Source organism: Nicotiana tomentosiformis, chromosome 12 (genome assembly GCF_000390325.3).
Source record: "Nicotiana tomentosiformis chromosome 12, ASM39032v3, whole genome shotgun sequence".
Lineage (NCBI taxonomy): Eukaryota > Viridiplantae > Streptophyta > Magnoliopsida > Solanales > Solanaceae > Nicotiana > Nicotiana tomentosiformis.
In genome coordinates this window covers 42,587,975-42,660,063 of record NC_090823.1, presented here as the reverse complement: position 1 = coordinate 42,660,063, position 72,089 = coordinate 42,587,975, and the positions used below count along the sequence as shown (strand labels likewise).

At 40.2% G+C, this 72,089-nt stretch overlaps 2 protein-coding genes and 1 long non-coding RNA gene across 3 annotated transcripts; all 3 read left to right on the top strand.

The window, feature by feature from the left end:
* Positions 1-14,435: 14,435 nt before the first annotated feature.
* LOC138902542 (uncharacterized) lies at positions 14,436-23,727 on the top strand. The gene is made up of 2 exons (XM_070190423.1): positions 14,436-15,072; positions 23,489-23,727. Exons 1-2 carry the CDS (start codon positions 14,436-14,438, stop codon positions 23,725-23,727), a joined length of 876 nt encoding a protein of 291 aa, XP_070046524.1.
* Positions 23,728-25,117: 1,390 nt separating this feature from the next.
* LOC104096539 (uncharacterized) lies at positions 25,118-53,598 on the top strand. Its single transcript, XR_001969326.3, has 4 exons — positions 25,118-25,284; positions 25,431-25,487; positions 52,168-52,238; positions 53,277-53,598. It is a non-coding gene; the product is annotated as an uncharacterized lncRNA (long non-coding RNA).
* A 680-nt stretch (positions 53,599-54,278) lies between these two features.
* On the top strand, positions 54,279-54,929 carry LOC138902541 (uncharacterized). The gene has a single exon (XM_070190422.1). The coding sequence runs from the start codon at positions 54,279-54,281 to the stop codon at positions 54,927-54,929; it is 651 nt and encodes a 216-aa protein (XP_070046523.1).
* The last annotated feature ends 17,160 nt before the right edge of the window (positions 54,930-72,089 follow it).

Genomic DNA, 72,089 nt, shown 5'->3' with positions numbered 1-72,089 from the left:
GACCGGGGGGTTGACTTTTTGATATCAGGGTCGGAATCCGATTCTGAAAATTGGAATACCTCTGTTATGTCAATTGTGACTTGTGTGCAAAATTTGAAGTCAATCGGACTTGATTTCATAGGTTCCGGATCATTTGTAGAAACTTGAAATTTCAAAGTTCATTAGGCTTGAATTGGGGCATGATTCATGGTTTTAGCATTATTTGAGGTAATTTGAAGGTTCGACTAAGTTCGTATGATGTTTTTGGACTGGTTGGTATATTTGGTTGAGGTCCCGAGGGCCGAGGGTGAGTTTCGGACGGTTAGCGGATCGATTTTTGAATTTGGAAGACTGTTGAAGCTGAAGCCTTCTGGTGTAATCGCATCTGCGGAATAGCGGTCGCAGGTGCGATCTCGCAAGTGCGAGCTGGGGAGCGCTGAAGCGAGGTGCGCAGGTGCGGAAGGAACTTTGTAGGTACGGAATCGCACATACACGAGAAGGAACGCAGAAGCGGCACCTGGGATGGGGATTTTTGAGCGCATATGCGAAAGGCATCTCGCAGGTGCGAGCGTAGGTGATCGCAGGAGTGAAAATTTCGCAGAAGCGGATGCGCAGAAGCGGTTCAAATTCCGCATGTGCGAGACTCCTGGGACAAATGTTAAAAACAGAGGAGTCCGATATTTTGTCATTTTTGACATTTCCAAAAGCGGGTGAGGCGATATTTGAGCGAGAAATCACCGGAAATTTTGAGGTAAGTCCCTTGTGAGCCTTGGTACTCCATAATATTGAATTATCATCGAATAATCTGACTAGATTACATGTTTTTGAGGTGTAAATCGGGGGTTTGAACTTAGGGATCTGAAAATAAGATTTGAAGATTTGGAGGTCGAGTTAAGGTCAGATTTTGGTAAAATTGGTATGGTTAGACTCGTGGTTGAATGGGCTTCCGAATGTTGTAACTTTTGTCGGGTTCCGAGACGTGGGCCCCATGGGCAATTTTTAAGTTAAATTTCGGATTCTTATGGAAAATTAGTATTTTCTTATGAAATTAATTTCAATAAATGTTATTGACTGAATCGAATTATTTGTGGCTAGATTCGAGACGTTTGGAGGCCAATTCACGAGGCAAAGGCATAGCGAAATATAGAATTATGCATTTTGAGGTAAGTAACAGTTTTAAATCTGGTCCTGAGGGTATGAAACCCCGGATTTTTGTGTCATACGATTATTTTGGAGGTGACGCACATGGTAGGTGACGGGCGTGTGGGCATGCATCGAGGGGATTGTGACTTGGTCCGTCCCGTGAAACTGTAAAGTTGAATAACTTGTTGTTAGCCATATGCTCTCTATGTGTTGTAAAAATTTGACTGTAAATCATATTAAAAATCATGTTTAGATTATGTGTTGGCACTGTAGGGACCCACAGAGGTCGTGTACATGTTGAATTATCTGCTAAATTGTTGTTTTGTACTCAGTCACAGTTTACTTATTATTTTATCAGTCTCTATTGTTCATTATTGATGCATCATATCATTACTGTTGTCACGACCCAAACCGATGAGCCGCGACGGGCACCCGGTACCTTACTCAACCGAGTACCAACATAACTTATTTTTTTGTATCATACTATCATAGATAATTAAGCCGGAGGGGCTGCCGTGAGATAAGTAGAATACCACATGAAATATCAACTTATGCATAAGACATACGGGTCTATAAGACCAAAATAACCACTCGTACACTGAACATAAGCCGACAAGTCCATATAATCTTTTACGTACATTACATCTATCTACAAGCTTCTAAGAATACATAATTGTCATAAAGGTCAGGACAGAGCCCCGCCATGCGAAACAATACACGTCTAAATCATACTGACCAAACAAGCAACTCCGAAGCAAATGGAGCGCACCAACATCTTCCCCTGAGCTGATAGCCTACTTGGAGGACTCTCGACCTATTTATCGGGACCTGTGGGCATGAAACGCAGTGTTCCCGGGCAAAGGGATGTCAGTATAAATAATGTACCGAGTATGTAAGGAATAAAAATTAGTAAACAATAGACATGAGAAAACATGGAGTAAAAGACTCGACATGTATGTCGGAATAGCTCTGTGAAACATTTAATACTTGTAATGTCATGCATATGCGTATAAATATCATACCATGTATGGGTATATGCGTTCATAACATCATCAAGCCTCTGAGGGCATCCCATCATATCATCTCGGCCACTATGGGCAAATATCAACGTATACCAGCTGATTAGGTGGTGGTGCGTATATAACGTCGTAACCTTTTCCCATATTCCATATATATATATATATATATATATATACACACATATATAACGACATCTGGTCATAGGTCAATATTCATGTATAAATGAATGCAATTAATATGAAATACGTCAATAAAATCTCTCGGAACGTCATAGGACCATTATGCCTTTGATCTCCCACTAACCAATAATTACCCAATTATCCACATAATCAAAAATTATCTCAAGTTACTCAAAATACTACTCACTTATAACACACTTTATACATCTTGCTATCATGGTCATGTGGTACCTTGTATGGCATTAGTCCATAAATACGGGGTATTATAGCTCGGACCGTATTTTATCCCAAAATGTCAAACTTCGACGAAACTCATTTTCTTTGATTTTCTTACCCTCTCACCTTCACGAAATTACTTATCACTTGTTTGAAATAGCATAATATTTATAATTCCAAAATAATCTCATTCTCGAACTTATGTCGATTAACTTACGATGAAACTTTAACGTACAAAAATACAGGATGTAACATCTCATTTCCGAGCATTCACCAATTTATTTATGTCGTACTTTTACGTACAGAAAAAATATAGGGTGTAACATTATTCCCCCTTTTGGAACATTCGTCCTCAAATGTTGACTGATGCACTTATCATTCTCATAACCCATAGCTCTTGCGAATACTGTAACATCTTGCCATCTAGGCAACTGTTCTGTGAATGAATCCCAAAGGCCAGGGCATTCCTCCCTTTAGGCCTCTTTCTCACACCACGACTCGTGGTTGGAATCCTTCCAATCTTGTAACTGTTGCTACCTTTTATCATCCAGCTTGTACGACTATGACATTGTAAGTGCGCATATGCGACTCCTCTCTCCTTCTTCCTCCAGCTTTTAGCCAATCTCTAGACCTTACTTTGTAAACATATACAGAGCTCAATAAGATGTTCTTCTGGGAATCTATAAGTATACTGAAGTTCTTCGCTCGGTACTTTGTTGAACTTACGAATATTGCTATATCTTATTTCATAGATCAGTTTATCCATCCGAATGACTTTACTGCTCTAGGTAGGTCATATTATACCATGACTCTTACTTCGATTAATCGTTACTGAGGTCTGCTACCAAACTCCAGGTTACTATCGTTTCTTATCCTATATGCATAAAGTTACGTTTTTAACGCTTTTTCATTACTATTCATCTTAAGACTGATGGCCTAATCTCGTCTCGTACTTTGTATCTTTTGTCCATCCATTGTCGATTCACCTCAATATTGATCTTACAATTTTCCATTGATAACTTGAAACTTCTTACGTAATACATTGTCGCTAGGGCTTATGTTGCATCGAGGAAGATTTGAAGTGATTCTCTTGATCCACTTAGGGGCAATACTGTACTTAATTAATCGTATTTTATAGTATCCCAATGTGATTCACCTTACATGGGTATTTTAATCCCGTACAATTCATGAAATACTCTTCAAGTCATTACCCAATCGAAGGCCCAAACGTTATACTTTATCTATCACAATCACACCCTTATTCTACTACCAGGGCAGCATTCCATCTCTTCTAAATGCTACTAGTCTTAGACTCCATTGAGTTCATTTAGGCTATACTGAGCTTTCTATATCTTAGAGAAACCATCATCTCTCTTTTTTTCACTGGCTTAATCTTGAGGACTTATCCATACTTGCCCTTTCTTATCCTTACTCCTGTCTTCCTAAAACCTTGTCGCTTTACCATACTTTAGCTTGCGACCTACACATATCTATTTATATTGTTCGTAACCTTCCTTCAACTTTCTTGCACCATAGATTTTTTTGTGTTATTCTGGAACATCAAGCGAGACATCACATCATTTCCAACTCTTCTTTACTCTCGTAACTAGACCTCTCGATACCTAGAAATCATCGACTGGAAGATATGTCACTGACGTCGCCGCTATCATTCCTGGATACTGAATCCCTGCGCTTCTAGCCTTCTATCTGCGGTACGAGTACGAACTATTCCCAACCTTCTGCATTTAAGTATCTCGTACGCTGTTCACTTTTACCTTACTTACCTTAAAATCTCGCATCATATATTCTATCTCTTTCATGACCTCCCTTTCACATAGGTATAATTCATATCCACAACTTAAAGCTCTATTATAATACTTGCACCTCTGGTGTATGCACAATCCGGTGGGAGCTTCATACTGACTTCTTATAAGGCTGGTACTTTTCTGACTGACTTTATCGTAGAGCCGTTATAGAATATGGCTAATGTACTATCTCTCTTGTATTTAAGAGTGATCCTGCAATGTTCTCAATAACGAGGTCTACAATTTTCTTGGTCCAATAATCAGACTCCTGATTTACTGAGTTGATGTAATTCTTTAGTTTCCTCTTCCTTCTGATCAGCCTTCATGTAAGTTTAAACTATCTTCCCATATGCGGCTCCTGGGATTAGTTATTTATTTAGCCTTTCATGGGCGCTATGGACTATCCATGACACAATCTTCTAACAATTCAATCCTTTGTCTATGCCCTGGGCTCAATTCTTTCTTTTACTTATACCGGAGTCTTCTACGGCTGTATGATTGTCACATATATGCTGCATGGATAATACTCCAAAATCTTACGTGCATTCATAACGTAACTCACTCTGGATCACTGATCGAATAATTCCTTTCGTTCCTTCTCCACTTTCTTTAAATGTAAGCAATTACTTTTCCTTGTTGTTTTGCCACTTATTGCATGTATACTTGGCTTATCTTAGTTCCCACGCATGCCAAAATTTTCATGCAACTCATATGATCTCGAATATTACTTTTTATTTTTTTCCCTTTCCTTAGCCACGGCAGGTGCCACTTCCTTATGGAGTGCATACAATGTTGTTGTGAAACTATTGTTACAAGACCATTTCCTCCTTAGGTTACTGAGCTTAGGTTGAAGCCTTCTTCCTTACTTCCTCAACTAGTCTTTCATTGTAGTATTTAGGGAGGATCCTCTGATTCTTGTAAAGCTGTGAGCTTATCACATCTTATACCCGATGGAATATTTGATGTCCTTCCTTTCCTATAATTAACCGTAGTTACTTACCTCCATGCCTTTGTGCTTGTAGGGTTGCTTGTGAACTGATATTTTGACTGTCTTCCCAGTGTGACTCTTTTTTATTTCCGTAACACTCATACGATACCTTTACTACCCCAACTCCTATCTGAATATTTCTCAAGGATCACGATGTCGTATCTGCGAGACTGAATTCCCCATGTTGGGGTTCACTATGTCCATCTTGCACAATCTGTTGATTTGTCTGTGTCCTCTTGTTTAGCCATAACTAGGCTCTTCCTGGATCAACTACTAACTACTCGTTGGACCATTCTCATATCAATATTCCGCGTAATCTTTCTTGGGTTATTTCCTTTGCATTAATTTACGTCTCGCACTGGCTCCTTATTTATCAATAATATCTCAGGCAGAAACCCTTACTTTCTCTCCTTGACGTCGTGCTTGCATACTGTTCTAGAATGGTAGAATATTTGTAGGATTTGGGTAAGTGCAAACTCACTCCCTTTTCATTTTCATCGCATTCTTCCTTTACCATTCCATAATTACTAGAACCACTTAATTATGACTTAATGCCACATCACTCCATATTCCCCCCTTTAGGGGAGCACTAACATTTAGTGTTAAGATGATCTACGTATAGATGTTTTACCTTCTCATCTTTGGCATATTTTCACATCATCGATGATCCTTGCTCGCCTCGCGGTAATCCTTTTGTACCAAGGATAAAAAAATTCCTCGCTCGTTTTGTAAAGCCTCCACATCATTATTACCTAAAGGAACCGAGCATGCCATTACCATACTGGTCTAGCCTACTACCCAGTTGTCCTATTTACTTCAAGTTTCTTCTGAATTATCCTCCATTTGATACTTCTACTTGTCAGAACTCCATGATCCTTACCCAAAGCTCACTACAAGACACTCTAAAATAAAACCATACCGCCATAAGGCCTATAAGCCATTGCATTCCTCTTAAGTACCTCCATAAATACCACAACTGTAACGCTCACTCTGAAAATACCTTATGTGAATTTAAAATTATTCTTCTTATCTTTCTTATACTAAAATATAGAATCCATAATTATACAGAATTATCACAAATCCCGGCACCATTAAATTTAATCTCAGATTCTATCCATGCACAAATCCAAAAAAATTCTCAATTGCCACATATATATTTTGAATCAATTAGAACCCTTTCGAAAGTCACCCACTATGCCCAAATCTAAATCGCACCGCCCAAACGGGCCGAAAGACACAAGCCCCATTAGCACAACAGCCCCCAAAGAAGTAACCCTGCCTTAACACCACCAATCAAATTCATACTTCGTGCGCACTACATCCTTCAAAATAACAATTTAATCATTTCATGATTTTTCATATTTTCACACAGTGCAATATAACCCGCATTCAAGAAACTTTCTTACTCGAGCCATCCCCGATCTTAAGTCATAACTAATCAACAAATATGCCTCAGACCAAAACCAATACCGCGCATGATCGTGCAATCACATTGTAGATAGTAGACTCCCTCACTTGGCTTAAAGCCATAGAACAAAACACTCGATAAATCACAATACCCATACTTTATTACTGCCATAATACTGTAGTCAGTTCAACGAAAATTCTTCTCAAGCTTATGCAACACCCACCATAAAATACCTTAATCATCCGCTAAGTTCGCATTTTTTCTCGTGACAGTCAAGTCAACTTTCTCGACCAGATTCAAATTCAAATGTCAACACATACACCCCGCTGGCAGAAAAGAAACTCCCCACTCAACATTATAAGGAACACACCTACGTAGATTACTCCGCAGGGGATAACCCACCTGCTTAACCTCAAATTGGCATCTTGTTATACCCTTTCCCAATCACAATTACTATGCAATCACTTAATCTTTCTGAGTCAAAACACATTAACAAGACATGAGAATTTGATTTGTCCCACTTTAATAACGTGAAAGATCCTTCGAAATATTCATACTCGAGACTGTACGTCACATCAAAACGAAAATCAAGCACCTAATCGCCCTTTTTTACATTTCAAGGAAACACTTCTCGTCACATTCAAATCGTCTTAACATATACCTCAGTCACATCATACTCATCACAAATCCATTCCATCGCTCATCGAGCCACAAATTTCACTAGTAGGAACATTACCGGACATATGAGTCCAAATGTACACGTTACAACTGAAGCTACCGAGCTTAAGCTGCGGTCTAACCCTGGCCTCAAGTCCTCCAGACTGTCCCATCACCAAAACACAGAATACATATCTCGAACCTCGTTCATATAATCATAAGCCAGCAATGCACAGCTGATACTGAGCGCTCACATGCGCACACGAATGCGTGGAAGGAAATTCAAAGAGTTATGTTTCAAGCTGAATCAATTCTGCATGATAGTATACAAGAAAATGATATTTTCCTAAGGGTTCGACAGCCTCTCGAAGATAAGTACAGACGTCTCCGTACTGATCCGCAAGACTCTACTAAACCTGCTCATGACTCGTGAGACCTCTGTAACCTAGGCTCTGATACCAACTTGTCACGACCCAAAATCTCACATGTCGTGATGGCACCTATCTCAATACTATGCAAGCCGACAATCTCAATAAACCATCATATTTTTTATGTTTGAAAACATGATAATTAAATTCAGCGGAAGAAATCTCATAAATACAAATATAACACTCCCAAAACCTGGTGTCACTGAGTACATGAGAATCTAATATGAATACAATGTCTGACTGATAAAAACCAAACGCATTGCCTGTCCCAATAGGAGTGCCCACATCACTCGGTGCGTGTTCTTTAGTAACAACAAGTTCATGATCTGCATCCGCAAACACATTGCCTTTTGCAATATGACTACCCAAAGCACAAGTCAGTACATGTTCTTCAGTACCGACAACTTCATCATCTACACCTTTCTTGCTTCCTACATTCTCGGTTGATAACTGTTCATCATATCCAGCAACTTTGCTCAGTCTATCAACACTAGAACATTCCATTTCAACTTGTTGTTCAACACATTGAACTTGCTCGAATACTTGAACGTGGCCTTCAAGAGCTGCTTCCTCACCTCTTACATTTTCATTTGCGACTTTATGCAGTCCATCATGACCAGCATTAATTTCAAATTGAGGTTCGAAGGAGCCGTTCATCCTATCATATTGTTGATAGTTCATGAATTCCAAATCTGCATCGCTATCATCTCTTCCTTTTGACTTGTCGACAATCTTAGACAACTTTTCAAACTTCTCATCAAAATATTCCTGTAAAGAATTACTAACAATGATTATTCTGAATAAAAGAATAAAATTAGAAGGAAAAAAAGACTTCTTTGTAAATAAACTTACCTTGACTTTTTTCACAACCTCATCCACAATAGCAGATCGCTCATCCCGTCGAAACCCTTGAACAACTTCTTTCGCGATCATGAACCTTTCTTCTGTTGCATAGTTTTTAACCTCCCTCCTTACCCTCTAGTATAGAAATAGAAACATCACAACAATTTTAAAAAATAGAAACACAGACTAAAACTTCAGCTCTAAGAATGCTGAAGCTCACCAAATACAGAACAAAAACTTCAGCTCTAAGAATACTGAAATTCAGCAAATACAATACAAAAACTTCAGCCAACACATGTTGTGGTTTTACAAATACAGAACACAACCTCAACTCCAAGAATGCTGAAGTTCATCAAAAACAAAACAAAAACTGCAGACAAAACATACTTTACTTTTACAAAACACAAAACAAAACTTCAGCTCCCAGAATGCTAAAGTTTATCACAAACAGAACAAAAACTGGAGACAAAACATGCTTTAGTTTTACAAAACACAGAACAAAAACTTCAACTCAAAAAAACATCACATAAAATATCCTATAATTAAGCAAAAAATAGTATGAAAAACTTCAGATGAAACACAAAAAAATAAAATAAAACTGACATGACATATTGTGTTGACTAATTCATCGTCAAATGTCATTGTAGAACATTTAGAATGACTCTAGGTACGAGGTAATTCTCCAATTACAGGAGTTTGATTGGTTTATTTTGATTGACTCCGACTACGTGGTGATTCACCAGTTGAAGGAACCAGATTCAGTACCTTCGAACGAATGCGGCTGCATTGTAATTGTCCAATTAAAGGCATTGAATTCAATTCTTCTTCGGTAGGAATTATATCCAATACCCTAAATGTCTGATATTTCTGTTTAATAGAAAAAAGTATATTATCAAAAATAAAATAAAACTGATATGTCAACATATTAACAAAACTAAAGAAAAAAGGAAAAATAAAGAACATTACCTTACACCATGATTACTTAAGTAATCCTCATGAAGTTCTTTAAATTTAGGCTCTCCCAAAGATGTATAATGTAACATCCCGGGAACCTGAGGGGCATCAAGGAAGTCGTCATCTTTTAAATACTTGTCCCGAATATCTAGGAAGTGCTCATAGAACCAAACACATAATGGATATATAAATCCGCCTACAATATACTCAGTTGAATTATTTTTGCGCAGGTTGTCCAAAGCATGTTTCATTGAGGTAATAAGCTTCTCATAAGACGCATTACCCCAAAGATAATTAAGACAAGCCTCATCATCTTCAGCAATAGTTGCGTACTCCTCCAACACAGTTGATTCATTCTTTCTTCCGAACAAAATAGACTCCACAACAAGAATTTCCATAAGCTTCACAACATCTTCATCACTCTCGCATACGTGCTTTGAAATTCACATCATCCTTTTTAGTTTGATTCAGTATCATATACTCTCGAATGTCCTTCAAGATCACACCCTTATACATCCCAAAATAGCGCTTCAGAATCTTACTCTCTCGTTTAATTGGTTTTTTAACATTATGTGCTGTGATCCTCAAACCGCACATAATGTGAAAGTTTTCAAGGCTGAACGACACATCACAGCCAAAAATCATGAAACTTATGGAATCTTGATCATTGGTGAATACGCGAGAAAGAATCAAATAATGAACCAACTTTATGCTGCAATGGAAATTCCCCATAGCCATAATATACCTAAATGTACCATTATTTAGCTTCTCTTGTTGTGCAGGAGTCAAGAAACTTGCAATTAAACCCTTTAAATCGTGGTCCCCCCTTCCAGTAAGAACGACAGTTAAACCAATCTCGAAACTCATAATATCTCTCCCCTGGTTTTGTAGGTACAACAACAGGAACTGAATGAGCTTTACGTATTCTAGGTGCTTTAGGATCTTTAGGTGCTTTGGATTTCGTAGATGGCATCTGTTCAAAAACATTAAAGGTAGGAAAAATAGCTTCAGAACATTATCAAAAAAATCAGTTAAAACTTCAGCACTATTTGGCTTAAGTTATATTTTAAAACCATCTAACTTCAGAGAAATACAGAACAAAACTTCAGCTCTAAGAATGCTGAAGTTCAGCAAATATAGAACAAAACTTCAGCTCTAATAATAATGAAGTTCAGCAATTACATAACCAAATTATCATCCAAAACATGTTGTAGTTTTTACAAATACAAAACACAAATTGAACTCCAATAATGCTGAAGTTCATCAAAAACAAAACAAAAACTGCAGGCAAAACATACTTTACTTGTACGAAACACAAAACAAAACTTCAGTTCCTAGAATTAAGTTATCCTTGAAGTATTATAAACTTCACACTTTAATAGCATCATCTATTTAAGTCTCAAAATTTTGAAAAATTTCAACATCTCCAAAAATCACTAAAGAATATATAGAATTTTCATCAAAAACACAAACACAGTTTCAAAAAACCTAAAAACACAATCGTAAAAGTAAAACCTAAAAAACTAATGCACTAATCAAAGTAAACACTAGGAAACTATTTTAGGACAAATAAGAAAAGGAAAACAATTCAACTAAGATTACTATCAACAAAAAACCCAGAAATTAAATCATAAAACTAATCCTAAATTAAAACCCCATAAAAGTTAATGCAATGTAGAAAACCAATCATTAAAATTGTACCTGTGATTATACTTAATGTTGTTGGGGAAGAAACAGTTGCAAAATCAAGAAGAATGCAATGCCAAAAACCGTTTGATTTCAGAGAAGAACAAATCAAAACTGGGAAGAAGGAGAGAGAGACAGAGACAAGAGACAATATGCCTTATACTTGGAGAGAAAGTAGTCTTTTACTAAATAAGGGCAAAATTATCTTTTTAAAATGTTTTTAAACAAAAAAAAGGATACAGATACAAATAAAAAAATAAAGCGGGTACAAGTTAAAATGGGGCGACCAAATAGGACACCCCAAGCAATTTTTACGAATCCCTGTTAATCGTGATAGGACATAATTCATTAACAACTTATTTAACCTCTTAAATAAGATGGACAAATAATTCAATATGGTATTAGATTAGGCAAATATTTTTGAGTTCGAATCACACTGCAGCTCATTATTACCACAATCCATCATCAAAAACTAAATCACATATAAGGAGGCATGTTGAGATATAACTAACTAAATAAAAGTGTACTCTTTTTAATAATTTATTTTTTTAAGCAGAGACTTTTTAACAATTTATACTTTTAAATAGGGTATTTTTCTTTCCTATACACTATATGAAACCTATTTACCTAAATTGTCCCAATTTTGGAAATTACCCGCCATAAACATGTTTTCCCTACAAAAAAATACAATCGTTTAAAATAGACTCCTTATTTCTATAGGCTTCTATTTTTAGACGCGCGATTGAAGGGAGAGAATATATTTCAGTTACAAAATTTAAACAATAAAATCTACAATGAACATAATACGCAATCATCGCCCCAATTTCTGCAGAATCCTTCTCTAATAAAGATTTCCTCTGGTTTTCCATAAACAAGGCAAAACATTAAAAAAATACTTTCTGAAGAAAATAATTGCAGATTAATGTGAAGTATTCACAATCGGCTCTGAACATATAGCTAGATTTCTAAAGTTTTTATAGGATTGCGAAATCGTTTTCTCTACATGTGAATTGAATTTGGGGATATAATATCAAAATTGGCGATAATGCTTCAACTCAATAGTCGGTGGGATAGCTTCGGGAGATATATAGATTTTGATGTTGACGGAATTGTAGCGCAATTGTTACATAATTATTTATGATGAAAAATTGCAAATTATGATCACAAAACAAATTATCTACAACAATACTACAAATTCAAATTTTGTCAAATAGTAAACACCCGAATATACAGAGATCTGAATTACTATACTTTTAAATGAGTCCAGGTACTTTTGATTATCGTAATACTTATGTAGTACAATTATCGAGTAATTGTAACACATTTGGAGAAGTATCAGGAATAGTCAAGTTGATTGATATACCAACATCCCCGGTAATTATGGAGTATGAAAGTATAATTATAACAGAACATAGGCCAAAATTAATTCAAGTACGCCAAGTTTACCAAGACAAGCAAACAATTGTCAGTGCAATGAAGCACTATGTTGTTGTAACGACCTGACCTGCTTTCTCAATCCCCATTTCCCTAAATAATATCCCCCCCCCTCCCGTATGTGCTTTTACTGTTTTATGACTTGCAGGGATGGGTAGTTGGGATTTGAAAGTGTTCGGGTTGAAATCGGAATACTTGGTTCCTTAGTTTGGCTTTAAAAGGCTAAGTTTGACTTTGGTCAACATTCTGAGTAAACGACATCAGAACTGGGATTTGGTGGTTCCAATAGGTTCGTACATCGATTTTGGACTTGGTTGTATATTTGGATCCGGTTTTGGATGACCCGAGAGCATTTCGGCGCTTAGTGTTGAAAGTTGGCTTATTGAAGGTTTAAAAGTTCTTTGAATTTGGTTTAGGGTAGGTTTTAGTGTTATCGAGGTTTGTTTGTGATTTCAAGCCTGTGAATAGTTTCGTACGGTGATTTAAGTCTTGCACGCAAAATTTGGTGTCATTCCGAGTAGTTTAAGTATGAATTGGCGCGTTCGAAGTAAGTTGGAAGAATTTGAAGTTCATAAGTTGATCCTATTGGTTTTGGGTTAGGATTCTGAGTTTTAATGTTGTTTTCTACATTTCGAGTGTGCGAGCGAGTCCGTCTCATGTTTGGATGAGGCCTCGGGGGCCTCGGGTACCATCCGGACGAGGTTCAGATCGATTTAGAGCCCAAAGGGGCTGCTGGTGCACCAATTCTGGTGTGCCCGCATCTATGAGCTTCTGGCCGCAGATGCGAGCTCGCAGAAGCGAGCCCAGGGATGCAGAAGCGTAAAGGAGGGGTTTTCTTTTGGCCACAGATTATGGGTAGATTTTAGTACGTAAATGTTTTAAACTTATGCGTTTAGATGAATAACCCTAGGTTTTGATTAAAAAAAATGGGACTTACCCACGAAAATGGTTATGGGATTGAGTGAAAATTATATATTTGAGTTGAACAAGGTTACAGTGAAGAACAAATATTTATTGCCATGCATTGATGACTTATTTGATCAGCTACAGGGTGCCAGAGTGTTCTCAAAGATTGATTTGAGGTCAGGTTACCACCAGCTAAAGATTTGGAATCCGGATATTCCAAAGACTGCCTTTAGGAATCGGTATGGTCACTACGAGTTCCTTATGATGTCATTTGAGCTGACCAATGCCCCAGCATCATTCATGCACTTGATGAATAGTGTATTCCAGCCCTATCTTGATTTATTCGTCATTGTGTTTATTGACGACATCTTGGTGTACTCCTGGAGCTGGGAGGATCACGAGCAACACCTGAAGATCATGCTCCAGACCTTGAGAGAAATGAAGTTGTATGCAAAATTTTCAAAATGTGAATTTTTGCTTGATTCGGTGGCGTTTTTGGGTCATGTGGAGTCTATTGAGGGGATCAAGGTGGATCCTAAGAAGAGCGAAGCAGTGTAGAGTTGGCCTGGACTGTCTTCAGCTACTGGCGGAGTTTTCTTAGTTTTGCCGGGTATTACTGTTGTTTCGTAGAGGGTTTCTCGTCTATTGCTGCACCTATGACTAGATTGACCTAGAAGGATGCTCCTTTCAGATGGATCAAGGAGTGTGAGGAGAGCTTTCAAAACCTCAAGACTTCTTTCACTACATCCCAAGTATTGGTGTTGCCTACGGGTTTGGGGCTCTTATACTATGCACTGTAATGCATCGCGTATTGTCCTTGGCGCAGTGTTGGTGCAAGATGGTAGGGTGATTGCCTATGCGTCTAGGCAGTTGAAATTGCATGAGAAGAATTATCCTATCCACGACCTGGAATTAGCAACTATTGGTCATGCCTTGAAGATTTGGCGACACTATTTGAAAGGTCTCCTTTGTGCGGTCTATACCGACCACCGGAGTCTACAACATCTGTTCAAACAGAAGGACCTTAACTTGTGGCAGTGGAGATGGTTAGAATTTCTTAAGAACTATGATATCAACATTCTATATCATCTCAGGAAGGCCAATATGGTAGCTGATGCCTTGAGTCGAAAGGCGGAGAGTTTGGGTAGTTTAGCATATCTACCGGCAGCAGAGAGGCCATTAGCATTCGATGTTCAGGCCTTGGACAACCAGCTTGTTAGATTGGATGTTTCAAAGCCGGGTCAATTTCTAGCCTGCGTGGTTTCTCGGTTTTCTTTCTATGATCGCATCAGAGAGCTCCAGTATGATGACCCCCATTTGCTTGTCCTTAAGGACACGGTACATCACGGCGATGCCAAGGAGGTTTATATCGGATATGATGGCATGTTGCGGATGCAGGGCCGATTATCTGTGCCTAATGTGGATGGTTTGCGTGAGTTGATTCTTCAGGAGGCCCACAGTTTGTGGTACTCCATTCATTCGGGTGTCGCTAAGATGTACCAGGATTTGAGGTAGCACTATTTGTGGAGGAGAATGAAGAAAGACATAGTGAAGTATGTATCTTGGTGCCTAAATTGTCAACAGGTGAAGTATGAGCACCAGAAGCCAGGTGGGTTGCTTCAGAGACTTGAGATTCCTGAGTGGAAATGGGAGCGAGTTACCATGGACTTCGATGTTGGGCTCCCAAGGATTCAGAGGAAATTTGATGCAGTATGGGTGATTGTGGATATGTTGAACAAATCAGCTCATTTCATTCCAATGGTGACTACCAATTCTTTAGAGCAGTTGGCTCACGTCTATATTCGCGAGATTGTCAGACTTCATGGCGTGCCGGTATCCATCATCTCTGACCGAGGTACGCAGTTTACATCGCACTTATGGAGATCCGTTTATCGTGAGTTAGGCACACGGGTTGAGTTAAGTACAACATTTCACCCTCAGACGGACGGACAGCCCAAGCGCACCATTCAAATATTGGAGGATATGCTTTGTGCCTGTGTTATGGATTTCGGGGGTTCTTGGGATCAGTTCTTACCGCTTGCGGAGTTTGCCTATAACAACAGCTACAAATCCACTATCTAAATGTCTCCTAATGAGGTCCTATATGGGAGATGGTGTTGTTCCCCAGTTGGTTGTCTTGAGCCCGGAGAGGCTAAGAAGTTATTAGGAACGAATCTAGTTCAAGATACCTTGGAGAAGGTCAAGTTGATCCAGGATCGACTTCATACAGCCCATTCTAGACAGAAGAGTTATGCTGATCGGAAGGTTCATGATGTTGCATTCATGGTGGGAGAGCGGGTCTTGCTCTGGGTTTCACCCATGAAGGGTGTTATGAGGTTCGAGAAGAAGAGAAATTTGAGCCCTAGGTATATCGGACCTTTGAGATTCTTGAGAGGATTGGTGAGGTGTCCTACAATCTTACCTTTGCACCTAGTCTAGCTGCAGTTCATCCAGTATTTCATGTTTCTATGCTCCAAAAGTATCATGGTGATCTATCCCATGTGTTACATTTCAGCCCAGTCCAATTGTACAGGCAAGTCTGGAAGTTGAGGTTAAAGAGAATTGCTTAAGTGAAGGTTTAGTGGAGGGGTCAACCAGTTGAGGAGGCGACTTGGGAGACCGAGCATGGTATGCGTAGCCGTTATCCTCATCTTTTCATCACTTCAGGTATGTCTCTATACCCGTTTGAGGACGAACGTTTATTTTAACAGGGGGAGGATGTAATGACCCGGCTGGTCATTTAGAGTATTTTAGCCCCGTTCCCCTATTTATTTCCTCATTTATGCTATATTGTGGTTATTTGACTTTTCGGGGTTGTTGGTTTTGGTTTCGGGTGAGTTTCAGAGTGGAATAGGACACATCGTCCCTAAGTTGGAGGCTGAAGTCAAAAAAGTTGATCGGAGTTTGACTCTTGTGTAGATGACTCCATAATAGAGTTTTGATGGTTTCGATAGCTCCGTATAGTGATTTTAGACTTAGGAGTGTGTCCGGATATTGTTTTGGAGGTCCGTAGGTCGTTTCGGCTTGAATTGGTAAAAGTTAGAAAGTTGAAGGTTTGGAAGGTTGAGAAATTTGACCGGGAGTTGACTTTATTTATATTGGGGTCGGAATCCAATTCTAGAACTTTTAATATGTCAATTGCGTCATTTATGACTTATCTATAAAATTTGAGGTCAATCGGAGTTGTTTTGGTATGAATCGCCATTAGTTTTGGAAGTCGGATGTTCATAGTTTCAATAGGCTTGAATTGGGTTGTGATTCGTAGAATAGATGTTGTTTGATGTGATTTTTGTCCTCAACTAGGTCCGTTATGTGTTTTTGAACTTGTTGGTATATTCGGACGGGGGCCCTAGTGTGAATCGGATTGAAATCGCGATAATTTTGGACTTAGTTGATTGTTGAATTTGTTGGTGTTCTGGTGTCATCGCACCTGCGGTGGGTTTGGCCGCAGGTTCGTACATGTAGGTGCAAGGTCATTCATCATAGAAGCGGAGAGGGCAAGCCAAGGGCAGGATCGCAGGTGCTGACACCTGGGCACAGATGTGCATCCGCATGCACGACATTTTTTCGCAGAAGAGAACCTGGGAGGGATTTGTGAAGGACCATAGGCGTGGTCGAAGCTCCATAGAAACGAGCCACTACCCGCAGAAGCATTATTATAGAAGCGTATTTACGTCCGCAGACACGAAGGGAGGTGGGCCTAAGTGAGGGCCGCACCTACGATGGAAATTTCGCATATGCGGCTGAGGGATCGCAAATACAAGATCGCTTGGCAGGAAAGGGTCAGTTCGAGGGTTTAATTTTATTTTTCATATTTTGACCTAGAGAGCTCGATTTGTGGCGATTGTGAGAGGGATTTTCAAGAAATTGATCACGGTAAATGATTCTAACTCAAATTTTGCTATCATACATGAATCCATCGTTGTTTTTGTCATTTAATTAGCGTTCTAAGTTGGAAAATTTGGGAAACGTTTTTGAAACATCATACACTATATTTTGGGGAATTGAAGGTCAATTCGAGATTGGAATTTAGTAATTTTTGTATGGTTGGACTCGTTATCGAAACGGTGTTCAGATTTTATAAGTTGGGCCGGGTTCCGAGACACGAGCTTGAGGTTGTCCTTTTGAGTTTGTTTAAAGATTGCAATTTATTATTCGGAATAGTTTCCTATGGTTTATATTTATGGTATAAAGTTATTTTTGTTAGATTCAAGCCGTTCGGAGGTCGATAATCATGGAAAAGGCTTACTAGTGCATTGAATTAGCTAGTTTTAAGGTAAGTGTCTTGCCTAACTTTGTGTGTATGGGGGGGGGGGGGGAGAGGAATTACCCCTTAGGATTTGTGTTGTTTTGTGTTAATTGATGTACGTGAAGGCCGTGTACCCAAGGTTGCGAGTGGGCACACGGTCTAAATATGGTAAATGACTGGTTAAAGTTATGTAGATTCTTTTCATGCCTTTAATTGAACTGTCTTAACATGTTATGTTCATCATCGTTAATCTATCCTTACATGATTTACTTGACATTGTAAATACTTGTCTCATTTCTTACTTGTCATTTGCCTTTACATGTTTAGTTGAAATTATTGTCCTCTTATTTCCTTGTTAATTATTTAATTATTGAGTTACCTTAGTTGAAGTTGTTATTTCTTGGAATATCTTATTGTTGAATTATGGTGTTGAATTACCTTATAAGGTGCGATTTGTGACATGTTGTGATATTGATATGCATGCAACGGTATAACAATAAAATTATGAAATTATAATTTAGCATGGATTATGTAAATACAACTGAAAACTCAATAACAAGAAATAAATAAATAATTCTTTCACTGATAGTAAACCCCAAATTAATTTTTATCATTTAACAAATTAATCTCTCAAGCCAATGAAACAATATCAATTACAATTGGACTCCAAAAATTATTACGCATGAATTATGCCGAGGTCGTACAGACCGATCCAACATACAAATTAATAAACTGTGCAATGCCGAGGGTCGAACGGAACGAACCTTAGATGAATCTATCTGCTATCGAGGCGTTCGGCCCGCTCCACGAGAAGATAAAATACTTTATAAACAACCGATTCAAGATTACTAAGAGGCTAATATTCAAACAAACACCAATTCTCATTAACGGTAAAGTGTCCCATCCAAAACTCAAGTAAATAAAATTTAACCTTTTACAATTCCTTTATCAAGTTCCAATATAATTTAAGCGATAAAATTAACAAGTAGGGTACAAACATCGCAAGTATAACATGATTTGGGTCCTAGACTACCCGGACATAAGCATAATTAGTAGCTACATACGAACTTTCGTCACCTCATGCGTACGCAGCCCCCATAATTAGAAGCACATATAAAATCAACTCACCTATGGAGTTAATTCCCTCTTACAAGGTTAGAAAAGAGACTTACATCGCTCTGAAGTTCCATAACCGGCTCCAAACCCACTCTAACACCCAAAACCGATGCCCGTTGATCCAACACTAGTAAATCAATGTGCAAATCCATAAATATATACTCTAATACTCATAATAAATCAATTTTAACAATTTCCAATTCTTCTTAGAAAGTCGATAAAGTCACACTCGGGCCCACGTGCTCGTATTTCGAAGATAATCATTACCCATAACACTACGAACTCAAATACATAATTTATTCCCAATTCCATGTCCAATTTCATGGTCAAAATCCCAAAATACGAATTTCTAGGTTTTCTACGTACCTCGTCTTGCTTGATGAAAATCCCTCCTTGAAGCTCTCCAAAATCGCCCCAACCAAGTGAAAAATGAGAGAAGAATAGCCAAATCCCGCTCTTATAACGATTCTTCCCAGCAATATTTTCGCACCTGAGGGACAGTAGCCGCACATGCGGCGTCGCTTCTGCGACCACGCCACCCCTTCTGCGGAAAATCACCCAAACACGATTCCTCACACTTGCGAAAACATAACCCGCTTCTGCGACATCACAGGTGCGAGCCCCCTTCCTCTTTTGCGCCTTCTTTCGCTTGCAGTAGCAGCTTACACAACAGCTTCCTTTCTTCTATAAATAGAGGAGAATTCAGTTCATTATGTACATAAGTTTGAAGTTTGAATAATATATCAGTTTCTCTCTATACTTGTCTTTACTTTACTGTCTTTCTTTTATAACACGTTATTAGCACGAGACTCTGCCATCTCGAGAAAATACTTTGAAAGTATCAGAGGTACGAACTTTCTTTTTCTAAATAATGTCAAATCTTTCTAAACTTGAGTTTGTAGCCCTGGATATATCGGGCAAAAGCTACATGTCTTGGGTGCTTGATGCCGAAATTCATCAAGATGTGATGGGTCTGGCAGACACCATCAAAGATAAAAATCAGGCATCAAACCAAGATCGTGCCAAAGCAATGATATTCCTATGCCATCACCTTGATGAGGGCCTGAAAATGGAATATTTTACTTTTAAAGATCCATTCATATTGTGGAATAATTTAAAAGATAGATATGACCACCTGAAGATGGTCGTTCTTCCACAGGAACGTTATGATTGGACTCATTTAAATCTATCAGTGAGTATAATTCTGCTATGTTCAGAATTATTTCCCAATTGAAACTATGTGGTGACTATATTACTGATCATGATATGTTGGAGAAAACTTTCACCACTTTTCATGCCTCGAATATGCTCCTACAGCAGCAATATCGAGAGATGGGATTCAAAAAGTATTCTGAACTTATCTCACATCTTTTTGTAGCCAAGCAACATAATGGGCTACTAATAAAAAAACATGAAAATCGACCTACGGGTTCTTGTCCATTCCCTGAAGTGAATGAGACGAACTTCCACCAAGCTAAGCGTTGAAGAGGACGTGGCCCCAGTCGTGGTTATGGCCGTGGTCAGGGAGGAAACTCTAATCGTGGTAATAACAATGCACCAAAGAACCCTCCTCACCACCAGCAGTGGAAAAGGAAGGAACAAAAGCATGAAGCGGTGCAAGCGGCAAAGCTAAAAAATGCATGATATAGATGTGGAGGAAAAGGGCACTGGTCACGTACATGATGAACGCCAAAGCACCTGGTTGAGCTGTATCAAGCCTCCTTGAAGAAGACAGAGAAAAATACTGAAGCAAATTTTATTTCTGAAGATAATTTAGACTTCATGCATTTGGATGTAGCTAATTATTTTGCACTCCCGGAAGGAGAAACAAGTCACGTGATCGGTAGTGAATCTATAGAAATATAAATATTTTAATTTTTGTTGTTTGTAGTAGATAGTATGGTTATGTAATTATTGTACATAAATAAAAGTTATGCTTTGAAAATAATATTTACTATCATATTAATTTTGTTTATGTCATTTTGAAAAATATAGAAAATCCTCAAATTATGTTTGGATCAAAGACCAACATGAAGATATTTGTGTAATTGATAGTTGAACAACTCATGCCATATTCAAAGATCAGAAATACTTTTCTTATTTGCATAAGGAAAAAGCAAATGTTTCCACAATTTCTAGTAATATAAGTTTGATTGAAGGCTCCGAAAGAGCTACTGTATTTCTGTCTAAGGGAACAAAACTTATTATCAACAATGTATTGTTCTCCTCCAAGTCCCAAAGAAACTTGTTGAGTTTTATAGATATCTGCCGAAATGGGTATCATGTTGAGACAATAGATGAAATGAACGTGGAATATCTTTGTATTACAAAGAATATTTCTGGCCATAAATGCATTGTAGAAAAGTTACCAACTCTATCGTAAACCAGAAGTTTACTGATTAAATTACTTTTGTGGTTTCGCATGGTCGTTTGGGCCATCCTGGATCAATAATGATGAGACGAATTACTGAAAATTCGAGTGGGCATCCATTAAAGAACCTGAAGATTCTTACAAATGATGAATTTTCTTGTGATGCTTGTTATCAAGGCAAAATGATCACTAGACCATCACCAATAAAGGTTGTCATTGAGTCCCCTACCTATTTAGAACGTAGACATGGGGATATATGTGGACCTATTCACCCACCAAGTGGGCTGTTTAGATATTTTATGGTCCTAATAGATGCATCTTCAAGATGGTCTCATGTGTGCCTACTATCATCTCGCAACCTGGCGTTTGCAAAGTTATTAGCCCAAATAATTCGATTAAGGGCACAATTCCTAGATTATCCTATAAAGGCTATTCGCCTTGATAATGCTGGAGAATTCTCATCTCAAGCTTTTGATATTTACTGCCTATCAGTTGGAATAAAAGTTGAATATCCTGTAGCTTATGTTCATACTCAAAATGGCCTTGCAGAGTCATTTATTAAACAGCTGCAATTGATAGAAAGACCACTACTTATGAAAACAAAATTGCCCACTCCTATTTGGGGCCATGCTATCTTGTATGCATCATCACTTATCCGTCTCAGACCAACACATTATAATAAATATTCTCCGTCACAATTAGTTTTTGGTCATGAACCATATATTATCCATCTACAAATTTTTGGATGTGCTGTATAAGTCCCAGTAGCACCACTACAACGCAGTAAGATGGGCCCTCAAAGAATGTTAGGAATATATATTGGGTTTGAATCACCATCTATTATTCGCTATCTTGAACCATTGACGGGAGATTTATTTACTGCACGATTTGCAGATTGTCAATTTGATAAAACAAATTTCCCATAATTAGGGGGACAGAAAAAGGAAATCAAAAGAAAAATTGTGTGGAAAGTTTCATCATTATCTCACTTTGATCCACGTACCCCTATATGTAATCAGGAGGTCCGGAAGATCATCTATCTACAAAATATAGCAAATCAAATGCCAGACGCATTTACTGATTTGAAAAGGATAACTAAGTCGTATATCCCTGCAGAGAATGTGCCTATCTGAATTGATGTCCCAGCAGGACCTTCTACTAGCATGAAAGCTAGTGAACCTAAAGCACGCCTGAAGTGTGGTAGACCTTTGGGTTCTAAGGATCGAAATTCTAGAAAAAGAAAATCGACAAATGATCAAAATGATATTATGAAGGTATCTCCTGAAGAGACCCAAGATCTGATTAGTTTTGAGATTCCTGAAGAAATCAATGAACCCGAGACTGAAGTGAGTGAGGAACTTTTAATAAGTTCTACTAGTGATGGAATTAATTTAAATCGATCTAAAATAGTGGTGGATAATATTTTTTCATATAATATTGCACTTAACATTATGCACGATAGTGAGAATCTTGAACCCCGATTTGTCGAAGAATCTCGACAAAGAACTGATTGGCCAAAATGGCAAGAGTCAGTTCAATCAGAATTGAGGTCACTTGCTAAAAGAGAGGTCTTTGGACCAGTAGTCCAAACACCTGCTGGTATAAAGCCAGTTGGTCATAAATGGGTTTTTGTGCAAAAAAGGAATGATAAAAATGAAGTTGAAAGATACAAGGCTCGCCTTGTTACACAAGGATTCTCACAATGACCTGGAGTCGATTATGAAGAAACATATTCACCAGTTATGGATGCCATAACATTTCAATATCTCATCAGTTTAGCCTTACGTGAAAGGCTTGAAATACATCTAATGGATGTGGTTACAGCTTATGTGTACAGATCACTTTATAATGAAATTTACATGAAAATCCCTGAAGGATTTAAAATGCCTGAAGCATATTAAAATCTCGGAAAATGTACTCAATCAGATTACAAAGATCTTTGTATGGTTTAAAGCAATCTGGGCGCACGTGGTATAATTACCTTAGTGAATATTTGCTGAAAGAGGGTTACATAAATGATGTTATTTGTCCATGTATTTTTATAAAGAAAATGACTTCATAATTTGTTATACTTGTTGTTTATGTTGATGACATAAATCTTGTTAGAACTTCACAAGAGCTCCAAAAAGGCAATTGAATATCTTAAGAAAGAATTTGAGATGAAAGTTCTTGGAAAAACAAAACTTTGTATTGGTCTGAAAATTGAACATTTAGCAGACGGGATCTTTATCCATCAATCTGCCTATACAGAAAGGGTCTTAAAATACTTTTACATGGACAAAGTGCACCCATTGAGTACACCAATGGATGTTCGATCAATTGAAGTGAATAAAGATTTGTTCTGACCTCCAAAAGAGGATGAGGAACTCCTTGGTCCCGAAGTACCCTATCTCAGTGCAATTGGTGCACTAATGTATCTTGCTAATGCTACAAGGCCTGGCATAGCATTTTTTGTTAATTTACTAGCAAGTTATAGTTCTTTTCCTACACGGAGACATTGGAGCAGGATTAAGCATATATTGCGATATTTAAAGGGAACTATTGATATAAGTTTGTTTTATACAAACAAAGATAGTGTAGATCTTGTTGGTTATGCAGATGCAGGTTATTTATCTGATCCCCATAAAGTTAGATCTCAAACCGGGTATGTTTTTATATGTGGAGGTACTATCATATCATGGCGCTCCACAAAGCAATCTATTGTTGCAACTTCTTCAAATCATGCTGAAATAATAGCTATTCATGAAGCAAGTAGGGAATACGTATGGTTGAGATCAATAATTCATTTTATTCGAGAAAAATGTGGTTTGGAATTTGAGAAAAGATCCACAATATTATATGAAGATAATGTTGCATGCATAGCCCAATTGAAGGGGGGATTTATAAAAGGAGACAGAACGAAGCACATTTCACCAAAAATATTCTACACAAACGATCTTTAGAAAAATGGTGACATTGATATGCAACAAATCCGTTCAAGTGACAATCCGGCAGATTTATTCACTAAATCTTTATCAACTTCAACTTTTGAGAAGATGGTATACAAGATTGGAATGCGGAGACTTAAATATTTGAAACAAGGTTTTCATCAGGGGGAGTAAAATATGTTATGTACTCTTTTTTCCTTACTAAGGTTTTTTCCCACATGGTTTTCCTTATAAAGTTTTTAATGAGGCATCTAGCAATGCGTATTACTAAATATGTGTACTCTTTTTTCTTCACTAGGATTTTTTTCCATAGGTTTTTTTCTAGTAAGGTTTTAATGAGGCACATTATCTTTTAATGAATATCCAAGGGGAGTGTTATAAATATATTATATTATGGATGTTCATTTAGTACTCCGTTGTAAATAAGCTTCCTGAAGAAGCTTATCCATATAAGGCTCCGCCGTAAATATATTTATCTATTTAGTACTCCATTGGAAATAAGCCTCCTGAAGAAGCTTATCCTTTCGGTACTCCGTTATGGATAAATATTACTCATGGTAGAAGATTATCTATATCTGGCACAACAACTTAAAGCAGCAGCTTACCCAGCAGCTTGCAGCAGTAACGTACAAGCAGCTTACACAGCAGCTTGCAGTAGCAGCTTCCTTTTTTTCTATAAATAGAGGAGAATTCAGTTTATTATGTACATAAGTTTGAAGTTTGAATAATATATCACTTTCTCTCTATAATTGTCTTTACTTTACTGTCTTTATTTTATAACATTTATTTATTTTTTCAAGTTTTTCTTCTTTTTCGAAAAACCCACGCTTTAGTGTAAACCCGCAAAAGAAAGCCCTCAGCCTCCAAATCCATATCGCCGAAGCAAGCCTTAGGTTTTTCCCCTTCAATCATAGGTTCTTCGGCCTTCAATCGCCGGTCTCTATCTTCAATCTCTTTGGGATTACCAAGTCTCAGGTATTCCTCTATCTATCTCCATCTCTTTCACTCAATATTTCTACACTAATTGAAGTTATTTAGGAGTCCATCTACATACAAACTAAAGTATTTCAAATGAAAAGTTTCAAATAGTGGAACATAAATTCTCAAATTTTTTTTAACAGGTGAACCGAATTTCTATCTGATAGATGAAAGCAGAATTTGCCCCCTTTTCATTTAAGGTACTTCTTCTTTGAATTTTTTCTTATACCTGTTTTGACCCCTCTCCTCATAGTTTATTGATTCTATTTCTAGTTGGTAGTTAGTCCATTAACTTTTGAAGATAAAGACTTCACCGAAATAAGGAATGAAAAAAGATAAAGGAAATTAATTTTATAATGCATCTCATCAAAATAATCTCACTCGAATTTGCGATAGTTAATTGAAAATGCGGCATTGGAACTCCAAAATCAGAACAATTGCAATTAGAAGTTTTTCAAGTATGGATTTTATGTATGTTTTACTTAAATTTTTATATACCAAATCTGAAATATATGTATGTCCCTTCAAATTATAATTTTTTTTTTCAATTTCTAAATGAATATATCAACCACCCAACATTTAACAAATAAGTTTCACTTCATATTCCATTCACCAAATAAAGTAATTTGAGTAGGAGGGTGTATTTATAGCTTAATGCCTCGTATCCTGACTATTTTTACCAAACAAAGTGAAAGATGTAAAATTGTACACACAATTGTTATGGAAATTATATACACAAATGGAGGACTGACTTGAGTTAATCTAGGAAAATCACGTAACAATAACCTTAATTCACCGTCATATCCTTCCTATATTCCTCCTTATATTCCTCATGCATGATCCTTCATATGCCTCTTGGGAAAATAATCCCAAAAGTTATAGGTAATTGGGTTTTGTTTAGATATCCAGTGTACATTGTGTCATTTGTAATTCTAGTGTTTAGTTATTTTACTGCTTTTAAGTTTATTTTTCTCTTGCAAATCTCAAGTAGATTTTCATTTGGTGATAATTTTTTAAGCATTAGATGTTTCTTCTTATTCCGTAATCATTATCATAGTTAAGAGACTTGAAGTAATAGTAAAAAACGTAAAGGATAATAGTTCTCTCTAATATACTAGAAGCCTAGATGAAAAGTCAATAGTTGAAAAATTAATTTCTTTCTCTTTCTCCTTGTTTAATTATGAATTATATACAGATTTTTCATTCTTGTATATTTTTTGGCATGTTAGTCTTCATCTTCATTGCCCTCTTCCATGGTGATGATAATTTGTCAAGATATTGTATTTAGCTGTCACAACCCAAAACCAATCGTCGTAATGGTGCCTATCGTGGAATTAGGCAAGCCAATTACTCAACTATTCCAACATAACCAAAAGTTTTGAAAAAAATACGGAAGCGGTTAATATTTAAGGAAAACCTTAGAAAACAGAAATAAATACGCAACCCAATATAATCTCTCCCAAAATCGGGATGTCACCGAGTACATGAGCATCTACAACGGAAGATAGTCTAATACAGTGTCTAAAGAGTAAAAACTGAAATACAAATAAAGATAACGAAGGAGAGTCAAGGTATGCGAACGTCATGCACTACCTCGATAGTCTCCCGAGATCTCGACTCCACACTCAGTAGCCGTCGTGACCGGAAGCACCTGGATGTGCACACGAGGTACATTGTGTAGCGTGAGTACAACCAACTCATTAAGTAACAAATCCAAACTTTGGACTGAAAGTAGTGACGAACTCAACCGGCACGGTTCAATATAGAAATAACAATGCAAAACGTAGGCATGCTTTCAAGTTCAACAGATAAATTCAAACAGTAAAATAGATCAAATCTGAATGATAAGAAGAATATAACTTCTCTACTTCTACATGCCAATGCACATTCTATATGTGATGCACCATGTTGACAACCTCATGTGCTCACACTCTCAACTGCTCAATCACTCAGTACTGTATATCGCCAATCCGGCCCAGGAAGATCCATCCCGGAATATATACATCGACTAACCATCAGTCACCCAGTACCGAGTAGGGCCAATTCGGCCCGTGAGGAAGATCCATCCCCAGGTATATAATGCTTCGACAGGATCCATGTCCAGGGAAGATTCATCCCTCAATATAATCAACCGCGCTCACTGGGGGTGTGTGCAGACTCCGGAGGGGCTCCTTCAGCCCAAGAGCTATCATAAATCAGTATAACCGCTGCGACGTGTAGCCCGATCCCATAAATGTCACTCATAGTCAGGCCCTCGGCCTCACTCAGTTATCAATCTCTCTAGTCTCTCTCACAGGCTCGCCATGTCAATGAAACTAGCCCGAAAATAATGATATGATGCATCAATAAATAACAACAAAGACTGAGATATGATGTGAAATGAATGAATATGACTGAGTACAAAATATCAATGAAATCAGTAAGATAACAGCAAGAAACGACCACTATAGGTTTTAACAGTACCGTCATATAGCCTAGACATGATCTCTAGCATGTTTAACAACTTAGTTACTTTATCACATGATGAAAACACGGATATCAACAAGATAAGTCCACTATACAGTGCCATGGAATCAACCAGGCCATAATTCTCACGGTGCACGCCCGTCACTTGGCACGTGTGTCACCTTAACACAAATCATATAACACATATTTCGGGGTTTCGAACGCTTAGAGCCAAGTTTAGAAGTGTTACTCACCTCAATCCGAGCAAAACTCTACTCCAATATGCCTTTGTCTAGCAAATCGGCCTCCAAATTCCTCGAATCTAGCCATAACAGTAAGATACAATCAATACGGGCTAAAGGAATCAATTCTATAAGAAATTACAAAGTTATAACTCAAAAAATCCAAAATCGGCTGAAAACCGGTCCCTAGGCCCACGTCTCGGAATCCAACAAAATTCACCAAACCCGAAAGCCCATTCAACCCCGAGTCTAACCATATCAAATTTACTCAAATCCAATAACAAAATCCCATTCAAAACCTTAAAAATATAGCCCAACAACTCTTCTTTATTTCCCTAAATTTTTCACCCCAAATAACAAATTTAATGGTAGAATCAAAGGCATAATCATGGAAATTAATCAAAACTAGATAGGAATCACTTACCCCAAACACCCACATGAAAATCCCTCCAAAAATTGCCTTCTACCGAGCTCCAAAATTTATTTTGTGATATGAACTCGAAACCCTCGTTTTTGAAACTTATAATCTGCCCAGTTACACCTTCATCGCGAACGCGACCTTCGCCTCGCGTTCGCGTAGCACAATTTTGTCTGCTTCCCAAAACCTACTTCGCGAACGCGTTCAACCACTCTCGAACACGATGCTTCGCTGACCCCTAACTTCGTGAACGTGACCACCCTTCCGCGAACGCCTAGAACAAATGCATGGGGTCCCAACTGCCTCATCTCTTCTTCGAGAATGCATGACCCTTCTCGCATTCGCCATGCACACAGTGCCCAAACCTTCGCGAACGCGAAGAGCAAATCCTCATCAGCCTCCAGATACACTTCGCGAACGCGAAGCCTTCCTCTCAAACGCACAAGAGGAAACCAATAATAGCAAACACCAGCAGTCTTCAGCCAAAAGCCAAGTCCAAAAATGATCCGCTAACCATCCGACACTCACCCGGGGTCCCCCGGGACCTCAACCAAACATACCATCAAGTCCCAAAACATCATACAAACTTAGTCGAGCCTTCAAACCACCTCGAACAACATCAAAAACACGAATCACACATAGATTCAAGCCTAATGAACTTTAAACTCCCAATTTTTACAAATGATGCCGAAACCTATCAAGTCACATCCGATTGACCCCAAATTTTTCACACAAGTCAAAAATGATACCACAGAACTATTCTATCTTCCGGAATTGGAATCCGACCCCGATATACAAAAGTCCATTCCCGATCAAACTTCCCAAAAATTCAACTTTCAACATTTCAAGTCTAATTCAACTACAGACCTCCAAATCACAATCCGAACACGCTCCTAAGTTCAAAATCACCTAAAGATGTTAACAAATTCATCAAAATGAAAATTCGGAGTGATTTACACATAAGTCAATATCCGATCAACTTTTCCAACTTAAGCTGGAACCATTTTGAGACTAAGTGTCTCAATTCATTTCGAAATCTCTCGTGGCCCGAACCAAATAACTTGATAAGTCATATAACAACTATAAAGCACAAAAGGAGTAGTAAATGGGGGAACGTGGCTACAACTCTCGAAACGACCGGCTGGGTCGTTACATCCTCCCCCTCTTAAACAAGCGTTCGTCCTCGAACGGGTCTAGAAACATACCTGGAGTGTCAATTAGTCAGGGATATCTGCTCCGTATCTCCCGCTCGGTCTCCCAAGTAGCCTCCTCCATGGTCTGACCTCTTCATTGCACCTTCACTGAAGCTATATCCCGTGACCTAAACTTTTGAACCTGCCGATCTAAAATGGCTACCGGCTCCACATCGTAAGTCAAACCACCATCCAATTGAACAGTTCTGAAATCCAAAACATGAGACGGATCGCCAACATACTTTCGGAGCATAGAAACATGAAATACTGGATGCACACCCGACAAACTAGGTGGCAAGGCAAGCTCGTAAGCCACATCCCCAATCATCCGAAGCACCTCAAACGACCCAATGTACCGAGGGATCAACTTCCCCTTCTTTCCAAACCTCATAACACCACACCCTTCATGGGTGAAACCTTCTGAAGGACCTTCACCCCAACCATGTAAGCAATATCACTGACCTTTCTATCGGCATAACTCTTCTGTCTGGATTGTGTCGTGCGAAGACACTCCTGAATTAATTTAACCTTGTCTAATTCATCTTGAACCAAGTCAGTACCTAATAGCCTAGCCTTCCCCGGCTCGAACCAACCCACCAGAGATCTACACCATCTCCCATACAAAGCCTCATACGGAGCCATTTGAATGCTTGACTGGTAGCTGTTGTTGTAGGCAAACTCCGCGAGTGGCAGAAACTGATCCCAAGAACCCCCAAAATCAATGACACAAGTGCGTAGCATGTCCTTGAATATCTGAATAGTGCGCTTGGACTGTCCATCCGTCTGGGATGAAATGTTGTGCTCAGCTCAACTTGGGTGCCCAACTCTCGTTGTACTGCTCTCCAGAACTGTGATGTAAACTGCTTGCCTTGATCTGAAATGATGGACACTGGCACACCGTGAAGGCGGACAATCTCTCGGATGTAAATCTCAGCCAACCAATTCGAAGAATAGGTAGTACCAACTAGAACGAAGTTCGCAGACTTGGTCAGCCAATCCACAATCACTCAAATAACATCGAACTTCCTCGAAGTCTGTGGGAGCCCAACTACGAAATCCGTGGTGATCCATTCCCACTTCCACTCTGGAATCTCTAACCTCTGAAGCAATCCACCCGGTCTCTGATGCTCATACTTCACCTGCTGATAGTTAAGGCACCGAGCTACAAACCCCACTATATCCTTCTTCATTCTCCTCTACCAATAATGCTGCCTCAAGTCCTGATATATCTTCGCAGCACCCAGATGAATGGAATATCGCGAACTGTGGGTCTCCTCAAGAATCAAATCACGTAGCTCATCCACATTGGGCACACAAATTTGACCCTGTATCCTCAATACCCCATCATCCCCAATGGTCACATCTCTGGCATCACCGTGATGAACCGTGTCCTTAAGGGCAAGCAAATGGGGATCATTACACTGACGCTCTCTGATGCGATCATATAAGGAAGACCGAGAAACTACACAAGCTAGAACCCGACTGGGCTTTGAATTTTCCAATCTCACGAAATGGTTGGCCAAAGCCTGAACTTCAACTGCAAGAGGTCTCTCTCCCATGGGAATGAATGCAAGACTACCCATACTCACCCCCTTTCTACTCAAGGCATCAGCCACCACATTGGCCTTCCCAGGATGATACAGAATGGTGATATCATAGTCCTTTAGCAGCTCTAACCATCTCCGCTTCCTCAAATTTAGATCCTTCTGTTTGAACAAGTTATGGAGGTTTCGATGATCCGTAAACATCTCACAAGATACACCGTAGATATAATGCCTCCAAATCTTCAATACATGAATGATGGCAGCTAACTTCAAATCATGAACATGGTAGTTCTTCTCATGAGGCTTCAACGGCGCGAAACATAAGCAATCACTCTACCCTCCTACATCAATACACACCCAATACCGATCCAAGAAGCATCATAATATACTGTATAAGAGCCTAAAGCTGAAGGCAAAAGTAGAACTGGAGCTGCGGTCAAGCCAGTCTTGAGCTTCTGAAAGCTCTCCTCACACTCATCCGACCACCTGAAAGGAGCACCTTTTGGGTCAATTTGGTCAAGGGCGATGCAATAGTCGAGAAGCCCTCCATGAAGCGACGATAATAACCGGCCAAGCCAAGAAAGCTCCGAATCTCTGTAGCTGAGGACGGTCTGGGCCAACTCTGAACCGCCTCTATCTTCTTCGGATCCGCCTGAACACCCTCACTGGACACCACGTGCCCCAAGAATGCCACTGAACTGAGCCAAAACTCAAACTTGGAGAACTTGGCATAAAGCTTCACCTCCGTCAACCGTTGCAACACAAACCTCAAATGCTAGGCATGCTCCTCCTGGCTACAAGAGTACACCAGGATATCATCAATGAACACTATGAAAAATGAGTCGAGATAAGGCTGAAATACACTGTTCATCAGATGCATGAACGCTGCTGGGGCATTTGTCTGCCCAAAAGATATCACAAGGAACTCATAATGACCATAACAAGTGTTGAATGTTGTCTTTAGAATATTCAAGTCCCGAATCTTCAACTTGTGATACCCAGACCTCAAATCAATCTTGGAGAACACCCTCGCACCCTGAAGCTGGTCAAACAGATCATCAATACGCAGCAAAGGATACTTGTTCATGATTATAACTTTGTTCAACTGCCTATAATCAATGCACATCCTTATAGTGCCATCCTTCTTCTTCACAAACAGAACTGGTGCACCCCAAGGCGACGCACTAGGCCTAATAAACCCCTTATCAAGGAGTTCCTGAAGCTGCTCCTTCAATTCTTTCAACTCAGTTGTTGCCATACGATACGGTGAGATAGAAATGGGCTGAGTGCCCGGCACCAAGTCAATACCGAAGTCAATGTCCCTGTCGGGCGGCATACCTAACAGATCTGTAGGAAACACATCCAAAAACTCCCACACCACCGGAACAAAATCAATAGTGGGAGCATAAACACTAACATACCTCACAAAGGCCAGATAAGATAAACAACCTTTCCCAACCACCCGCTGAGCCTTCAAATATGAAATCACTCTGCTGGGAACATAGTCTAGAGAACCTCTCCACTCAATCTTTGGCAATCCTGGCATCGCCAACGTCACAGTCTTAGCATGATAATCTAGAACCACATGACCGGGAGACAACTAATCCATACCCAAAATCACGTCAAATTCCACCATACTAAGCAGGAAAAGATCAACTCTGGTCTCCAATCCCCCAATAGTCATCACACATGACCGATATACATGGTGCACAATAATAGTATCGCCCACGGGCATAGAGACATGAACAGATGAAAATAAGGACTCACGGGGGATATACAAATGATGAGCAAAATACGATGATACATATGAATAAGTGGAACCAGGGTCAAATAATACAAAGACATCCCTGAGGGAAACTGAGACAATACCTGTGATCACTGCATCTGAAGCAACAACATCTGGTCTGGCAGGAATAACATAGAATCGGGCCTGACCGCCACCTGATCGGCCTTCCCTCTAGGGCGACCTCTAGCTTACTAAGCCCTACCCTGAGTTGCCTGAGCGGGTGGTGAAGTAACGGGTGCTGAAGTCATAGACTGACTCCTCTGCTGAGCTGGACCTCCCGTAAGGTGGGGACAAAACCTCTTGATGTGACCCATATCTCCATACTCAAAACAACCCCTCCCTATGAATGGCAGTGGGGAACGAAAGAAGACCCGAGCACCAGAATACCCACTAGAAGAACCCGGTGCCGATGAGCCCTGAAATAAAGGTGCATGGGACAAACTCTGAGCTGGAAGGGCACTGAGAGATGACTGGCCTTGATGTGTACTATATGAACCATGGCCAGATAATGCACCACGGTGAATTGGACGAGCCGTTTGAGCATTCCTATAAGGACGACCCCTACCGTGGTGGAACTGACCTCTAGAAGGAACACCACTAAAACCTCCTGACCCACGAGGCCTCTTTGCCTCCCTCTCAACCCGCTCTTGGCTGCGGACCATCTCTATCTACCGAGCAATATCGACAACCTCATCAAAAGTAGCACCAGATAGCATCTCCCTAGTCATAAACAACCGCAACTGATATATGAGGTCATTAATGAACCTCCTGATCCTCTCCCTATTAGTGGGAACCAACCAAACTGTGTGACGATCCAACTCAGAAAACTTCATCTCGTACTGCGTCACAGACATGCCATCCTGACGAAGCTGCTCAAACTGTCTGCGTAGCTCCTCTCTATGAGACTGCGGCATGAACTTCTCCAAGAAGAGAACAGAGAACTCCTACCATGTAAGTGATACTGCACAGACCGGCCTGCGCCTCTCATAAGCCTCCCACCATCTGAAGGCAGCCCCAAAAAACTGAAAAGTAGTAAACGAGTCTCCACTGGTCTCCAGAATACCCGTTGTCCGAAGCATCCACTCACACTTATCAAGAAAGCCCTGAGCATCCTCAGACTCAGCACCACTAAATGATGGAGGTCGAAGTCTCCCAAATCTCTCAAGTCTCCTCTGCTCATCATCAGCCATAACGGGGACTACGAGGGCCTGAGCAGCTATAATCGGTTGGGCTGGTAGTGCCCTCGGGGTCTGGAGTCCCTGCATCACCAACTCGGGTGTGCGGGCAGCGGGAGTCTGAGTACCTCCCCCGGCCTGAGAAGTGGTTGCTGCAGCCGGAACAGAGACTGCCTGAGCAAGACTGGTACACATGGTCAGAATCTGAGCTAAGGCCTCCTGAAGGAATAGAATCAAGATGGGCACAACTGGTGCCTGAGATGGCCACACTGGCTCAACTGTATCTTGTACTTGCTCCTGAGCTGGAGCGACTGGTGGGTCTGCAGGTGCTGCCCTAGCCGCTGTACGAGCTGTACCCCTGCCCCTACCACGGCCTTTACCGCGACCTCGGCCTCTCGCGGCCCTAGCTGGTGGTACTGGTGGTTGTTCCTCCTTCCCAGTAGTACGTGTACTCACCATCTGTGAGAGAATAGAATAACAGAAAATTAGTTACCGGAATCAACAAATCCGAAAGACAAGAATACAAGAATGTGAAATTCAGGGTTCGACAACCTCTCGAAGATAAGTACAGACGTCTCCGGACCGATCCGCAAGACTCTACTAAACTAGCTCATGACTCGTGAGACCTATGTAACCTAGGCTCTGATATCAACTTGTCACGACCCAAAACCAACAGTCATGATGACGCCTATCGTGGAACTAGACAAGCCAATTATTCAACTATTCCAACATAACCAAAAGCTTTAAAAAATAAAATACGGAAGCGGTTAAAATTTAAGGAAAACCTTTGAAAAAAGAAATAAATACGCAACCCAATACAATCTCTCCCAAAATCGGGATGTCACCGAGTACATGAGCATCTACAACTGAAGATAGTCTAATACAGTGTCTAAAGAGTAAAAACTGAAATACAAGTAAAGATAACGAAGGAGGGTCAAGGTAAGCGAACGTCATGCAACTACCTCGATAGTCTCCCGAGATCCTGACTCCACACTGAGCAGCCGCCGTGACCATAAGCACCTGGATCTGCACACGAGGTGCAGGGTGTAGTGTGACTACAATGAAATCAGTAAGTAACAAATCAAAACTTTAGACTGAAAGTAGTGACGAACTCAACCGGCATAATTCAATATAGAAATAACAATGCAGAAACGTAGGCATGCTTTCAGGTTCAACAGATAAACTCAAATAGTAAAATAGATCAAATCTGAATGATAAGAAGAATATAACTTCTCTACTTCTACATGCCAATGCACATGCTATATGTGATACACCATGCTGACAGCCTCATGTGCTCACACTCTCAATTTCTCAATCACTTAGTACTGTATATGGCCAATCCGGCCCATGGAAGATCCATCCTGGAATATATACATTGACTGACAATCAGTCACCCAGTACCGAGTAGGGCCAATCTGGCCCATGGGGAAGATCCATCCCCAGGTATATAATGCTTCAGACAAGATCCATGTCTAGGGAAGATCCATCCCTCAATATAATCAATCGCGCTCCTTGGGGTGTGTGCAGACTCAGGAGAGGCTCCTTCATCCCAGGCTCTATCATAAATCAGTATAACTGCTGCAACGTGTAAGTCGATCCCATAAATGTCACTCATAGTCAGGCCCTCGGCCTCACTCAGTCATCAATCTCTCCAGTCTCTCTCACGGGCTCGCCATGTCAATGAAACTAGCTCGAAAACAATGATATAATGCATCAATAAATAACAATAGAGACTGAAATATGATGTGAAATGAATGAATATGACTGAGTACGAAATATCAATGAAATCGGTAAGATAGCAACAAGAAATGGCCACTACGAGTCCCAACAGTATCGAAATATAGCCTAGACATGATCTTTAGCATGTTTAACAGCTTAATTACTTTATCACATGATGAAAACACGGACATCAACAAGATAAGTCCACTATACGGTGCCATGGAATCAACTAGGCCACAATTCGCACGGTGCATGCCCGCACGCCCGTCACTTGGCATGTGCGTCACCAATCATATACCACATATTTCGGGGTTTCGAACCCTCAGAGCCAAGTTTAGAAGTGTTATTTACCTCAATCTGAGCAAAACTCTACTCCAACACGCCTTTGCCTCGCAAATCGGCCTCCAAATGCCTCGAATCTAGCCATAACAGTACGATACAATCAATATGGGCTAAAGGAATCAATTCTACCAGAAATTACTAAGTTATAACTCAAAAAACCGAAATCGGCACAAAACCGGTCCCCGAGCCCACGTCTCGGAATCCAACAAATATCACCAAACCCGAAAGCCCATTCAACCCCGAGTCTAACCATATCAAATTTACTCAAATCCTATTACAAAATCTCATTCAAAACCTCAAAAATCTAGCCCAAAAACTCTTCTTCATTTTCCTAAACTTTTCACCCCAAATGACAAATTTAATGATAGAATCAAGGCATAATCATGGAAATTAACCAAAACTAGATAGGAATCACTTACCCCAAACACCCACATGAAAATCCCTCCAAAAGTCACCTTCTACCGAACTCCCAAATCAACTTTGTGATATGAACTCGAAACCCTCGTTTTTGAAACTTATAATCTGCCCAGTTATGCCTTCATTGCGAACGCGACCATTGCCTCGCGTTCGCGTAGCATAATTTCGTCTGCTGCCCAAAACCTCCTTCGCGAACGCGTTCAACCACTTGCGAACGCGATGCTTCGCTGACCCCTCACTTCGCGAACGTGACCACCCTTCCGTGAATGCGTAGAACAAATGCGTGGGGTCCCAATTGCCTCTTCTCTTCTTCGCGAACGCGTGACCCTTCTCGTATTCACGATGCACACACTGCCCAAACTTTCGCGAATGCGACCCCCTCTTCACGAACGCGAAGAGCAAATCCTCATCCGCCTCTAGATACACTTCGCGAACGCGAAGCCTTCCTCGCGAACGCACTAGAGGAAACCAGTAAAAGGAAACACCAGCAGTCTTCAGCCATTGCCAAGTCCAAAAATAATCCGCTAACCATCTGAAACTCACTCGAGGCCCCCGGGACCTCAACAAAATATATAATCAAGTCCCAAAATATCATACGAACTTAGCGGAGCCTTCAAACCATCTCGAACAACATCAAAAACACGAATCACACATAGATTCAAGCCTAATGAACATTAAACTCCCAATTTCTACAAACGATGCTGAAACCTATCAAATCACATCCGATTGACCCTAAATTTTACACACAAGTCACAAATGACACCACAAACCTACTCCAACTTCCGAAATCGGAATTCGACCCCGATATCAAAAAGTCCACTCCCGGTCAAACTTCCCAAAAATTCAACTTTCGTCATTTCAAGCCTAATTCAACTACAGACCTCCAAATCATAATCCGAACACGTTCCTAAGTCCATAATCACCTAACGCAGCTAACAAAACCATCAAAATACAAATCCGTGGTCGTTTACCCATTAGTAAATATCCGATCAACTTTTCCAACTTAAGCTTTCCATTATGAGACTATGTATCTCAATTCATTCAAAAATCTCTCCGAACCCGAATCAACTAACTTGATAAGTCATATAACAGTTATAAAGTACAAAATGAGTAGTAAATGGGGGGACGGGGCTACAACTCTTGAAACGACCGGCCGGGCCGTTATATCAGCACTATCTAGTGTTTGTAAGAGGCGAAAATGCATAAATCTAAGTCCAAATAAACATTTAAATAGCCCATCATTTGCTCAGTATCATTCTCTAAGAACTTCAGTATTGTTTTATTCATTTATCATATAACTAAATGACCTTTTTATATTCTATTTTTTCTCATAAGAATTGAATGTATCATAAGATGTTAATTGATTTCTTTATACTAACATTCCCTTAATTCATAATGTTATGTTCATTACTTCCTTGGCTAGCTTCTTTTCTGAAATTTCAGGAGCTTTGTCTTTTTTTTTCCCTAGTGCTTGATCCAGAATAAATCATCAAGTGCCTATTTTCTGCACCTAGCAGTTGTCTTAGCTCAACTCTGAGTCATATTTTATAATGCTATAGCTAAACTTTTCATGCCTAGCTATGTCATTCTCTCTTGTGGGTGCTTTGAATGAATATTAAGAGTGTTACTGTCCAACATGTTTTATGGTCCAGTTAAAGCCATGCATCTGTGAGCAAGCATGCCTTGGATGTTTTTTACCTGGAAATATTTTAAAAGCATTAGAAGTATGGTGTGGTGCAAAAAGTTTAAAGCATGTTCACTTAGTACTAGGTTTGAATCATTTAGTATAGACATATCATCTTAAGCTACTTTAGCCATGCTGACAGAGAAAAAATGAATGTAATATGTTACTGGTCTTGACCGGTAAGCAGGGCATTACGACAGGCAGCGCTTTGCCATGTCACTTTCTCTTTGTGCGTTATATACCTAATAACTATCGCAAGTGGATGTTTTTGCATTATTTACCGGACAAAAGTTTTTGCAAATGGATCATCTAATTTCATAGTAAGCATTTTTGTGAATAATGTCATAGGTTGAAGATTGTAACAATCACCTCATCATTCTTTAGCCTTATAACCTTTGCATTATCAGCGCAAAGTTGTCACTATATAACTTATCTTTTCATTATCGGCTCAAAGTTATGACTACATAATTTTAACTTCTGCAAATAGGTCTATTGTTACAAAGTGCATAATCTAATTGTTAGTATGGTATGTTATAACTCAGTAACAAGACTGTCACGATCCAAAATCCATTAAAGGTTGTGATGGCGCCGGACACCGCTGTCAGGCAAGCCAAAAATAAATACTTAATTTGGTTCTCATTTTAATATCTTTGAAATCATATTTTCCTTCAATTAAATAATAAAAGATGGAATTCACAGTGTAAATAATAATATTCTTAACAATTTCAATACAGAACAACCCATAATCACCCCAAAACCCGGTGTCACAAGTGCATGAGTATCAACTAGGAATGTAAAATAAAATACAACATCTTTCAGGAATACAATTTTGGACAGGAGAAATACAAATACTCTGAAGGAGCCTATGCCGGCTGCGGGTCGTAATATGGAATGCAGCTCACGTAAGTCCCCGCATGCATACATGCCTCTGCTCTCACAAGGCCACTAGTCACATATGTACCTTCACAAAAATGTGCAGCAAGTGTTGTATGAGTACGTAATCAACGTGTACCCAGTAAGTATCTAGCCTAACCCCGGAGGAGTAGTGACGAGGGGTCGACATCGACACTCACTAGTGGTCCAATAATATCAGATACAGTAAAGAGGTAAGTAAATATGAGACAGAGTAAATAAATGAGATGGACAAGTATAAATCACGTGGTACAGATCCCCCCTCTTTACGAGGAACTCAAGCTCTCCATTAGAAATTCCCTTCTTAATCGGAGCATATATATAGATATAGTGGATCTCATCAGATGGATTGTTATAACTCAAATCGGGAAAACTCGCAAATATACTGACTTTTTGCCAAATATTACGCATGATTCCATGAGGATATGATATAGGAAATGCCGAGGCGTACGACCCGATCCAACATAAATATTTAAACTGTGCACTGCCGAGGGTCGAACGACACGAACCATAGATACATCTATTAAACTGCTGAGGCGAACGGCCCGCTCCCATGAGAGTGTGGTACATAAATCCTGCCGAGGTGATCGGCCCGATCCGATAAGAGTGAAATACACAATGTTGCCGAGGCGAACGGCCCGATCCCATAAGAGTGAAATACATAATCCTGCGGAGGCGAACGACCCGATCCCATAAGAATGAAATACATAATTCTGCCGAGGGAAACGACCCGATCCCATTAGAATAAGAAGCTTGGACAGGTCCTTGACCCCACTCACGAATAAATATGTGAGTTGCAATTTCTTTAATAAAAACCTTTCAATGAAGTATATATATATCACGAAAACGTGTCGTAGAAGGAGTAAATTTATTCGGTGACTAATCATGAACTCGTGAAGTGTCTACAAAAACAAGTCTAGTCTCAAGTAGGTATGTTAAACAGAGGAATTTATTAGGCGAGAAAATGCTCAAATAGTGCAGCTACAACATGATGTGAACCTAAGCCTACCCGGACAATAGCATGAATGTATCTACGTACAGGCTGTCGTCACCTCGCGTGTTCGCAGCCCCACAACAAGTAGCACACATCAATATACAACACTAGGGGTAACTTTTCCTAACACCGCCCTAACACCTCAAACCGGTGACCGCCGATCGAAAACTAGTCAAATAAGATGCAACCCAATCAAAATATACTCTAATACTCATAATTAATCAATTTATAATAATTTTCAATTCCGCTCGAAAAATCGATAGAGCAACCCTCGGGCCCACATGCCCGGATTCTGAAATTTTTTGAAGATAAACTTTACCCATATTACCACGAACTCAAATATATAATTTATTTCAAATTCCATGTCCAATTTTGTGGTCAAAATCCAAAAATACCAATTTCTAGGTTTTTCTTCAAAATCCCAAATTTCCACAAATTTTTAAGTCTAAATCCATATATAATCCAAGTATTTAACTTGCAATAGGTGGGAATCACTTACCTTGACATAGATGACGAAAATCTCACTTCCAAGAGCTCCAAAAATTGCCCAACCAAATGAAAAATGGAGGAAAATGGCCATATCCCGTCTTTAAAATCCTCACTGCATAGGCGACCCTTCTTCGTGAACGCGGCACATCCCTCGCGTTCACGAGGCTCAACAACCTCACACCCAGAAATCTCTCTTCACGTTCGCGGCACTCTGATCGTGTTCACGAAGGCCAGCTGTCCAAACCCCTCGCGTTCGCGTTCGCGTTCGCGTTCGCGTTCGCGTTCGCGTTCGCGTTTGCATTCGCGTTCGCGTTCCCTTCTACGCGTTCGCGCACGCCAAATGGTCTCAAATCACATCAAACAACATCAAAATCATGAATTTCACCCCAATTCAAACTTAATGAACTTAAGAACTTCAAACTTCGACATTCGATACTGAAACCCATCAAATCACATCCGATTGACCTCAAATTTTGCACACAAGTCAATTCAACATTACGGACCTACTCCAACTCCCAGAATCGGATTCCGACCCCGATATAAAAAAGTCCACTCCCGGTCAAACTTATCATAAACCTTCAGATTTCTAACTTCCGCCAAATGACCCAAAAATGCTCTACGGACCTCCGAATTCACTTCCGGATGCGCTCCCAATACCAGACTCGAAATCCCAAACGGACATTGATAACATTGAAATACACTTCAACCGAAATTTATGAAATTCTTCCAAAATGCCAACTACTACAATAGGCGCCGAAACGTTCCCGGGTCATCCAAAACCCGATCCAGACATACGCCCAAGTCCAATATCATCATACGAACCTGTTGGAACCTTCAAATCCCAGTTCCGAGGTCGTTTACTCAAAATTACACTTTAGTCAATTCCTCCATCTTAAGGCTTTTGAAATTAGAATTCTCTTTCCAAATCAACTCCGAACTTCCCGAAATTCAATTCCGACCATGCGTATAAGTCATAATACCCGAAGGAAAGCTGCTCATGGCCTCAAACCGCCGAACGACGCGTTAGAGCTCAAAACGACTGGTCGGGTCGTTACATTCTCTCCCACTTAAACATACGTTTGTCCTCGAACGTGCTAAGAACTGCTTTGGAGTTGTCTGAAATCACTGTTTAACACCTCGTGCACTTACCCGTGCCTCCACGACCCCGTTGAGCTCATCCGCTCGAGCAAACCTGGAAATCCTCTCTTTTATCTAGTCAAATAAGCCTTGGATCTAAATTCCAACATCTGAAATTCTTTACCAGGTCTGCTTGCAACATACGAACACCGTACCCATCACTACACGATGTACCCATACATGATTGTATACCCTTACTAAATTCACACCATGCACTGCATTATTCACATGTCCATAATGACATCCCCTGACAACAATAGCCGAAATTCCACGAATCTGAGACCCGCAACGCACCTCATGAAGCATATAAGTCCCCTCCCATCTCTCAAAACATTGACACGACAGAAAGGATGTGTAGAAACGCATAACTACCTGCCGAATCACAACTCATGGAGTCTCTCCTCCCGACAAGAACCCTTACATCATTCTGGACTGAATATCGATATTTACTCTTTAATGTGCCTCATATAAACCTGATCGCACTGATCCCAGGTCCAATAATCTCGTCTCACCCAATACAAGCTACTCAGGTAATAAGCCACCTCAGACGTTGCAAAAATTTTCATATGATGCCACAATGTGCCAACAAGCTACAAACTCGAATGTGATACATAAGGAAACGAACTCTGGAAAGCATTTCTCAACCCACGTAACTAATTTAAACAACCGAAAATATATTATGGACCTTCCACAGAAAAATGAGAAGCAAAATACACAATAGAAGATATGGGATACTGTACTCAACATCACACTATTGCGGCGTGCAACCCGATCCAACCATGATACCGTTGCGCTGTGCAACCTGATCCAACCATGATACCTGTGGCGGCGTGCCACCCGATCCACACATAATAATCTATAAGAAAATACTTAGCGAGCTAAAATTCTCATAACTACAAAATACTCGAATATCGACCACAAACACGCGAAGTGCATAATACAAATCCTGGGGAGACAGATAGCGCCATACGCTATGAAACTCAAGCACAACTACGATGCAATAAATGACCCATATCCCGAGAGCCATCCTGCTCTCACAACACCACTAATTACATGGGATCTCAATACAAGTGCGAATAATCAAACCACCTCATAACCCACCTCGCATAATATAGAAATACACAGAAGGGCCAACAACAGAAATATCATCCAAGGCCCGACGACCCCTCCGAAAACAACGCTATGCTGAAATGAACACATCCGGCCTGATATAGAGCCCACATTCACATTTAGATCCATCCACGTACCTCAAGCCGATTCTGATCGTACCGCACTGGGCTAATAACCCTTCAAGGACCCAAAATGACCTATTCACGACTAATAAGAACATCCGTCAAATCCGAAACGAACTCACATGGTCCACAGCCCAAGGAATAAAATGCCTCTCAGACATAAACTCTCGCACTTGCGATATTACAATGACCCCCACATTCGGTCTCAATCTTTAACAATCAAGTGACTGACATGTCACACTTATACAAATCTCCCCGTGGGGCATGCTCGCACGACCATTCCGCTCAAGTAGCAAGGTCCGCACATTTATACCACCAGTCGTTCTAATTCTGTAGAGTGAGTCAAAAATCTGTAAGTCAATACACCAAGCCTCTTCCACATGACACCGATCTCAGGTGATGCTAAAGACAATACCAGCTTACTCTAAACATCTAAATTCTTCCCTGCTCATCCGAGCTCTTGACATTCTTGTCGACATCAACTGCAACCTTGATCCTCAACTTCCAATTTATTCTTAACTTGCCTTAGAAACAATAATAGTTCCATTCATTACCGTAACGAAACCCAACAACACTCATCCCATGTGACCCAATCCACGAGACCACATTGTCTCCAAAACCCATGAACCATCTCATACCCTTCTTATGCGCATATTCACATCTTCAACTGGTACACCCATTCTGAAAATTCCTCTATTAATCCGAAGTTATTTTTATCCTATTCCTCCAATGCCACACTGCAGATCGAAGATAACGTAGAACACTCCAAGCCCCTTTCATAAACCATTGCAAAAGCTCCATACTTAACCATACTACGAACTCGAAATCCTTAGGCATTGCACTTAGCTTGAAGCTACAATTACATAACCTTGGGACCCACCAATATTCCTCCTTCCTCATAGACATGAGCCTGCACAATCGACCTGCTAAATTTCTCGAAATCCTCCTGTTAAACATTTTGTGAACTTTCTGAATCACTAGCCACATTCATATATTCGACCTCTTACTGGATAGCTAGTAGAATTCTTCGTAGAAGCTCCGTCAACACCACGAAATCAGTAAACCATCCTAATCCCGTGCTCATTCACCAGCTGTAGAAGTCTGTTCACTACCCATTGACATCAACTAACGGTGCGATAATACATTTCAAATCTGAGGTCATGTTGCATCCCTCTTCATATCAAGTAACTCTTTTTTGTTGTATACAGCCTTCCTCAGTATAGCAGCCAATATTCCAAATTAGTCCGTAGACCTAGTCACTGTCCACCATAAATCCCAAATCACTCTAAACCTTCCCCACGGCGTGTAGCTATCCCTACCACAGAACCCATATGATACTCTGCCACTCTCCCACTTTGGTCAAACCCTCTCCTTTAAGCAACTACTCGACTTCTGCTTCTCATACTTGGCCTCCCAGAAATTTAACCACCACAAGACACCTTTCACATGTCCTTCCTCATCCTCCGCTGCCCAGTTGTTGCCTTAAATCAAAATCCGTCTCTGTAGCACTTGAACCAATAGATCGCTACCAATTTTAAAGCCTCTCTAAAGATTATCCTTCTCGAACGATCAACACTAGGAACACCGATTCGATCCTGAACCACTGCACACCGCGATCTCTAATAGCCGCTTCCCCGGCACTATTCCACAATACCCTGCCCCAAAGGCGAATTGAAGAAGACCATAACATCGGCAAATCGTAACGCGTTTAACAAGGGCGATGACACCACATCACAATTGAGAACTCCACCACGCTCAAAATACCAAGTCTCGTTACTCCATCAACCCAAACACTCATAGTCCGATTGCCTTTCCTCCGTTGGAAATAAAATACTGAGCCTCTAAATCATGCACTGAGTAAAATCTCCCTTCAAGTCATTCACTGCCTCGACGCATAGACAGGCATCCTACCATTACACAAACATGGTGCGATAACAACGCATGAATCATCATAACAATCAATGCCAAAACTCAAAACCATAGGAAATACTGATGCTGAGCTGAAATGACAGGACGACCTTCCACAAGGCGACAGTAATAGCCCAATCAAACATGCAGGCAGAGACATCCTGCACCACCTCTGTAGTACTATGCCAATTACTCGATTCCCAATCTATAACAAGCGCTTCACGTCGCATAATATTGAATATGAAAGAAATAAAGGTACAAACCTCAAAAGAATCAATTCGCACGATGAGGAATCAAGAAGGGAACTACTCCTAACAGCCTTGTAGCCTCTCGAAGATAAGTACAGACATATCCGTACCGATCCACAAAACTCTACTAGACTCACTCATGACTCGTGAGACCTAAGTGAACCTAGCGCTCTGATACCATGTTGTCACGACCCAAAATCCATTAAAGGTCGTGATGGCGCCGGACACCGCTGTCAAGCAAGCTAAAAATAAATACTTAATTTGGTTCTCATTTTAATATCTTTGAAGTCATATTTTCTTTCAATTAAATAGTAAAAGATGGAATTCACATTGTAAATAATAATATTCTTAACAATTTCAATATAGAACAACCCATAATCACCCCAAAATCCGGTGTCACAACATGAGCATCAACTAGGAATGTAAAATAAAATACAGCATCTGTCTGGAATACAAATTTGGGCAGGAGAAATATAAATACTCAGAAGGAGACTCTTTCGGCTACGGGTCGTAATATGGAATGCAGCTCATGTAAGTCCCTACATGCATACATGCCTCTGCTCTCACAAGGCCACTAGTCACATATGTACATGTACAAAAATGTGCAGCAAGTGTAGTATGAGTACGTAATCAAATTGTATCCAGTAAGTATCTAGCCTAACCTCAGAAGAGTAGTGACAAGGGGTCGACATCGACACTCACTAGTGGTCCAATAACATCAGGTACAGTAAAGAGGTAAGTAAATATGAGGCAGAGCAAATAAATGAGATGAACAAGTATAAATCACTAGGTACAGATCCCCCCACTTTACGAGGAACTCAAGCTCTCCATTCCCTTCTTAACCGGAGCATATATATAGATATAGTGGATCTCATCAGATAGATTGTCATAACTCAAATCGGGAAAACTCGCAGATACACTAGCTTCTTGCCAAATATTACACACGATTCCATGAGGATATGATATAGGAAATGCCGAAGCGTATGGGCCGATCCAACATAAATATTTAAACAGTGCACTGCCGAGGGTTGAGCGGCATGAATCATAGATACATCTATTAAACTGCCGAGGAGAATGGCCCGCTCCCATGAGAGTGTGGCATATAAACCCTGCCGAGGAGTTCGGCCCGATCCCATAAGAGTGAAATACATAATCCTGCCGAGGCGAGCGGCTCAATCCCATAAGAGTGAAATACATAATCCTGCTGAGGCGAATGACCCGATCCCATTAGAATAAGAAGCTTGGACGGGTCCTTGACCCCACTCACGAATAAACGTGTGAGTTGCAATTTCTTTAATAAAAACCTTCCAATGAAGTATATATATATATATATATCACGAAAACATGCCGTAGGAGGAGTAAAGTTATTCGGTGACTAATCGTGAACTTGTGAAGTCTCTACAATAGCAAGTCTAGTCTTAAGTAGGAATATAAAACAGAGGAATTTAATAGGCGAGAAAATGCTCAAATAGTGCTGCTACAACATGATATGAACCTAAGCCTACCTGGACAATTACATAAATGTAGCTACGTACGGGCTCTCGTCACCTCGCGCGTACGTAGCCCTCACAACAAGTAACACACATCAATATACAACACCTAGAGGTAATTTCCCCTCACAGAGTTAGACATGAGACTTACCTCACTCTGACGTTCCAAACCCGGTTCCAGCACCGCCCTAACACCTCAAACCGGTAACCGCCGATCCAAAACTAGTCAAATAAGATGCAACCCAATCAAATTATACTCTAATACTCATAATTAATCAATTTATAATAATTTTCAACTCCGCTCAAAAAATCGATAAAGCAACCCTCGAGCCCACGTGCCCGGATTCCGAAAATATTCAAAGATAAAATTTACCCATAACACCACGAACTCAAATATATAATTTATTCTAAATTTCATGTCCAATTTCGTGGTCAAAATCCAAAATACCAATTTCTAGGTTTTTCTTCAAAATCCCAAATTTTCACAAATTTTCAAGTCTAAATTCATATATAATACAAGTATTTAACTTGCAATAGGTGGGAATCACTTACCTTGACATAGATGACGAAACTCTCCCTTCCAAGAGCTCCATAAATTGTCCAGCCAAATGAAAAATGGAGGAAAATGGCCAAATCCCGTCCTTTAAAAACCTCACTACCCAGCCAAATGAAAAATGGAGGAACGCGACACATCCCTCGCGTTCGCGATGCTCAACAACCTCACGCCCAGAAATATCTCTTCGCGTTCCCAGCACTCTGATTGCGTTCGCGAAGGCCAGCTTCCCAGACCTCTCGCGTTCGCGTTCCTTTCTACGCGTTCGTGCAGGCCAAATGGCCTTAGGCCCATCTCCCCCTTTCTTCTTCGCGTTCGCGTCGCCTTGGCCGCGTTCGCGAAAGCTTGCCCAGCTCTTGCCTCGCGTTCACGTCCACTTGCTCGCGTTCGCGAAGGCCAACCCAGCAGCCTTACAATTTCCTCTATGCGAACGCGGGACTTCCTTCGCGTTCGCGAAGAAGGACACCAGACACCAACAACAGCAGTCCAAAACAGCCCGAAATAATCTGAAACCATCCCGAAACACACCCAAGGCCCCCGGGACCCCATCTAAATCACACAAACCAGTCCCATAACATAACACGGACCTGCTCGCGGTCTGAAATCACATCAAACAACATCAAAATCATGAATTGCACCCCAATTTAAACTTAATGAACTTTAAAACTTCAAACTTCGACATTCGATGTCGAAACCCATCAAATCACGTCCGATTAACCTCAAATTTTGCATACAAGTCACATTCGACATTACGGACCTGCTCCAACTTCCGGAATCGGATTCCTACCCCGATATCAAAAAGTCCACTCCTGGTCAAACTTCTCATAAAGCTTCAGATTTCTAACTTCCGCCAAATGACCCGAAAATGATCTACGGACCTCCGAATCCACTTCTGAAAGCGCTCCCAATACCAGAATCACCATACGGAACTTTTTCCAGATTCGGAATCCCAAACGGTCATCGATAATATTGAAATACACTTCAACCCAAATTTATAAAATTCTTCCAAAATGCCAATTTCTACAATAAGCGCCGAAACGCTCACGGGTCATCTAAAATCCGATCCGGACATACGCCCAAGTCCAATATCATCATACAAACCTGTTGGAACTTTCAAATCCCAGTTCCGAGGTCGTTTACTCAAAATCACACTTTAGTCAATTCTTCCAACTTAAGGCTCCCAGAATTAGAATTCTCTTTCCAGATCAATTCCGAACTTTTCGAACTTCCCGAAAATCAATTCCGACCACGCGTACAAGTCATAATACCTGAAGTGAAGTTGCTCATGGTCTCAAACCAACGAACGACACGTTAGAGCTCAAAACGACCGATCGGGTCGTTACAAAGACTATATCATACTATCATGTGTTAATATTCATTTTATTTTATTATTTCAGGTCATATTCTTTGATGTTCAGAAATTTGACATGTAAAAAACTTAATTATGATCAAGAGTTACATAAATTGTTATGTGCTATTTGTTGTCTAGTATCGTAGCTATGTCTCACCAGTTATTTGAAACAAACTGTTGGTTATTTAGTTCAAATAGTTTATTTCTTTTTAATATGTCGGTACTATGAAATTACGGATTGGTGGTTGTTTTTGTCGTGAATTTTAAGAAATGTATTAATCTTTTTAAAATGACTGCAATTCTAATTATTATTTGTGAATGTAAATAAGCAAACGAGCATTAGAAGTGTTAAATTTGGTTAAATAAAGGTCATTTCACAGAAACTTTAGTTGCCATTACAATTTCCACTAAAAGTAGTCCCTATTGTTGGCAATTGATGGGTTTTTACCAGCAATAACAACTGTCGCTAAATATATGAGGTAGCATATTCCACAGGTAGTTTTACTGGCCATTGTAATGGTCGGTAAATAAATGCCACTAAAAGTAATGACCTTTAATAAATGGTGCTTTTACCGGCACTCAGTTGAATTGCCGCTAAAACCTTTAATGACGTTGGATACAACGGCTAATAAGCAATTGCTGGTAAAAGATTTTACGGCAATTTCTATTTCCGCTAAAGTCAAACTTTATTGCCACTAAATGCCATTTTTGTTGTAGTGAGTAAACTTATTTGGCATAAGTAGTATAACTTGAATTCAATATTATAGAAAAAACATATAATAATCCAAAATTTTAATAATTCAATAAGCAATAAAGCGAAACACGTAAACGTTTACCAAAGAAAAATTTAATAAATCTCGCTTTCATTCAATTTATCAAATAATGTTTCTCTCTCTTGTCCTCATCGTTTTCCTCTGTAAGCTAACTCCTTGTTGTATAGTTGTGTTTGGGTGTCATGGATTCATGGTGCAGTGGTGTAACGACCCAAATGGTCGTTTTGAGTATTTTAGCTCCAATCCCCTATTTATTACCTCATCTATATTGTATTGTTGTTATGTGATTTGCTGGGGTGTTTGGTTTTGATTTCGGGTGAGTTTCCGGGTGAAATGGGATACCTAGTACCTAAGTTGGAGGATTAAGTTGAAAGGGTTGACCGTAGTTTGACTTTTGTGTAGATGACTCCAAAATAGAGTTTTGACGATTTCAATAGATCTGTATGGTGATTTTGGACTCAAGAGCATGTTCGGATGTTGATTTGGAGGTTCGTAGGTCGTTTCGGCTTGAATTGGCAAAAGTTAGAAAGTTGAAGGTTTGGAAGGTTGAGAAGTTTAACCGAGAGTTGACATTATTGATATCAGATTCAGATTTCGATTTCGGAAGTTGGAATAGGTCCGTCATATCATTTATGACTTGTGTACAAAATTCGAGGTCAATCAGAATTGTTTTGGTGTGATTCGACGTTAGTTTTGGAAGTCGGATGTTCGTAGTTTCAATAGGTTTGAATTTGGTTTCGATCGTAGAATCGATGTTGTTTGATGTAATTTATGGCCCCGAATAGGTCCGTTATGTATTTTGGAACTTGTTGGTATATTCGGACGGGGTCCCGAGAGCCCTAGGTGTGAATCGGATTGAATCCAGAGCAATTTCTGACTTGATGGATTGCTGAACGTGTTGTTGTTCTGGTGTCCTCACACCTGCGGAGGGTTTTGCCGCAGGTGCAGACACGCAGGTGCGTGAGGTTGATTGCAGGAGCGGCCTTGAGTGAGCTTGGATGGGATCGCAGGTTCTAGGTGATTTCCGTAGCTGTGAGTCTGCAGGTGCGGAGGAGCTGGTCGCAGATGCGGACTGGGCCAACTTGGTCTATGATCGCAAAAGTGGACATTGTCTGCAGGAGCGCGTGCGCAGAAACGCTCCTATGTTAGCAAGAGAGAAAGCGCATATGCGCGTTTGTATCCGCAGAAGCGGAGTATGCTGGACCTTAGTTGGAACCGTACCTACGATGGATTTTTCGCAGGTGCGATCCTATGCCCGCGGATGCGAAATCGCTGGGCAGAAATAGAGGTCTTCGAGGGTTTAATATTTTTTTTTATTTTTGGACCAAGAGAGTTCGGTTTGTGGCGATTATTTGAGGGATTTTCAGGGAAATCATCAGGGTAATTGATTCTAACTCGGTTTTGGCTATATTACACGAATTTATTGTTATTTTCATCATTTAATTAGTGGTTTCAGTTGAAAATTTAGGAAAACATTGTGAAAACTTCTTAGAATAAATTGTTGGGATTTGAAAGGCGATTTAAAGTCGGATTTGAGTAATTTTTGTATAGTTGGACTCGTTATCGATTGGGTGTTCAGATTTTATAATTTTGGTCGGGTTTTGAGACGCGAGCCCAGGGTTGAATTTTTTAGTTGACTTTTTATTTCTCTTTAAAGATCGTAAATTTATTGTTCAGAATAGTTTCTTTTAGTTTATATTTATAGTATGAAGTTGTTTTAGCTAGATTCGAGCCGTCCGGAGTTGGATAATCGAGGAAAAGACTTACTAGTGGATTGAGTTAGCATGTTTTAAGGTAAGTGTCTTGCCTAACTTTTTGTGGGGGATTACCCCTTAGGATTGGTGTTGTTTTGTATTAATTGTGATATGTGAAGCCGTGTACGCAAGGTGACGAGTGAGTACACAGGCTAAATGTGGTAATTGACCGGTTCTAGCTATGTATATTCTTTTCATGCCTTTAATTGAGTTACCATAATATGTTATATTCATCATCTTTAGTCTATCTTCATATGCTTTACTTGTCTTACCTCTTACTTGTTATTTGCCTTTACATGCCAAGTTGAAATTATTGTTTCCTCTATTCCTTATTCATTATTTAACTATTGAGTTCCTTACTTGAAATTGTTATTTCTTGGAATATCTTGTTGTTGAAATTGGTATTGAGTTATAAAAGCCGTGATTCACATTGAGACAAAGTTGTTAAGTTGTGAAATACTATTCTTGTTGAGTTATTCACTTCCGGTTGTTATTGTTGAGTCATGGGCTATTTATTGTGGAAATACCATTATTTTGGTTGGCAAGCTGTGATATTGGGCAGTTAAGGTGCGATTTGTGATACATTGGGATATTGATACACATGCGGTGGTATAAGGATTGGGGTTGAAACGCATGCGGTGAAATAAGGTGGGCTTGATATGCGTGGTGCTAGTAGGGAAACTACTTGAAGCCACACGGGATGATAAGGTGGGCTAAAACGCGTGAAGCTATTTTGGGAAAAATAATTTTCAAAACTAAATACAAGGGTCCCACGGTAATATAAGAAAAGATTGTGAATTATTTTGTGATTTGAGACTACGAGGTGGTACCTCAGTAGTGATTCTTGTTGATACTTTTCTATTATATCACTTGTTGTTTTTGTTGATTTGTTTCCTTGGCATAGTATTCTTTCCTTCCTTCTATGATGCCTTATTGGCCCGAATCTTGATTTTGACCAAGTGAGCTCGAGGTTGACGTTTGTTGACTTTTACAAAAATGATCTAAATTGAACCTCTTTCGTTTGTGGGTAGTTTCTAAAGCTTATTTCGAATCATTTGGTCAATAATTTGTTAGGTTTAGTTGGCTTGGAGGCTTGATCAAAAGGCAATGTCGTGGTTGATTGATCGCTTGGGTTGCGGGGTGAGGTAAGTATTGGGTCTAGCCTTGATTTGAGGGAATTAGAAACCCTTGAACTACATGTTATGTGAATTACGTGTGAAATGGCGTATATGCGAGGAGATGAGTGTATATACGCCGTCAAAATAATTATTTCCATATTTTCTCGTTTTTCATGAATTATCTCATTAAATGCCTTAATTGTTACATGCTTTAATTATTTTCTATGCTGTAATTTGTTATTTGTCATTAAGTATTCTTGTATGGAATAGTTTGTCCCTTCACTTACTCCGTGATTAATTGCTACTGGCCTTAACTGCTTTACTTGCATACTTTAATTGTCACATGTTTTACTTGTCATGTTATTTTGTAATATTTGTTACATTTCTTTGATTATTACATGGTTCATTTATTGCCTTACACTCATACTCTTTGATTGTAGAAATTCTTGTAAATTGAGTTATTTGATTGTTTATGTTCATTGAAATTGTTTGTGGATCGGGTTGCATGCAACAACGGGAATTGAAGGATAATAAATTGAAATTGTGGAATAAGGGAGGATTATGATATTGATAAATAATAATATGGTGGGATTGGGTTGCGCGCCGCAACGGTTTGTGTACGTAATAATTGTTATTGATAAATGATGATATGGTGGAATAAGGGAGGATTATGATATTGTTTAATGATGATATGTTGGAACAAGGGAGGATTATGATATTGATTAATGATAATATGGTGGGATCAGGTTGCACACCGCAAAAGACTATTTACGTTATGCCTGATATTAATAAAGAATGTTAAGGTGGGATTGGGTTGCGCACCTCATTTGTTGTGTGTGTTGTACTTGTTGTTGTTGTTGTCATAAATTAACTGCTATACTTTCATTTTCTGTCTTTTTTCCCTTTTATTACAGAAAAATTCCCTTTGAGTTTATTCATTTTGTGTACAGGTTATTGTAAGTGGCTTGCTTTAGCCTCGTCACTAGTTTGTCGAGGTTAGGCTTGGCACTTACAGAGTACGTGAGGTCGGTTGTACTCATACTACTCTCTGCAATTCTTTTGCAGATAACGGAGTGGGTCATGAGCGATGTTCAGTAGATTTACGCGGATCCCGTTATGGACGAAGACTTGATGTACAACTGTACAACATTCGAAGTCATGAAGTCCTCTTTCCTCCTATCTTTACTATTTTTTTTCTGAGTTCAAAACAATGTATTTTATTCAGACCCTATTTTTAGCGCTCTAGACATTCATGTAGTCGTGACACTAGTTTTTGGGTTAAGTTTAGACTCGTTATTCAGTATTGTTATACTATACTTCAGACTTATATTGTTTTCATTGTAATTATCTTGTCGTAAATTGTTAAAACCAGTAAGTTTTCTATTCACGTCGGTTTGCCTAGGAAGTAGATGTTCGGTGCCATCATGACCCCAAGGTTGGGATTCGGGGTCGTGACAAGTTATATCAGAGCAGTAGGTTGCTTAGGTCTCAAGAGTCATGAGCAAGCTTAGTAGAGTCTGAAGGATCAATACGGAGACGTCTGTACTTATCTTCTAGAGGCTGTGGAGTTTTAGGAAAAAATTCACTTCTTTCTTTCTCTATCGTGCGATTTCATTCTATTATTGATAATTGAACTATTCTATTCTTGTTCTCTCGCAGATGGCGAGAACGCACAATATCTGTAGCCAGACAGGAGTCGGAGCCCCCTGTGGAAGCTACTACCAGGGGTAGAGCCCGAGGTCGAGCTAGAGGTCGAGGCAGAGGCAGGACTCAGCCTAGAGCTCGAGCAACAACACCCCCACAGCCTCAGATTGATCATGAGGAGGAGGTCCTAGCTTAGACCGCACCCGTTGGACCAGCTCAGGTCCTGGAGGGATTCATAGTCACTCTAGTGCTTCAGGAATCTCTAGTTCTCAGTGGAACCAGTCATCTCTTAGGCTGGGGAGGAGCACAGACTCCTGCTACTCACACCCAGAGCAGGTGGCTACACTATATCAGACTCTAGTATCCCAGCCAATTGGGGTAGTTTAGCCAGTTGTTGTGGCATAGGCCGGGGATAGTCCTGCTATGTCTTCTGAGGCCCTGTTAGGGATGAATAAGTTTACCAAACTCATTCTTGTTCATTTTAGCGGTGCACCTTCTGAGGACCCACATGATTACATGGATCGTTACCACAAGGTGTTGCGCAACATGGGTATTGTTGAGACCAAAAGGGACGACTTTGTAGTGTTCCATATGACTGATTCTGCCAAGAGATGGTGGAGAGATTATGTGCTGACTAGACCAGCTGGTTTGCCTTCACTCACTTGGGATCAGTTTTCACAGCTATTTCTTGAGAAGTTCATTCCTTTCACTCCGAGAGAGGAGTATCACAGGCAGTTTGAGCGCCTTCAACAGGGTAGCATGACTGTCATCCAGTATGAGACTCGATTTGTCCACCTGGCTCGTCATGCCATTGGTTTATTCCCTACTGAGAGGGAGAGAGTAAGGAGATTCATTGATGGGCTCAATTTCAACATCAGGCTATTGGCTAATGAAACTGGAGATGATATTTATTTCGAGAGGGCCGTAGATATTTCTAGACGGATCGAGATGGTTCGTGGTCAGGAGAGGGGGCTGGTGTCTGATAAGAGACCTCGTCATTCTGGTGGTTTTAGTGGTGCCTCAACTGGAGGCAGGGGTACTTTTGGTAGACGCCATCCTCCTAGGACACTTTAGTTAGTGCTGCAGGCATCCCACAGTGCTTCGGGTAGTCGTGGTCCTTATGTATCTCATCCTGGGCAGCCAGCCTACAGTGCACCATCAGCTCTTATTAGTGCACCTCCGATCCAGAGCTATCACCGTGGTTATCCGATCCGTTCGGGTCAGTTTCATCTTCAACAGCCATAACAACAGGATGTGTGGTTCGAGTGTGGGGGTACTGGTCACATCAGGAGGTACTGCCTAAGATTGTCGAGTAGCATGCCACAATAGAGTTCTCGTGCCATAGTTCCGGCATTAGTTGCTTTACCGCCCGCTCAGCCAGCTAGAGGTAGAGGTCAGGCCATTAGAGGTAGAGGTCAGGCCATTAGAGGTGGAGGCTAGCCAGCTAGAGGACGTCCGAGAGGTGGAGGTCAGGGTGGTGGGGCCCTACCCCATTTTTTTGCATTCCCAACTAGACCTGATGCCGATTCATCTGACGCCATTATCACAGGTATTGTTCCAGTTTGCGATAGAGATGCTTCAATTCTATTTGATCCGTCATCTACTTATTTCTATGTGTCATCCTATTTTTCTTCATATCTGGTTGTGCCTCGTGATTCTTTGAATGCTCCTATGTATATGTCCATGCCGGTGGGAGATTCTACTTTTGTAGACCGTGTCTATCTCTCGTGTGTGATTACTATTAGGAGTCTTGAGACTAGTGTATATCTTCAACTTCTTGATATGGTAGAATTTGATGTTATTTTGGGTATGGATTAGCTTTCACCTTATCATGCTATATTGGATTGTCATGTTAAGATGGTGACCTTAGCCATGCCGGGGTTGCCTGGATTAGAGTGGAAAGGGACTCCTACTAGCAGAGTTATTTCTTATGTGAAAGCTCGACATATGGTAGAGAAGGGATGTCTAGCTTATTTGGCCTCTATTCGCGATTCTAGTGCGTAGGTTCCTTCCATGGATTCAGTACCTGTTGTGTGTGAGTTTCTAGAGGTGTTTCCTACAGATCTACCGGGGATGCCACCCGATAGAGATATTACTTCTGTATTGATTTGGCTCTGGGCACTCAGTCCATTTCTATTCCACCATACCGTATGGCCCCGCCTGAGTTGAAGGAACAAAAGGAGCAGTTGCAAGATTTACTTGATAAGGGATTCATTAGACCTAGTGTCTCGCCTTGGGGTGCGCATGTGTTGTTCGTGAAGAAGAAGGATGGCTCGATGAGGATGTATATAGACTATCGGTAGTGGAACAAAGTCACTATCAAGAACAAGTATCTGTTGTTGAGGATTGATGACTTATTTTATCAGCTTCAGGGTGCCAAAGTGTTTTTGAAGATTGACTTGAGGTCTGGATACCATCAGTTGAAGATTAGGGAATCAGATGTCCCTAAGACATCTTTTCAGACTCGATATGGGCATTATGTATTCCTAGTGATGTAATTTGGGTGGTGCCAAGCAAGTTACTATTGGAGATGATGGGGTGTTGCGGATACAGGGTCGGGCTTTGTGAGTTGATTCTTGAGGAGGCCGACAGTTCGTGGTATTCCATTCATCCGGGTGCTTCCAAGATGTATCAGGACTTGAGGCAGCATTATTGGTGGAGAAGAATGAAGATGAATAAAGTAGATGCCTTTGTGGCTCGATGTCTAAATTGTCAGCAAGTAAAGTAAGAGCAACAGAGGCCTGGCGGTTTGCTTCAGAAGTTTGAGATTCCTGAGTGGAAGTGGGAGCGTATTACCATGGATTTTGTTATTGGGCTCCCACGGGCTTCGAAGAAATTTGACGCGGTATTGGTCATTGTGGACAGGTTGACCAAGTCGGCACATTTCATTCCTGTAGCAGTTACCTATTCTTCAGAGCGGTTGGTTGAGATCTATATCTGCGAGATCGTTCATCTTCACGGTGTGCCGGTGTCCATCATTTCTGATCGGGGTATGCAGTTCACCTCGTACTTCTGGAGGGCTGTACAACATGAGTTAGGCACACGAGTTGAGTTGATTACAACATTTCACCCCAAGACGGACGGACAGTCTGAGCGCACCATTCAGATATTGGAGGATATGCTTCACGCTAGCGTTATGGCGTTCGGGGGGGTTCTTGGGATCAGTTTTTGCTGCTTGTGAAGTTTGCCTACAATAACAACTACCAACTGAGTATTCAGATGGATCCCTATGAGGCATTATACGGGAGACGGTGCCGTTCGCCAGTTGGTTGGTTTGACCCGGGAGAGGCTCAATTGTTGGGTACCGATTTGGTTCAGGATGCCTTGGAAGAGGTCAAGATGATTAATGATCGACTTTGCACAACTCAGTCTAGGCAGGAGAGTTATACCGATCGGGGAGTTTGTGATGTTGCATTCATGGCTGGAGAGAGGGTATTTCTTCGGGTTTCACCCATGAAGGGTTTGATGTGGTTCAGAAAGAAGGGCATTTCCACCTAGCTTATCAGTAGTTCATCCGGTGTTCCATGTCTCCATGCTCCGAAAGTATCACGGTGATCCGTCCCATGTGTTATATTTTAGCTTAGTCCAATTGGACAAGGATTTGACTTACAAGGAGGAGTCGATGGCCATTTTTGCACGGCAGGTACGAAAGTTGAGGTCTAAGAGTTACCCTTCAATTCGAGTGCAATGGAGAGATCAGCCGATCGAGGCAGCTACGTGGGAGTTCCATTCGATATGCAGAGTAGATACCCACACCTTTTCTCCGGTTCAGGCACTTTTCTATGTCTGTTCGAGGATGAATGTTTATTTTAGAGGTGGAGAATGTGATGATCCGGTAGGTCATTTTGAGATTTAGCCTCTATTTCCGTGTTCTGAGACCTCGATAAGCTCTGTTTAGCGTTTCTCGTGTTGTGTACGCAGTCCGTGTCTTATTCCGGGACGTCTTTATGTGAAAAATTGAAGAAAGTATGAATTTTTACCTAAAAACTGATTTGAGTTGACTACGGACAATATTTTATATAAACGGACGCAGATCAGTGTGTTAATGGTTCAGGTGGGTCCGTGTCATGATATAGGACTTGGGCGTATGCTTGGAATTGAATTCGGAAGTCCCTAAATTATTTTGAGTCATTTTGCCCAAAACTAGCATTTTTGAAAGTTGAAGAATTATAAGGTTTGACCGAAAGTTGACTTCTTAGCTAACGGGTTCGGATTTTTATGTTGAAACTTGGAATAGTTCTGGATTGCAATTTGAAACTTGTCTGCAATATTTTGTTTAATTCAGAATTGATTTGACATGATTCGGACGCTTAAATGTGATTCTAGTGTTTTAGAGTTCCACTTTGAAATTTTATTTGTTTTGAGGATTGATTCAGAGATCTAGATGTTATTTTGGTGATTTGATTGCGCGACCAAGTTCGTATGATATTATTACACTTGTGTGCATGTTTGGTTGGGAGCCCGAATGACTTGGGTGAGTTTAAGACATGTTTTGGATGAGTTTTGCTAATGAAAAGTCTGCTGGTGCAATACTAGTTCTGGTGCTCTGTTGCAGATCTCGCAATTGCGAGCATGGGCTGGGCTGGGTGAATCTCACATTTACGAGAATTTGGTCGCAATTGCGATCACTGACCACTTGATCCTGCTTCGCAATTGCGAAGCTTCAGGTCGCATTGCGTTGGAGGTAAGTTCAAATTTGCTATCATATTATCGCATTTGCGTCTTCTGCTCTTATGTGACAGGGTTCGTATTTGCGACCTTTGTCTTACTTTTGCGATGTTCGCAATTGCGAACTATACTTCGTAATTGCGACATCTGCAGTTGGGTAAAAGAGGGGGGAAAATGGGACTTAGCTCATTTCTCGCAATTTCTCAACCTTAAACACTCTAGAGGTGATATTCCAAGGGGCTTTTCTTCCCAATTTCATTGGTAAGTAACTTTAATCTATTTCTTTTCAATTACCCATTACATTTCATGAGTTTTCAACATCAAATTTAGGATTTTTATGGTAGAAATTAGGGATTTGGGAAGAATTGAGGATTTTTGTAAAATTGAGATTTAGACCTCGAATTGAGGTCGGATTTCGAAACAAATCACATAACTGGGCTCGGGGGTGAATGGGTAATCGAGTTTTGGTCCGAATCTCGATTTTGACCCAGCATGCCTGGGGTTGACTTTTGTTTACTTTTTAAAAAATGATCTAAATTTGTTTGTGGGTAGTTTCTAAAGATTATTTCGAATAATTTGGTCAATAATTTACTATGTTTGGTTGGTTTGGAGGCTTGTTCAAAAGGCAAGGCCATGGTTGATTGATTGCTTGGGTTGTGGGGTGAGGTAAATGTTGAGTATAACCTTGATTTGAAGATATTAGGAACCCTTGAACTACATGTTATGTGAATTACGTGTGAAACGACTTATATGCGAGGTGACGAGTGCATATACACCGTCAAAATAATTATTTTCATGTTTTATCGTATTTCATGAATTATCTCATTCCATGCCTTAATTGTTATATGCTTTAATTGCTTTCTATGCCGTAATTTGTTATTTGTCATTAATTATTCTTGTATTGAATTGTTCGTCCCTTCCATGACTCCGTAATTAATTGCTACTTGCCTTAACTGTTTTACTTGCATACCTTAATTGTCACGTGCTTTACTTGTCCTGTTGTTTTGTAATATTTGTTACATTCCTTTTATTATTACGTGGTTCATGTATTGCCTTGAACTCATACTCTTTGGTTGTAGAAATTCTTGTAAATTGAGTTATTGGATTCTTTATGTTCATTGAAATTGTTTGTGGATTGGGTTGCACGCTACAACGGGAATTGAAGGATCATAAATTGAAATTGTAACGACCCGACCGGTCGTTTTGAGGATTTGCACTTCGCTCGATAGTTTAAGGGCATGAGTAGCTCCGTATGATGTATTATGACTTATTAAAAATAGATTTGGCAGAACGATTCTCAACTAGGAAGCTTTAAGTTGGAAGTGTTGACCAAGTTTGACATTTGTGAATCTGACCTCGGAATGGAGTTTTGATTCTTCCAATAGCTCCGTATGGTGATTTTGGACTTAGTAGCGTGTTCGAAAAATTATTTGGAAGTACGTTGTTAAATTAGGCTTGAAATGGCTAAAATAGACATTTAAGTTTGGAAGTTTGACCGGGGAGTTGACTTTTTGATATCGGGGTCGAAATCTAGTTCTGAAAATTTTCATAGGTCCGTTATGTTATTTATGACTTGTGTGCAAAATTTGAGGTTAATCGGACATGATTTGATAGGTTTCAGCATCAAATGTAGAAGTTGAAATTTCTTAGTTTCGTTAAGCTTGAATTGGGGTATGATTCGTGGTTTTACCGTTGTTTGACATGATTTGAGATTTCGACTAAGTTAGTATCGTGTTTTAAGACTTGTTGGTATGATTGAATGGGGTCCCGAGGGGCTCGGGTGTGTTTTGGATCACTGGTTGAGAAACTAGTTAAGTTAAAGATTTGGAGTTTGACCATGGTCAATATCGGGTCAAGATGACCCCTTTTCGGTGTTTTGAGTACGCGAGCAGGTTCGTACCGTAATTTATGATTGAAACACATATATGAATTGTGTCCGGGAGGTTCCGAATGAGTTGTGGGTGCTAAAACGAAAATTCTTTCGTTGCTAATTTTCTAGTGTAAAATAATTACGAAAATCTCTTTTTTTTTATCCCTTAAATTTCCCGACTTCATTTAAATCTTCAAAATATCATATCTCCATCATTTTAAGGCCAAATTGGGTGATTTAAAATCCTAACTTGACTTACATTTTACAAGGAATCCATTTGAGCTATCAAAAGAGAGTTTTGGGATTGTTTGGCACATGAAACGGGGTAGAACAGCTGGGCAAAAAAATATTTAATATCGAGGGTTTGTTCAGTTTTTATTTTTGACGAATTGGAGCTCGGGACGAGGCAATATTCAGGAGATTTTCAAGGAAAACAACGGAGGTAAGTGTTCTTAGCTCAATATTAGTCAAATTACCTGAGTCCATGGTTGTTTTTAACATTTAATTGGTGAATTAAGTTGGAAAATTTAGAAAATCCTCTTGGTTTAATTTGAGTATTTGAGGGTCGAGTTGATGTCGGAATTTTGTAAAATTGTTATGGTTGGACTTGGGGTTGAATGAGTGTTTGTATTTTGTAACTTTTGTCGGGTTCCGAGATGTGGGCCCCACGGGCGCTTTTTGAGTGTAATTTCGGATGTTTTAGGGAAAATTAGCATTTTGATATGAAATTAATTCCTATAATTTGTGTTGACTGAATCGAATTAATTGTAACTAGATTCGAGCCGTTAGGAAGTTGATACGCGCATAATGGAATTTCTGGAGCATTGTTTAGCTTGCTCCACATTGGATTCAGCTTGTTCGAGGTAAGTAATTCTTCTAAACTTGAAGTTGAGGGTATGAACCCTGATTATACGTGTTATGTGAATTGTTTGGAGGTGACGCACATGCTAGGTGACGGGCGTGCACCATAGAAATTGAGACTCAGTTGATACAGTAGAGTTGTATAGTCAATTAACTTGTATTTTTCCATATATTTTTATGTGTTAGAGAAACTGAGCTGTGACTCGTGTTAGAAATCATGCTTAGGGAAATGTTGATATTATTGGGACCCTCTGAGGTCAGTTCTGCTGTCGAAATATATGTTTAAATTGTAATTTCGTACTCAGCCATATACATTCATTGCATATCATAACTCAGTCTCTATTGTTATTTATTGATACATCATATCATCATTTTGGGCTAGTTTCATGACACTGTGAGCCCGAGAGACTGGAGAGATTGATTACTAAGTGAGGCCGAGGGCCTGATTTTTGAGATATTAATACTATAGCACGTGAGTTGTTCATGCGGATCAAGATATTCATACTATAGCACGTGAGTTGTCTGTGTGGATCCAGATATTGATACTATAGCACGTGAGTTACCCGTACAGCACGTGAGTTGTCCGTGCAGATCCAGATATTTATACTATAGCATGTGAGTTGTCTGTGCAGCACGTGAGTTGTCCGTGTGGTTTATAGCTCTTTCGCTGAAGGAGCCCCTCCGGAGTCTGTACATACCCCTAGTGAGCGCAGGTACTTACTGAGTGGGAGTGCCGAGTGCCGAGCGATTGGGAGGATTGAGTGACTGGGAAGACTGAGTGAATTGATCGTCTGAGAGTATATATATGGTTTTATTACTGAGTTGCATCGCATTGACATGCACACTTGACATACAGGCATAGAGATGCATTTTTCCTTATGTTGTACGATATTGCGTCATTCATAACTTCACATACTCATTGACATGTAGGCATAGAGATGTATTTTCCTCATGCCATTTGAAAATGAAACATCCTATCTGTTGTTGAAAAGTTTTTGGGAAAAATCACAGTTTTATAAAACGTACTCATATTTTGGTAATTTCGGTAAAAGATTCGGGTTTTCACTGATATACTTGAAAAGCAGGTCTATTTTTCTCGAAATGTGAACGAGCTGAGCATTTTATCTCTGAGCTACTTCTATTATGTTGTTATGAACCGTTGTTGGCTATTGGTGTTGGACCCTGACCTTTGTTCCAGCTCGTTACTACTTTTAACCTACGGTTAGGTTTGTTACTTATTGAGTACATGGTGTCGGTTGTACTCATACTACACTTCTGCACCTTGCGTGCAGATATTGGATAATGATATTGCTGTGATCCACGGGAGATGGATTTGAAGATGTACCTGTGTTCCAGTCATAGCTGCCTCTTGTTCATGGTAGCCTTAGATTTATAAAAATCTGTTTATGTATATTTCGAACAGATGATGTATTTATTTCATACCAGCTTTGTAAATTCTAATCTTAAAAGCTCATGATTTGTACTACCAATTGTTGGAGAGTGTATTAGAGTCAGTTAAATATTAATTAAATTAGATAGTTATTAATTGGCTTACTTGACGGGTTGGGTTAGGTGCCATCACGACTAGGTGAATTTTGGGTCGTGACAGAAATGGTAGAATAAGGGAGGATTATGATATTGGTAGATAATGATATGGTGGGATCGGGTTGCGTGCCGCAACGGTTTGTATACGTAATAATTGTTATTGATAAATGATGATATGATGAAATAAGGGAGGATTATGATATTGATTAATGTTGATATGGTAGAATAAGGGAGGATTATAATATTGATTAATGATGATATGATGGGATCGAGTTACGTGCCGCAGTGGACTGTTTACGATATACCTGATATTAATAAAGGATGTTACAGGAAGATCGGTTTGCGTGCCGCAACATATTTTGTGTGTTGTGCTTGTTGTTGTTGTTGTGTTAGTTTTAACATTTATTTTATATGAGCTTATGAGGTTTGTTATTCTGGGCTTTCTGATAGCGAGGTTTGAGTTTATTGTCATAAATTAAATACTTTCATTTACTGTCTTCTTTCCCTGTTATTATTATTATTATTATTATTACTGCGTACAGGTTATTGTAAGTGGCCCGCTTTAGTCTCGTCACTACTTCGTCGAGGTTAGGCTCGACACTTAGAGAGTTCATGGGGTCGGCTGTACTCATATTACACTCTACACTTCTTGTGCAGATACCAGAGTGAATCCTAGCGGCGCTCAGTAGATTTGCTTGGATCCAGTTGTTGACGAAGACTTGAGTTATAGCTGCACAACGTTCGCAGCCCTGAAGTCCCCTTCCCTCCTATCTTTACTGCTTTTTTCTGAGTTCAAAATAGTGTATTTTATTCAGACCATGTTTTAAGCACTCTAGACGTTCATGTACTTGTGACACCAGTTTTTGGGTTAAGTTTATACCCGCTATTCAGTATTATTATACTATACTTCAGACTTATATCGTTTTCAATGTTATTATCTTGTCGTAAATTATTAAAAATAGTAAATTTTCTGTTCACGTCTGCTTGCCTAGCAGGCAGACGTTAGGTTCCATCATGACCCGAGGTTGGGATTCCGGGCATGTGACACCAGTTTTTGGGTTAAGTTTATACTCGCTATTCAGTATTATTATACTATACTTCAGACTTATATCGTTTTCAATGTTATTATCTTGTCGTAAATTATTAAAAATAGTAAATTTTCTATTCACGTCGGCTTGCCTAGCAGGCAGACGTTAAGCTCCATCATGACCCGAGGTTGGGATTCCGGGCCGTGATAACACAAAAAGAAAACTTCTAAGAACTTCTTCCCAAGTATTGAAATAAACTGAATAGTATTACTCAATATAAACTGCTTATTAGAGTATTAGGAATTAATATCAAGTTTTCAAATAGAAATAGATTTAAGTTATATATACTGGTAGTGCAGATTTTTTTTAATATTATCAATAAATTTTAACATGCGATAGCTTATTAGTTATATTTAAAATGCATATGGATAATAGAGATAAACATGCAAGAATGTATGCATATGTACAGTGTATTACTACAGCTACAACATGTAATCTAATATACAATTAGCCCATCATGTCTAAATAAGGTATCAAAAGTCTAGACATAATCCCTATCATGAATAAGAATTTCAAGTAGTCATATACATTGAAATTAAATTAAGGAAAAATTAGTTAGATTTTGGTTTCTTTTTGAATCCTTGTACAAAATTCGGTCCAAAGGGTCCAACATGAAATAAATCTATTTCCTTTTTGTATTTTGCATTTAGGATCGATGTTTATCTCTGGATCAAGTTTAATTTTTGCTCATTTGGACCTGATGTTGTGTCTTATTTAGGATCGTTAAAAAGACATATATCGAGATGAATAGCATGTTTGACCAAACTTCTAAAATCATCTTATTTTAAAAAGTAATTTTCTTAAAAGTACTTTTGGTGAGAAGCAGTTTATGTTTGGCTAATTTATTTGAAAAGCACTTTTGAGTAGCAATTAGTATGTGCCAAATAAATAAAACACGTTACAAGTAGAACATGTATCAAAATAAGGCATAAAAATGCCTAAATCTACCCCCCCCCCCCGGACGTGATATAACCTTGGTATCCGCATATAAGCTCGTCACCTTATATATACGTTACCCCCAAACACGTAACATGTAGCATATGTGCTCATAGTTGGAAACATTCCCTGAATTCAAGGTTAGCAAGGATGTTACCTTCTCTGAAGTAGGCTTCAACCTTCCAAAATGCATTTTCCCTTATCCTCGGCCTCCAAATGCCCAAGCTCTAGCAAATAATACTCAACGATATCAAATAAAGCTACAGAAACCAATTCCAAATGTTAAATTCAAACCTTTAAGAAAACCTCAAATGTCAATAAAAAGTCAACCCTGACTCACATAGTTAAATACATAATAAAAGTTGAATTATGTTGATCCATAACCTGAAGAATTCAAATATGTGATTACTTCCTAAATTCGAGTCCAAAAGCAGTGTTTAAAACCCTAAAAAATATTCTTAACTTTCAAGTTAAAAATCCTCTTTTCCACTTTTAGGTTCCTTTATTTAGAGGTAAATTTGATGATAGATCAAAGTAATAACTGTTAATATAGGTTAAGATTTCATACCCCAATGATGTAGATGAAAACTGCTTCAAAACTCTTCCATATTTATGTTTAGTAGCTCGCATAATGAGAAAATAAAGTCCATGTATGAAATGGGTTATATAGCCACAAGACGAAATTTCAGACTCTAAAGAAGCTCCTCTAGGGTCATGGAGTCGCGATCCCATCACGAGCTGGCCCTAGAGCTCGTCTCCTCCACTAGTGTTGCGAGTCACGACAACTTGATGTCACGACCCCAAATCCCACCTGTCACGACCCAAATTCCCCTCCGTAAGCCGTCGTGACTGCACCTAGTCTCTATGACTAGGTAAGCCTAACAATTGCGGAATAATTGATATAAAAGCAGAATTTAACAACTAAGCTTCAACAAATAACTATATAACTGAAAAAAGCCATTTGGCATGTACAAGTAAACCAACACTCGAGTATTCACAATTCCCAAAATCCGGTAGCACGAGTCACAAGCTCTAAGGAGATCTGCTATCTGTCTTTATACATCAGTGTCTAGGAAAAATAAGGAAAGAAACACAAAAAGGATAGAGGGGGACTCCGAGGTTTGCGGACGCTGGCAGATTTACCTTCAAGTCTCCGAAGTAGCAACAAGTACTCTCAACTAATAGCGGGGCTGGTAGGTGGTACCTGGATCTACACACAAAACATGTGCAGAAGAGTAGCAAAAGTACACCACAACGGTACCCAGTAAGTGTCAAGCCTAACCTCGGTAGAGTAGTGACGAGGTCAGGTCAGGGCCCTACTGGTATATAATAATTTAAGGCAGCAAATATGGCAATGTAATATGAGACTGGAAATTTAACGAGGAAAAACTAAAAAAAGATAACAGCACAGCACATAAGGATAAATAACAGGGGCACTCCCGAGATACCGTCTCGCAGTACCAAAAGTAAATGCTTAACAGGGATCTCCCTAGGTACCGTCTCGTAGTCCCAAAAGTAAATATGCAGGGGGATCTCTCGACGTATAGCCTCGTAGTCCCAAAAGTAAATAATCAGGGGGATCTCACGAGGTACCGCCTCGTAGTCCCAAAAATAAATACGCAGGGGGATCTCCCGATGTAGCGCCTCGTAGTCCCAAAAGTAAATATGCAAGGGGATCTCCCGAGGTACCGTCTCGTAGTCCCAAAAGTAAATATGAGACAGGTGATCTCCCGAGGTACTGCCTCATAGTCCCAAAAGTAAACACACAGCTCAGAATCGATGGAACAACAATTACAACAAGAAATCCTACAGTTTAAGACTAAATACAAGTCAAGGAAAAGCAGGAAATCAACTAAGCATGCTGTACAGGTTTCAAATAAGCAATTAAGACATGTAGACATGCGATATTAGGCTAATAGGATAACTACACATGCTGGTATAACTCAATTAAGATGTAACATGTTACTGCTAAAAACAATCGGGTTTTATAACAATTATCCCATGTACGTACTCGTTACCTCGCGTACACGACACTCACATATTACAAAAGTATCACAACAGTACCAAATCCTAAGGGAATTTTCCCCAAACAAGGTTAGGTAAGCCACTTACCTCGAACCAAGCTCAATCAATCAGTAAGAATACCTTTTCCACGACTTTTCGACTCCGAATCGCCCAAATATAGCCAAAAGCGATTACATACCGTAAATATAACTATAAGAAACTAGTCCAATTAATGAAATCAAAACTTTAACAAGAAATTAGAAAATCGACCCAAAACGTTGACCCGGGCCCATGTCTCGGAATCGGGTAAAAGTCACAAAATACGAATACCCATTCAACCTCGAGTTCCCTCGTACCAAAATTACTCAAATCCGATACCATTATCTCAATCAAAACCCAAAAAATTCGGTTGAAGAACTTTCCAACTTTTCCCCCAATTTTCTCAACCCAAATCCTTAATTAAATGATGAAATTAACGATAGATTAGTGAAATATAACCAAAAACGAGTTAAGAATCATTATCCAATAGTTTCATCTGAAAATCCCCCAAAATATCGCCTCAATCCGAACTCTCAAAGTCCCAAAGTGAAAATGAGATCAAACCCTCGTAATTTCCCCTTTTTTACCGAGTGATCTCGCACCTGCGGACCCACAATCGCACCTGCGACGTCGAACCTGCAGAATTTCCATCGCAAGTGTGGAATTGAATTAAAACACCTGGGTCCGCTTCTGTGATCAGAAGGCCGCACCTGCGATTGCGCGCTGGCGAACATTGTCCACTTCTGCAGACTCCCCCTTCCAGCTCACTTTCCGCTGCTGCGGAACATCAAGCGCATCTGCGGGCTCGCAGATGCGGTATTTCCCTCGCACCTGAGATTCCTTGCCAGTTCCTTAAATCCCGCTTCTACGAGCTCGCACCTGTGATGGGGACTCCGCAGGTGCGATCACACCAGATGATGCCCAGCTTCAGCAAACCGCACAAGTCCAATCCTAGTCCGTTAACCACCCAGGATCCAGCCGAGGCTCCCGGGACCTCAACCAAATACTTCAACAAGTCCTTAAACACCATACGAACTTAGTCAAGCCCTCAAATCACATCAAACAACCACAAAAACACGAATCGCGCCCCAATTCAAGCTTAATGAACTTTTAAACTTCAAACTTCCACAACCGATGCTGAACCCTATCAATTCACGTCCGATTGATCCCAAATTTTGCACACAAGTCATAATTGACATTACGGACCTACTCCAACTTCCGAAATCAGAATCCAACCCGGATATCAAAAGGTCCACTACCGGTCAAACTTCCCAAAAATTCAACTTTTGCCATTTCAAGCTTAATTCAGTTACGGACCTCCAAATCACAATCCGGACGCTCTCCTAAGTCCAAAATCACCCAATGGCGCTAACGGAACCGAAGAAACTCCATTTCGGAGTTGTTTTCACACAGTTTCAACTACGGTCAAATTCCTCAAACTTAAGCTTTCGTTTTAGGGATTAAGTGTCCCATTTCACTTCGAAACCAAATACAAATCATCCAGGCAAGTCACATAAGCATAAGATGATAGGAAAATAGTAATTAGGGGATCAGGGCTATTACTTTCAAAACGAACAACCGGGTCGTTACATCCTCCCCCTCTTAAAATAATCATTCGTCCTCAAACGAGCATAGAAACATACCTAAAGTGGTGAAAAGATGAGGATAACGGCTGTGCATATCATGCTCGGTCTCCCAAGGTGCCTCCTTGCCGGCTGACCCCTCCATTGAACCTTCACTAAAGCAATGTTCTTTGACCTCAACTTTTGAACCCGCCTGTCCAAAATAGCCACTGGCTCCTCAACATAAGATAGATCCTTGTCCAACTGGACTGATCTAAAATCTAGCACATGAGACAGATCGCCGTGATACTTCTGGAGCATGGAACACTGGATGAACTGCAGAGAGACTAGGTGGTAGTGCAAGTCTATAAGCCACATCTCCAACCCTCTCAAGAATCTCAAAAGGCCCGATATACCTAGGGCTCAACTTGCCCTTCTTTTCGAACATCATAACACTCTTCATGGGTGAAACTCGAAGCAAGACTCTCTCCCCAACCATGAATGCAACGTCGCAAGCCTTCCGATCCACATAACTCTTCTGCATGGACTAGGATGTACGAAGTTGATCCTGAATCACCTTAACCTTCTCCAAAGCATCCTGAACCAAGTCTGTACCCAATAGCCTAGCCTCGCCCGGCTTGAACCAACCCACTGGAGACCGGCACCGCCTACCATATAAAGCCTCATACAGTGCCATCTGAATGCTCGACTGATAACGTTTGTTATAGGCAAACTCCGCAAGTGGAAAGAACTAATCCCAAGCACCCCCAAAATCTATCACACACGCACGAAGCATATCCTCCAATATCTGAATAGTGTGCTCGGACTGTCCGTCCGTCTGAGGGTGAAAGGCGATACTCAACTCCACCCGAGTACCCAACTCATGCTGTACCACTCTCCAGAATCGCGATGTGAACTGCGTACCCGAGTCAGATATGATAGATACCGGTATGCCATAAAGTCTGCTAATCTCGCGGATATAAGCTCGAGCCAGCTGCTTGGAAGAATAAGTAGTCATCACAGGAATGAAATGAGCTGACTTGGTCAGCCTATCCACAATCACCCAAATTGCATCAAACTTCCTCTGAGTCCGTGGAAGCCCAACAATGAAATCCATATTGATTCGCTCCCATTTCTACTCCGGAATCTCTACCTTTTGAAGCAAACCACCTGGCCGCTGATGCTCATACTTTACCTGCTAGCAATTTAGACAACAAGCTACACACTCTACTATGTCCTTCTTCATTCTCCTCCACCAATAATGTTGCCTCAAGTCCTGATAAATTTTTGCGGCACCCGGATGAATGGAGTATCGCAAACTATGATCCTCCTGAAGAATCAACTCACGCAAACCATCTACATTGGGCACACATAGCCTGCCCTGCATCTTCAGTGCACCATCATCTCCAATAGTGACCTCCTTGGCATCACCGTGCTGAACAGTGTCCTTAAGGACAAGCAAATAGGGGCCATCATACTGACGCTCCCTGATACGATGATAAAGAAAAGACTGAGAAACCACACAAGCCAAAACTCGACTCGGCTCAGAAGCATGCAATCTAACAAACTGGTTGGCCAAAGCCTGAACATCCAAAGCCAATGGCCTCTTTGCTGCTGGTAGATATGCTAGGCTCCCCAAACTCTCCACCCGATGACTCAAGGCATCGACCACGACATTGGCCTTCCCGGGATAGTATAGAATAGTGATATCATAATCCTTAAGTAGCTCTAACCACCTCCGCTGATGCAAGTTAAGATCCTTCTATTTGAACAAATGCTGTAGACTCCGGTGATCGGTTTAGATCTCACAAGGAACACCATACAAATAGTGCCACCAAATCGTCAAGGCATGAACAATAGCGGTTAACTCAAGGTTATAGACAGGATAGTTCTTCTTATACACCTTCAGTTATCTAGACGCTTAGGCAATCACCCTACTGTCCTGCATCAACACCGCCCCGAGGCCAATCTGTGACGCATCACAATATACAGTATAAGACCCCGAACCTGTAGGCAATACCAATACTGGGGCTGTAGTCAAAGCTGTCTTGAGCTTTTCAAAGCTCTCCTCACACTCCTCTGTCCACCTGAATGGAGCACCCTTCTGGGTCAGCCTGGTCATAGGTGCTGCAATAGATGAGAAACCCTCTACAAATCGACGGTAGTACCCCGCCAAACCAAGAAATCTCTATATTTTCGTAGCTGAGGATGGTCTGGGCCAACTCTACACTGTTTCAACCTTCTTTACATCCACCTTGATCCCTTCACTTGACACTACATGACCAAAAAATGCCACTAAGTCAAGCCAATACTCACACTTTGAAAATTTTTCATATAACTTCTTTTCTATCAAGGTCTGGAGCACAGTCCTCAGGTGCTGCTCATGATCCTCCCGACTCCGGGACTACACTACAATGTCATCAATAAACACAATGATGAAAGAGTCGAGATAAGGCCGGAACACACTGTGCATCAAGTTCAAATGACATCACAAGGAACTCGTAGTGACCATATCGAGTCTTGAAAGCAGTCTTCGGGATATCTGGCTCCCGGATCTTCAACTGATGATAGCCTGGACGTAAGTCAATCTTGGAGAACACCCTGGCACCCTATAACTAATCAAATAGGTCATCAATACGAGGCAATAGATACCTGTTCTTCACCGTAACTTTGTTCAACTGGCTATAATCAATGCACATACACATAGAACCATCCTTCTTCTTCACAAACAAGACTGGGGCACCCCAAGGTGACACACTAGGCCGAATGAGGCCCTTATCAAGCAATTCCTATAACTGTTCCTTCAACTACTTTAACTCAGGAGAAGCCATACGATATGGAGGAATATAGATGGGTTGAGTGCCCCGCAACAAATCAATACCAAAGTCGATATCAATGTCCGGCGGCATGCCCGGAAGATCAGCTGGAAATACATCAGGATAATCCCTCACTACTGGAACAGAATCAACCATAGGGGTATTAATACTGACATCTCTCACATAAGCTAGATACGCGTCACACCCATTCTCAACCATTCGTCGAGCTTTAAGAAATGAAATAACTCTGCTGGGAGTATAATCTAGGGTACCTCTCCACTCTAACCGTGGTAATCCTGGCATAGCTAGTGTCACGGTCTTGGCGTGACAATAAAGAATAGCATAATGGGTCAACAACCATTCCATGCCCAAACTAATATCAAAATCTACCATACTGAGCAATAATAAATCGGCTCTAGTCTCAAAACCACTAAGAACAACCAAACATGACCGATACACATGGTCAACAATAATAGAATCTCCCACGGGTGTAGACACGTAAATTGTAGAACTCAAACAATCACGTGATACTCCCAAATATGGATCCAAATAAGAGGACACATAGGAATAAGTAGATCCTGGATGAAATAAAATTGATGCATCTCTATGACAGACAGGAATAATACCTGTAATGACAGAGTCGGATGTAACTTCCTCTGTACGGGCAGGAATGGCATAGTATCTGGACTGGCCTCACCCTCTAGCGCAACCTCTACTTGCCCGACCTCCACCTCGAGATGGCTGAGCAGGCAGAGTGGTAGCTGGTGTTATAATCATAACCTGGGGATCTGGTGGAGCACACGGTGCCTGAGTAGTCTGTGGAGGTTCACCCCTCCTAAGTCTGG

What these genes read in the sequence shown, in the direction of transcription:
- LOC138902542 (XM_070190423.1), top strand. Translation starts at nt 14,436, where the DNA reads ATGCACTGTAATGCATCGCGTATTGTCCTTGGCGCAGTGTTGGTGCAA. An exon ending in ATCTGTGCCTAATGTGGATG is followed by an intron (nt 15,073 to 23,488) that starts GTTTGCGTGAGT and finishes AAATCTTGTTAG; the next exon opens with AACTTCACAAGAGCTCCAAA.
- LOC138902541 (XM_070190422.1), top strand. Translation starts at nt 54,279, where the DNA reads ATGTCTTCTGAGGCCCTGTTAGGGATGAATAAGTTTACCAAACTCATT.